A 60,948-nucleotide genomic window follows, 5' to 3' on the forward strand; every position below is an offset into this window, starting at 1 on the left:
TTTGGCACAATGTCCTCTTCGAAAGATTTGACAGTGGTTTTGGATTTGGTTGCTAAGAACTGGCACAATGATCACTGAAGTTATGCAATACATGGACACACACAAGATTTGCTACATCATCTTAAAAAAAAAAATCACTGCAAATGTTCTTACCTCTATCCAAGTCAGATGTCACAAACAAAATGTATTCTTGTTAATTCTTCCTTAACAAAGAAACTACCTTGAACAGATAGAAATAGAGAGATTAAAAGTCTTAAAAAGCTGAGTCTGTCTCAAAGCTGAGCATTTTTATAAGGCAAAGTACCAGACTTTTTCAAATGTTCTCCACCGATTATCTGTACCCAGTGGTCTGCAACACGATGCCCACCGTGAGTGAGCATCCCATGAAGCATATTGTATAAATAATCTTAATTTACTGTCATTTATTTTTAAAATATCATTTGCATAAAATCATTAACAACTTTGCCTTTAAATGAGCTAAAACAGTTATGCTACGTTTACCTGATGAAAGCAATGTTTAAAAAAATAAATAAAACTAAATAAAAAAAAGCCTTCTCACGCACAAACCACCAGTTCTTGCTGTGCCTGTGCAGACAGACAGCTCGCAGCAGAAGGGGGAGGTAGTGCTGAAGTGAAGCACAGGGAGCTGCTCGGGAAAAACTACCAGTCGGTCAAGTGCGCGGCCCCAGACAACACTGCTGCTCTGCATCGCCTATGCCTCGATCCACCACTTGTTCCCGCCGATTTTACAAGAAATGTTATGACTGCTGATAAGGATTGTTGTATTATAGCTAGTTTATTAATGATCAATAAACAACAGAGGTAAAGGTACTTTACTTTGTTTATTCTTATGCATCTAATAGATCCGGTGCTACAGCTCCTTCAGCCCGCTCAGACTCCTGAGCTAATTAGCCTCATGATAGCCTCACGCAGGCACGGGTCCAATATACTGTAGTTTACTAGCTATAGTATATTGCAAGTGTAGCTTCTTTAAGTAAACAAAAACTTGAATATACAAAATGTTTAAAAGCGAATACCTCTACTGATTTAACACAATGTTAAATGTTACTTACCTTTGAAATAGCTTTTTACAAAAATCTTCACTTTGTCCACGAGCTTCACTCATCCAAAATGGCAGACCCTAATTTACTTGCTTCAAATTCAATTACGTATTATATCACGTGGTGTCCCAGAGGCTCTTAAAAAATTAGGTAAAAAATTTAGTTTACTAAATTCCAAATTAACGTCGAATTCACTCAAACTTATTTGTTGACTTTCTTTATTATTATGAGAACAGTAAAAACTCACTATCTTTTGTCGCAAATATAGCTTCAAATTAAGTAAATTTAAATACACAACTTTTTAAGTAAAATATGTTTATTTTAATGAGCAATATTTGCTGAAGGCAGGAATAATTTTTTGCAGTGCAGCATTTCCTCTGGTTTCCATCCCGAGTCCAATGGCCAGACAGAGAGGTTGAAGAAGATCCTGGAGACGACTCTGCTCTCCCTGGCATCCACTAACCCAAGCTCTTGGAGCAGCTACAGTACCTCCTGTGAGTTTCTCTGCAATTGAGTCTAGCCTAGCCTGTGCAGCAGTAGTTAAGTTGTTGGGTCATCAACACCATGACCCAGGTTAGATCCCTATCCAGGGTCACCAACCCTTTCAAAAATGAATTAAATAAAGTAATAGCTAAAGTATGCCATAAATGACTTCCATTTATTTAGACCCCTTTTCTGACAAGATTAATTTAACCAAAAATTTAAGAAAACGTGACAGAATTACACGAAGTTACTAAAATTTTTATAAAATCTCAAACATGCAAAGTAATATATTATATTACATTATATTTTATTATATAAAAATTTAGTTTTACTTGAATTATAATATTAATTAAAATGAGATTTCTGTATAGCTACAGAAAATCATGATTTAAGTTTTATCATAAACCTGATGTTCTTTAACCACAGTAATGTTTTCTTTTCACTGATATTTATCCCAATTTTCACGTAAAAGCCGCCATTTTACACAGTGAGCCTTCATCCCAAATGGACTGCTATTCACTTCATATCTGTACTGTATAGCGTGTAATATAATGGAGCTGTAAACCTTACGTTGTGCACTAAGTAGTCAATAAAACGGAATTTGGGATACAGTCATGGGGACAGAGAGACTCCAGGTCTGGTAAGGTCTGGAAATTAATTAACGACCATTTGCAGACAGGATATGAATAGGAGGACTTACCGTAATATCAGAAAACACAAAAATGAGTTTCTAGTTGTAAACTAACTTTTTTAAAATAGTGAGATAGTTATCTGAAAGTGCCTGACTGAATCTTAAACAAAATGTAGCCACCTAAAATAAGATAGATAAGATTCATTATTTTATAATGGGTTTAGTTTAAACCTGGATCAAATAACCAGGAGCAAATTTGTTCATCCATGTGCCAAGTATTTACTAACATATCTAATAAAATAAACTAAACTAACCGAAGAGCTGTGCCATGTGTATTAGAGCCAAAAAATCTCTCAGTGTTTTAGCATCCCCATGACACCCAGATTAAACGTCATGATATAACAATAATCCGCTTTTTTTAAATATAAGAATACAAGAAATATTTAGCTTAATATCTTACCTGTTTTGGGAATTGTGCCTCTAAAACACCACAATGATGAGGGTGAGGAGGCTGATGAAGGAGGAGGAAGCATCTCTCAGTCGCCTTACCCCCCGAATAAAAGCTCAGAGGAAAGAAAAAAAAACTCAAACACGCCTCAACAGGCGAATTTTTATTTTCAGCAACACTTTACTATACCACAGGACAAAAAATAAACTGCAAAAGTAGAAGATTTCATGTTTTTTCCATTATAAAACCGTGTTACCTTCACCAGCAGGGTGAAGGGCGAATTTTTTTTGGGACACAAGTTCTTGATGTGTGCCAAAATATATTTTTATTGAAATCAGCAAAGACCAGAGTCTCTCATGTAACCACAAGCTGCCTAAAAGAATGAATTAAAACTAAATTAAAATTTAAATCCCTTTTTTCATTTCTCTTCCTTATCTCTGCCCAAAGATCCTGCCAAACTGAAAATCAAACCAAATAACTCAAGATTATCTTTCACAGAATCACATTTGTTGCAAATAGAAATCAAATTAAATCATTTATATTAATTCATCTGCATATATATATATCATTCTCCAAAAACTAACAATCCTTTTTATATCCACAAAAGTCCTCCCAAAATCTAACAATTCTTCACCTATATCCAACAACCCTCCAAGGTTCTAACAATCCTTCACCTATCCCCAAAAATCCATCAAAAATCGAACAATCCATCAACTAGCCCCTACAATCCTCCGAAAAATCTAACGTTCCTTCAACCATCCAAAATATTAATCTGAAACTCTAACAATTATTCACCTATCCCCAACAACGCTTCATCTTCACCTTAACCCCACACTTATCCAACAATCCTCCAAAAATCTAGAAATAATGCTGCTATCCCCCCAAATCCTCCAATAATCTAACATTGTTCTCCTATGTTCATAAATCTGACAATCCTTCACCTATCCCACAAAAGTCCTCCCAAAATGTACCAATTTGTCATCTATCTCCAAAAATCCTCCAAAAGTCTAACAATCCTTCACCTCTCCCCAACACCCTTCCAGAAATCAACTATCCCCAACAATCCTTCAAAAATCAGACAGTCATTTACTTATCCCCAAAAATCCTCAAGAAATCTGGCAATCCTTCACCGATTCCCAACAGTCCTCCAAAAACCTAATAGTCTTTCACCTATCTCCAGAAATTCTTCAGAAAACCTAACAATCCTTCACCGCTCTGCAACAATCTTCCAAATACAGCACTTAACAATCCTTCGGATCAGGTGTGCCGCGAGCAGGTGAATCCCAAACCGTATATTACAGTGCTAAATATTATTCATCACAGGTGGTGCATTATGCTGTAGAAGGGATTACTGTTCTCCAATATTGTAATATTTGAGAAAGTCTAAATATTCCGATAATAAGGTTTTTTTTAATGTTTTATATTTTATCAATAGAATTTATCTGTTACTGTTTGAATGGTGATGAAAATAGCCACACTCTGAGTGAGTGTTCTCAAGGTCTGAGAGTGTCAGAACCCTAACGATCCACCAGAGGGCAGTGGAGTTGCAGGCTGCTTTCACTGATGTGGCAAGAAGTGCAGTGCGCTAAATGTACAGTGGGGAACCACATGGGATTCAGCTTTACAGTGAACCAATATGGCAGGGGAAGGAGCTCGTAGACACCAAGATAGCAGGGGAAGGATCTTGTAGCCTTGAAGATGGCAGGAAAAGAAGCTTGGTGACCTCAGGATGGCAGGGGAAGGATCTTGCAGCCTTGAAGATGGCAGGAAAAGGAGCTTGGTGACCTCAGGATGGCAGGGGAAGGATCTTGTAGCCTTGAAGATGGCAGGAAAAGGAGCTTGGTGACCTCAGGATGGCAGGAGAAGGAGCATGTTGACCTCACGATGGCAGGAGAAGGAGCTTGTAGCCTTCAAAATGGCAGGAGAAGGACTTTGTAGACTTCAGGATGACAGGAGAAGGAGCTTGCAGACTTTTAGACTTCAGGATAGCAGAAGCTTTTAGACCTCGGAATGCCAGGCAAAGAATATTGAAAATCTCCAAATGGCAGGAGAAGCAGCTTGTGGAGTTAAGAGTTCATAGACCTTAAAATGTAGAATTCAGAGTAGAATTCAGGACAGTAGAAGTAGGAGTGTGTAGACCTCAATATGGCAGAAGAAGGAGCTTGAGGAGTTCAGGATGGCAGGAGAAGGAACTTGTAGATCTCAGAATAGCAGCAGAAAGAACTTGTAGACTTCAGGGTGGCAGGAGAAGGAACTTGTAGCCCTCAGAATAGCAGCAGAAAGAACTTGTAGAATTTACAATGGCAGGAGAAGAAGCTTGTAGACCTGAGGCTGGTAGACAGGAAGGTAAACACAAGAGCTTGTAGACATCAGTTTGGTAGAAATAGGACCTCAAGGATCATAGAAGTGGAGCTTGTAGACCTCAGGATGGCAAGTAAAGGTGCCTGTAGAGCTCAAAATGGCAGGGTCGAACCTTGCAGAACTTAGGATAGTATAAGTAGGAGCTTGTACAGAAGAAGGAGCTTGTAGACCTCAGGTTTGCAGAAGAAGGAGCTTGTAGACCTCAGGTTTGCAGATTGAGGAGCTTGTAGACCTCAGGTCTGCAGAAGAAGGAGCTTGTAGACCTAAGGTTTGCAGAAGAAGGAGCTTGTAGACCTCAGGTTTGCAGATTAAGGAGCTTGTAGACCTCAGGTCTGCAGAAGAAGGAGCTTGTAGACCTCAGGTTTGCAGATTAAGGAGCTTGTAGACCTCAGGTCTGCAGAAGAAGGAGCTTGTAGACCTCAGGTTTGCAGATTAAGGAGCTTGTAGACCTCAGGTTTGCAGAAGAAGGAGCTTGTAGACCTCAGGTTTGCAGATTAAGGAGCTTGTAGACCTCAGGTTTGCAGATTAAGGAGCTTGTAGACCTCAGGTCTGCAGAAGAAGGAGCTTGTAGACCTCAGGTTTGCAGAAGAAGGAGCTTGTAGACCTCAGGTTTGCAGATTGAGGAGCTTGTAGACCACAGGTCTGCAGAAGAAGGAGCTTGTAGACCTAAGGTTTGCAGAAGAAGGAGCTTGTAGACCTCAGGTTTGCAGATTAAGGAGCTTGTAGACCTCAGGTCTGCAGAAGAAGGAGCTTGTAGACCTCAGGTTTGCAGATTAAGGAGCTTGTAGACCTCAGGTCTGCAGAAGAAGGAGCTTGTAGACCTCAGGTTTGCAGATTAAGGAGCTTGTAGACCTCAGGTCTGCAGAAGAAGGAGCTTGTAGACCTCAGGTTTGCAGATTAAGGAGCTTGTAGACCTCAGGTTTGCAGATTAAGGAGCTTGTAGACCTAAGGTTTGCAGAAGAAGGAGCTTGTAGACCTCAGGTTTGCAGAAGAAGGAGCTTGTAGACCTCAGGTTTGCAGATTAAGGAGCTTGTAGACCTCAGGTCTGCAGAAGAAGGTGCTTGTAGACCTCAGGTTTGCAGACTAAGGAGCTTGTAGACCTCAGGTTTGCAGATTAAGGAGCTTGTAGACCTCAGGTTTGCAGAAGGAGCTTGTAGACCTCTGGTTTGCAGATGTAAGAGTGTGTAGAACTCAAAATGGGGGAATTAGGATATTGTAGACCTCGTAGACCTCGGGATGGTAGAAGAAGGAGCTTGTAGACCTCAGGTTTATTTTATTTCAGTAAAATGTGTGTGAGTTTGATTGTAAAGTCATATGGCGTGTGAGTGATTGATGCGTTCTGATTGGTCAGTAAAGTTTAAAGAGGCGGGATCATCCAGTAAAACACACTGACTAACACACTCCTCTTCTTCTGTTCACTCCACAGTGTGTGAGTGTGTAAGTGTGTGTGATGGAGTCGCTCGCGCTCAGCTCCTTGCTGCTGTGTCTTTGCTCGGTAGTTCTTGTTTCTCCGGTGAGCGCGCGGATCGGTAAGCGCGCGCTGATCGGAGCTTGTCCCGTGCGTTGTGACAAGTCTCGCTGTCCTGCGCTGCCCGCGCGCTGCGTCACGGAGCTCGCGCTCGACGCGTGCGGCTGCTGCGCGGTGTGCGCATCCGGTGAGGGCGAGGCGTGTGCGGGGGTCGGGGGCGCGAGGCGGCTAGGCGATCCGGTGTGCGCGCGCGGGCTGCGGTGCGTGGAGTCATCATCCTCATCACCACCACCATCTTCCTCATCATTATCGTCACCGGTCGTGCTCCGGCGCAGGGCGCGAACAGCAGTGTGTGTGTGCGCGAGCGAGGAGCCGGTGTGCGGCAGCGACGGAGTGTCGTACCGGAGCGCGTGCGAACTGAAACGGGCCAGCGACCGCGCGCAAGAGCTGCAACAGACGCCCGTGCTGCTCGTGCACAAAGGAGCGTGCGGACAAGGTGTGTGTGTGTGTGTGTGCGCGCGCGCGCGCAGTGCTGATGAGGCACATCTCTCTCTTTGTCTTTCTGCTGCCTGTCTGTCTTTATCATTCTTTCTTCTCTGTTCATTTCAATTCACTTTTTCTTTCTTTCTTTCTTTCTTTCTCTAACTATCTGTCTGGCTTTTTTCTGTCACCTTCTTTTTCTTTCTCTTTATTTGCACCTGTACGCAGTAAAGATGTAGTGTGCGTGTGTGTGTGTGTGAGTGTGTGTGTGTGTGAACACTCATTCTTCATAAGAAGTACAGAATTAAAATGCAGTGAATAGAAGGAAGCAGTTTACTCAGTAACCATGGTGACGGAGTGTATGAGCTAACACACTTATAAGATCATTTTTCAAGACTTTAATCCAAGGTAATATTTAACAAGCAGGAATGGGAAGGAAATTCTGCTTCTAACCAACGATGCTGTGGCTTTCCTTCACTCCACCCATCTCTCTCTGTCTGTCTGTCTGTCTCACCACCCTTCCTGTCTTTCTTTCTGTGAGCTCATGACATCCCACATTCACATCCTTTTGCTCTCTAAAGACCGCCTGAGTGTGAGATCTAATACTGATTAGCTGTGAAAACACACCCTGTGGAGCGGAAACTTCCAGTTCACTGAGTTTTTGTGTGTGTGTGTGTGTGTGAGAGAGAGAGAGAGAGAGATGGAGGGATGGAGAGATGGAGAGAGAAAGTTTGAGAGAGAGACTGAAAGACCAATGAGGAGAGATGAGGAGAGAAAGAGACAGGAAGGACGATAAGGACAGATGAGGAAAGAGAGAGAGAGACCAACAGGGAGTAAACAGACATGGTGAGAGACAGACAGAAATCTGGGTAGAGAGATAGACAGGGAGAGAGGTAGAGAAAGGGAGTGAGACAGTCAGGGAGAGAGAGACAGAAAGAGAGACAGAAATAGGGAGAGAGAAGTAGATGTGGAGAGAGACAGGCAGGTTGGTGAAAATGAAGCCATGCTGGAAGATTATTAAGCCTTGTTTATTAAACGGTGTAAAGTCAGAGCGTAAAAGTGTTTCAGGTTGATCTTTACTTCAATTTCACCTTTTTTTTTAGTGGAGAAAATCTGAAATCCTGAACTTCCTCCTCTTTAAGCTCTTTCTCATCAGCAAGGTTCCGCGTTCTGCATTTTTTCCACCACAAAAGTGCGGGTTCCAAAATGCCGCTGGTCTGAAACTGATGATGTCATGGGTTTGGGAGTTATTTTCGGAACCGCCATTAAAATAAATTTAGAACACTGCAAAATAAAAGAAAGAGAAAAATTAAATATTGCTACTGTGAATCAGCTTCCCGAAAAGGAAACAACTAAAGGGTTCTACACAGAACATTTTAAAAGTTCTTATCTTTCTGAAGTTTTCTTTGTTTTTCTTCTACTTGTACCAGTCTTTGATAGGAAAAACACTCTGTCTAGGGTTCTGTATGGAACATGAAATGTTCTTCAATTTTCTTTGCTTCCTTAGTGTTTATTTATGTAGAGCGATCTCTGATACCGTAGCACTCTGTTGTACCGTTCTACAAAGATCATTTAAAGGTTCTCCTAGCATGAGGACGATGGTTCCATACTCTACAACAGAGTCTTTCCTAATCTGATCTCGTTCCATGTAGAAGAAAAGCTAAGAAAGTTTCAGATAGGGAAACACTGTTGTAGGGTTCTACATAGCTCATTCCCCCAAAGGGACAACCATGTAGACAGTGCTTACAAATAACAGAATGTTACCTTATCAGAGACGGTTCCAAGAAGAAGAAAAGCGAAATACTTCTGAAAGTTCTGTGTAGAATCGTGTGTCTTTGATCAGCAAACACTCTGGATGTAACAACTGTCTACACGGTTGTCAAATAAAATGTATTTTTAACATTCACCAAGTGACTATAGATACACGTTATCTAGAACTTTACACACACTCTGAGAACTTGGGTTCTCTGCCCGATTGTCTCTTTCTTTCTCTCTTTGCCACATCCATCTTTCATTCCTTTGTTTATTCCCTCAGTCTAAACCAAACCAGTCACAGCTCATTTCATCTTTCACTGCACACTTTCCCCTGGCTGGTGCTCACTTTTTCCCCCGTGATCTTCTGTAATTAGGCAACATCACCGGGATGAACTGCAGATCAGCACACACTCACCACTACAGACACACAAACACACACACACACTACAATACAAACACACACACACCACAGAACAACAGTGTAAACACGGTGACACTCAGGCTGATTTTCAGGAATGTTTATGAGCAGCGATAATAAACGGTTAGTGTGGTTTGTTTTAGACAAAATGACACACACACACACTTCACTTTCTGAAAATTAGCATAAATTACAGAGGAGGAGAAAGAGAACGTTTCCAGACATGTCTGAGTGAGGAGATGTCAGCAATGAGTGTGTGTGTGTATGACAGAGAGAGAGAGAGAGAGAGAGAGAAACAGGTAGACAGATAGACTGAGAGTAAGAAAGACATAGAGAGAGACAGATAGAGATAGACAGGGAGGGAGAGAGAGACAGGGAAACAGAAAGAAAGAAGGGACATATAGATGGATATAGAGAGAGACAGATAGTGAGACATGGTGGCAGGAAGAAAGAAAGGGACTGCTAAGGGGAAGTGTGTTCCAGCAGAAACACTCCATTACACACTCCTACACTCCCTTACTCACCCCATACTCCCTTACACACTCCCTTACACACTCCATTACACACTCCTACACTCCCTTACTCACCCCATACTCCATTACACACTCCTACACTCCCTTACACACTCCATTACACACTCCTACACTCCCTTACTCACCCCATACTCCATTACACACTCCTACACTCCCTTACACACTCCATTACACACTCCTACACTCCCTTACTCACCCCATACTCCATTACACACTCCTACACTCCCTTACACACTCCATTACACACTCCATTACACACTCCTACACTCCCTTACTCACCCCATACTCCATTACACACTCCTACACTCCCTTACACACTCCATTACACACTCCTACACTCCCTTACTCACCCCATACTCCATTACACACTCCTACACTCCCTTACACACTCCATTACACACTCCTACACTCCCTTACTCACCCCATACTCCATTACACACTCCTACACTCCCTTACACACTCCATTACACACTCCTACACTCCCTTACTCACCCCATACTCCATTACACACTCCTACACTCCCTTACACACTCCATTACACACTCCTACACTCCCTTACTCACCCCATACTCCATTACACACTCCTACACTTCCTTATTCACCCCATACTCCATTACACACTCCTACATGACATGAAAACTCCTACACTGCCTTACACACTCTTACACTCACATACACATTCTTACTTTCTTTTACACACTCTTACACTGCCTTACACACTCCTACACTTCCTTAGACACTCCATTACACTCTCCTACACTCCTTTACTCACCCCATACTCCATTACACACTACTACGTACTTCTGCACCTCATTACACACTTGTGATATGCGCTCTTAGTAGGTAGGGGAAGTGGACAAGGGTGCAGTGCAAGCAGTATTGTAACACAGTAGTGACCTGTACAAGTCCACTATCATCATCACCCACACTGTCCTCTTTTTGCCAAAACACTAACTTGAACATTTAATTATAAATGTTTTGATTTCCTTTTTGTTTGTTTTATTTCTTGGGTTCTGTTTTCATATCTTTTTTTTTTTAAAAACAAAACCGTAAATGAAGCCTTTCTGAGCTGGGCATAAATAAAGAGAAATGAAATGACCAGTCTGATGTTTTGCACTTTTTTCCTCTTCAGATGATGTCAGTGTAATTTTCAGCCAGTTGAATTCTGTGTGTGTGTTTCTTTTTCTCTCCTGCAGTTCAGGAGAAGCCAACCAGTCTGAGATATAAATACAATTTCATCGCTGACGTGGTGGAGAAAATCGCACCTGCTGTCGTTCATATTGAACTCTACCGCAAGTAAGTGTGTGTGTGTGTGTGTGTTGGGGGTGTAACACCTGGGAACACTAGGCATTGTTGTAATCCAACCAAACCATTTGGAGTTGTTATTTAACCACTTAATAACTGATTGAATAGAAGGCAGAAAATCTCACTTAGAATGTCAGTGTCACCAGAATCACAGGTCAGCACCATAAACTTATGCAGGGAATGTTCCTCATATTCAGATTCAGGTTACGCAGACAGGGTTTTTCAGTAGCGTCTACACCACCACTTTTAAACCCAAATGCTTGCCTTTAAACCTGGAAAATCAGGGATGGAATATACGGACCTCCTATATCTGAAGATCGTGAGTATGAATCCAGCTGATGCCACAGCCATCCGTGTCTGGGTGCCAAGAGAGCAATATTGGCCATGCTTTCTGGGTAGGAAGGATGGCATACTCTCTCCCCTGTCAATCACAGGGACAATAGTCAATCTATTCAACTCACAGGTCTGGAAAATTGTAAGTCAAATCTGAGCAACAATACAAACAACAATCACCTGTCACTTAGTCAAGTGCTTGTGCAAATGCAGTGGTAATGATAGATCTTCCCTGTATGGAGCTTGAAGAAGTTCAATATTATCAATATTATTACTGTATCTGTATATTACTGTATATGCCCAGTGCTGGAACAAACACAGACCAAAGGTCCAAATGAGTTCACTACCAAGTGGGATTCAAAATGCAAAAAAAAAAAAAAAAAAAAAAAACACTATCAAGTGAAAAATACTAAATTACCTACCCAATAGTCCAAAGTGTAAAAATGTTCACTACAACGTTACACTAGGGATCATCTGGCTCCCCTAAAATTAGCAGCTGCAAATCCGTATTACTTCACCCCTTCGTTTCCAAAATACTTGAAAATATTGTTTACAATCTGTTGTCTCTCTTTCTTCCCTAGAATGACCTCCTGGTTTCAACCAATCTGTCCGCTCTTCACTCAAAATGGCCTTGTGGCTACGTATTATTGAGAGGCTTCATGCTGCTAGATCAATTAAACTATTAGCAGTCCTGATTCTTCTTGACTTCCCAGCATTCTTTCATCACAGTCAGTCATAAGATTCTCCTGTCCATTCTCATTAGCCTTGGAATTACTGACACAGCATAGTGGTGGTTTGCTTCTTACCTGGAGGGATCAAACTATCAGCTGACTTGGAGAGGCTCCACATTGGCTCCATGCAGATTCTCATTGGTGTCCCACAATCCTCAGTGTACAGTCTTCTTCCATTTTCCATCTGACCTACTGTCTCAGTGAAGTCATACATGTACCTGGCTTTTCATACCACTGTTATGCTAATGACTCATGTTCTTCTTTCTGTTTACATTTCAGCTCATATCAGCGCATGTTTGGTAGACATCTTGTCATAGATGGCAGCTTAAACTAGCTTTAACCTTAATCTATATCCCAGCAAGACTGAGCTGCTGTATATCCCCAGGGATGCAGCCCCACATCAAGATCTTGTGACCTCCCTGGAGAACTCTTGGATCACACCAAGTGACCTCTCATTCAATCTTGGTATAGGCATATTGCTAACCTGACTCAGCCCTGCAGATTTCTCCTTTACAACATCAGGAGGAGCTGGCAATTTCATCTTGTCACCAGGAGATTGGACTACTTCAGCTCACTCCTGGCAGGTCTTCCCTGAGCCATAAGTTTCCTGAAGCTGATCCAGAATTCAGTTTCATGACTTTTTTCACCCTCCCCAAGTTCTCCCACATAACAAAATTCTTGCATTCCCTCCACTGGCTTCCTGTTGCAACACTGATGCTCATTTACAAAGCCAAAAAAATGGACCCCCACCTTCCTGAAGGCTCTTATCAAACCCTGTTCTGCACCTTTTTCCCTTCAAGCCACAAATACAACTTGACTGACCAGAGTCCCGAAGTCTCACACTAACTTCTCTCTGAAAGGATTTTAGCTTGATGGTATTCTTAGACCTTGACTCACTTATACAAGGATGCTTTTTGATAGAGACTACAAAGCACTTCTGTAAGTACCTCTGAAAAAAGGTAATGCCAGAGGAGTTACAATTACAGTTGAAAATCCAAAACATGTGTACTGCGTAGTATGTCCAAATGTCTCAGTAGAGTTCACTATCAAGTAGTGTCCAAAGGTCTAGAATATTTCCATACCAAGTAGGATTCAAACAGCTCTGAAGCATTTGCTATCAGGTAGGGTCCAGGGGTTCAGAAGGGTTTCAGAAGGGTTCAGAAGGTCCAGAAGAGACTAACAAAAAAGAGTCTAAAGCTATAAGGGGCGTTTGCTACCAAGTAAGGTCCAAAGAGCCAGAAGAGCTCCAAAGTATGTACAGTATATATGACCTGAAGAGTTCATTATCAAGTAAGGGCAAAAGATCCAAAAGTGTGTGCTACCATTTACATTTACAGCATTTAACAGACGCCCATATCCAGAGCGACTTACAGAATTGCTCTGTAAGTCTATATCATTGCGCTAGTCTATACCATACGCACATCCTCATGCTAGTTCACTAAGTAAGGGGCTAAAATGCCATCAGTCAAAAAACCCTGTTGGGAGGATAGTACACTATGAAAAGAAAACACAAGACATCAATCTTAAATAATAGACAAACAAAGTGCTAATTCAAGTGCTTGGTACAGAGGTAAGTCTTTCATCTTCATTTGAAGAAAGCTCTAAGTCCTCTATAGATCATTCAGAAAGTGGCTGCTAACCTGGTTCATGACCCTCCTGAAGTTCTTTCATGTGACTCCCCTTGGTCAGGCACTGAGGTCACTCCACTGGCTTCCTATTGCAGCAAGAATCAAATTCAAAACTCTTGTTCCCATATTCCAGACCTCAAATTGATGTACCACATTAATTATTTACCCTGGTCCAGAGACACACCATCACACTGACTTAGGTCTTCAATCTCATGGTTCCAAGTGTATCTTTCTCTCAGGTCTAAACATGATCCTAGTGCAAGATGTTGCTGATTCTGGTTCCTGGTTCCTAAGCGGTGGAATGAGCTTCCACCACACCAAACAGCCTTGTATCTTTATTTCTTCCAGAAAGGATTAAAGATCCTTCTTCCTCAGATGATGTTTAATTTAAGACTTCTCTGTTATTAACATAGAAATGAAAACATAAGTGATATTCCTCATGCCCATATTTAGGTTCTCACTAAGGGTTTGAATTTAGTTTTTTCATTTGTTTGTTTGCTTGTTTCTTTTTTGATGTTATGAATCCTTACAGATTTTTTCTGGCAGTACTTTGTAGAGTCAATGCTCTGAAGGTTTAATTTAACGGTCAGAATGGTCAAAACGTGTAATTCTGCTCATAAAGCTGTGACATCTTTTCTTTCTCTCAGGATGGTGTACAGTTTGCGTGAGAGGGCTGTGGCAACTGGTTCGGGATTTATCGTGTCTGATGATGGACTCATTGTCACTAACGCCCATGTTGTCGCTGATAAAAACCGAGTGAAGGTTGAACTGAAAAATGGACAGTCATATGACGCTAAAATCACAGACATCGACGAAAGATCAGACATCGCTCTCCTCAAGATCAACTCTCCGGTAAGAGTTTGTTTTCTTCTATCCGTTCCTAATTCTCTGGGGGACGATGATGACTGAATGAGTAAGTTGAGGAGGAAATAAAGAGTGAAGTTTAAATAAATTGCCTTGTGGAGAGAGAATCAGACAGATGAACAGAGTGAGAAAGTTTTATAGCCTCGTTCATGCAGAAAACTGATTTATAAAACAGGACACTGAGAGAGATGGAGAGAATAAAAGTGAGTACTGAGGTTATGGGAAAGAAACAGTCACTACATAAATATCTGTTGTGTGTGTGTGTGTGTGTGTGTGTGTGTCACCACAGAATGGATAGCACATGCTCAGAAGGGAAAGTTCTCTCTCTATTCCTTTCAGTGTCTCACTTTTGCTCCCTCTGTCTTTGTCAATTTCTGTCTCTCTCTTTATCTCTTCATATGATTTTCTTTCTATGTTTCTATTTATCTTTTTTCTTTTTTCCCTCTGTTGTTTTTTTCCATTTAATCCTCTCTCTCTCTCTCTCTCTCTGTCTGCCTGTCTCTCTTTTCTTCTGTCTCTTTCTAGCTGTCACTTTCTCTCTATATCTCTCTCTTTTTCTGCCTCTCTATCTCTGTGTCTGGGTGTCTTTCTTTTTTAATCCCTCTGTTAGTTTTTCTCTTTCAGTCTCCCCTCCATCTCTGTCTGTCTGTCTCTCTCTCTCACCCTGTCTCTCTGTCTGCTTTTTTCTCTGTCTCTCTTTGTCTATCTCGCTCCCATTCTCTCTCTTTCCCCCCTCTCTCTGTCTTTCTTTTTTATCCCTCCACTGATCTTTCTCTCATTTAGTCTCTGTCTCTCTCCCTCTGGAGAAGACATTACTGTCATTTCAGACGGGAAAGAGGGAAAGTGCCCTTCCTACCTCAGAGACCAAAGAGAGAGAGACAGGTGGAACGAGAGACAGTAGTGGAGACCGATGGAAAGTGACATAGTGCAGAAGGAAAAGAGCAACTTATAATGTGAAAGAAAAAGAACACAGAAAGCAGAGAGTGAGACAGGTGGAGAATGAGACAAAAAAAGGAAAAACAAATCCATATGTGTGTGAATAAATAAGGTCACTGGTTCGATTGCTGGTGTAGGGATGGAAACACACACACACACACACACACACACACATACACACACACAATACAAAAGCCAGAACCTCAAACCAGACTCGTCATTGTGCCTGTTTTTTCCCATCATTGCTTCTCAGGGCTGGGAATGCTGTTGCGTCCAAAATCAGCGGGAGTGCACTTTCCCTAGTGAAGTCTCTTGTGTCCATTTACACGTGCACACACACACACACAGCAGTTACAGCAGTTGGGTTAATTGGGCTAAAGGTCTTTAATGTGGTGATTGTGGGTCATGTGGTCAGAGGAAAGCATGGACAAACACACAGAGACAGTGTATATATAAACACACACATAGACACACACACATATATGTATATACATATATATACAGTCAGGTCCGGAAATATTTGGACAATGACAGAGTTTTTGTGATTTTGCCTTTATACACCACCACAATGGATTTGAAATAAAACAATCAACATGTGATTGATGTGTAGACTTTCAGATTTATTTTAAGAGCTTCCACAAAAATATGGCATTTACCATTTAGGAATTACAGCCATTTTAAGCAAAATACTTCCATTTTCAGGGGCTCAAAGGTATTTGGACAAATGACTGACAAGAAGTTAATTGACCAGGTGCGGTCCATTCCCTCAATACTTCAAGACAAATGAAGCAGATAAAAGGTCTGGAGTTGATATCAGGTATTGAGTTGGCATTTGACAGCTGTTCGACTGGAGATACCAATACGAAGTACAAGGAGATCTCAATGCAAGTCAAGGAGGCCATCATTAGGCTGAAAAAACAACAGAAATCTATAAGAGAGATGGCAAAAACCTTAGGTGTGGCCAAATCAGTTGGGTACATTCTTAAAAAGAAAGAAAGCACTGGTGAGCTCAACAACATCGAAAGGCCTGGAAGACCACGGAAGACAACTAAAGTGGATGATCGCAGAATCCTTTCCTTGGTGAAGAAAAACCCCTTCACATCATCAACAGAAGTCAAGAATACTCTGGAGAACATAGACGTATCATTGTCAAAATCTACAATCAAGAGACGCCTTCATGAATGTAAATACAGAGGGTTTACAACAAGGTGCAAACCACTGGTAACATTCAAGAACAAGAAAGCCGGATTAGACTTTACCAGAAAACATCTAAAAAAGCCTCCCATGTTCTGTAATAAGATTCTCTGGACTGATGAAACCAAGATTAACTTGTACCAGAATGATGGGAAGAGAAAAGTATGGCGAAAGAAAGGAACAGCTCATGATCCAAAGTATACCATATCATGTGTCAAACATGGTGGAGGCAGTGTTATGGCATGGGCATGTATGGCTGCCAATGGAATGGGCTCACTGGTGATTATTGATTATGTGACTGCTGACAGAAGTAGCAAGATGAATTCTGAGGTGTATAGGGCTATACTCTCTGCTCACATTCAGCCAAATGCTACAAAACTGATAGGACGCCGCTTCACAGTGCAGGTGGATAATGACCCTAAACATACTGCGAGAGCAACTCAAGACTTTTTGAAGGCAAAGAAATGGAATATTCTTCAATGGCCAAGTCAGTCGCCTGATCTCAACCCAATAGAACTGCTATTCACTTACTGAAGACAAAACTGAAGGCAGAAAGACCACAAACAAGCAGCAACAGAAGGTGGCTGCAGTGAAGGACTGGCAAAGCATCTCCAGGGAGGAAACTCAGAATTTGAGTTTTGAGAACATGGGCTCCAGACTTCAGCCAGTCATTGACTGCAAAGGATTTTCATCCAAGCATTAAAATTATGGTTATATTTACAATTATGTCGCTTTGTCCAAATACCTTTGAGCCCCTGAAAATGGAGGTACTTTGTTGAAAATGGCCGTAATTCGTAAAGGGTAAATGCCATATTTTTGTGGAAGCTCTAAAGCTGAAAGTCTACACTTCAATCACATCTTGATTGTTTTATTTCAAATCCACTGTGGTGGAGTATAAAGGCAAAACCACAAAAACTCTGTCATTGTCCAAATACTTCCGGACCTGACTATATATACAGACACATTGATCAGCCATAACATTAAAACCACTAACAGATGATGTGAATACCATTTATTATCTCGTTACAATGGCATCTGTCCAGGGGTAGGATACATTAGGCAGCAAGTGAACAGTCAGTTGATGTGTTGGAAGTAAGAAAAATGGGTAAGCGTGAGGATCTGACTGACTCTGACACAGGCCAAATTGTGATGGTTAGACAACTGGATCAGCAGGGCTTGTGAGGTGTTCCCGGTATGCAGTGGTTATTACCTACCAAAAGTGGTCCAAAGAAGGTCTGGTGAACCGGTGACAGGGTCATGGTCACCCAAGGCTTATTGATGCGCGTGGGGAGTGAAGGCTAGTCCGTCTGGTCTGATCCCACAGAAGAGCTACTGTAGCACAAATTGCTGATAAATTTAATGCTGGCTATGATAGAATGGTGTCAGAACACACAGTGCATCGCAGCTTGCTGTGTATGGGGCTGCTTAGCTGCAGACCAGTCAGAGAGCCCATGCTGACCTCTGTCCACTGCCGAAAGCTCCTACAATGGGCACGAGAGCATCAGAACTGGACCATGGAGCAATAGAAGAAGGTGACCTGGTCTGACGAATCATGTTTTCTTTTACATCATGTGGACGGCCAGGTGCATGTGTGTCGCTTACCTGGGGAAGAGATGGCAGCAGGATGCACTATGGGAAGAAGGCAAGCCGGCGGAGACAGTGTGATGCTCTGGGCAATGTTCTGCTGGGAAACCTTGGGTTCAGGCATTCATGTAGATGTTACTTTGAGACATAGCACTGACCTAAACATTGTTGCAGACCAAGTACACCCCTTCATGGCAACGGTATTCCTTAATGGAAGTGGCCTCTTTCAGCAGGATAATGCTCCCTGCCACACTGCAAAAATTGTTCAGGAATGGTTTGAGGAACATGACAGAGTTCAAGGTGTTGGCTTGGCCTCCAAATTCCCCAGATCTCAATCCAATCCAGCATCTGTGGGATGTGCTGGACAAACAAGTCGAGGCCACATCTTGGAACTTACAGGACTTAAAGGATCTGCTGCTAATGTTTTGGTGCCAGATACCACAGCACACCTTCAGAGGTCAGTGGAGTCCATGCCTCGATGGGTCAGAGCTGTTTTGGTGGCAAAAGGGGAACCTACACAATATTAGGTAGGTGGTTTTAATGTTATGGCTGACTGGTGTGTGTGTGTGTGTGTGTGTATATATATATATATATATATATATATATATATATATATATATATATATATATATATATATATGGATGGAGAGCAAAGTTGTGGTTGTGTGTGTGTGTGTGTGTGTGTTGATTTTGGTGATCATTGACATGGTTTGGTTGTTTCACCTCAGTGCTGATGAGGTATTCACAGAATTCACAACAACATAAACACACACACACACCTGGGTATTGCATATATTTATAGGAAGGTTCAGGAAAACAACATAATAAAAAACATCTCCACTTTGTTTCTCTCATTTCAGCTTTGAAAGTCTGATTCTCAAATCATGCACTTTTCTCTTTCATGGTGCACTATGCAGGTGACTATCGAGCACCTATACCACATTGCTGTTTTATGGATTCTGATTGGTCAGAAGGTGTTGATTACTTTTCTACACCAGCAGCTCTAAAATAGTGCTGGCTGTAATTCAAATCACAGGTTTATATTAACGCACAGGTTATAATATGTTATCGTTTCTATAGTAACAGCTCATTCACAGGGCAGACGCGCCACATAAACAAATTTAAAAATGTGTTGATACAGTGATATTTTCTCCAGGGGAAGGAGATGTTTAATGAACATTTATGGAGAGAGTCAGCACTTTGCAACAACAGAGGTAAAGCTGCAACTTTAAGTTTTCTGACATCTTCAGGACAGAGGAGTTTACACTTCTTTGCAGTTTCTTGGTAATATGACAAGTAGCATTTTTTGTCTTATTAACTTCAAGAGAGAGAAAAAGAGAGACTGGTGAGGGAACGACTGTTTATAGCTGCTATAACGTAAGTGAGAAAAGGAACTAGCTTGTCTCATCGATGTTCCACCACATTAAGTGTAACAATAAACAGTTAAAAAGTGTGAAGTATAATTCATTAATAAACTAAACATTGCAATGGTTGGCAAACTGCTGTGCTATAAGAGGAATAAATCACTTCAGGATGTGCATTATCAGGAAAATAATCAACTTTGTGTCAAGCCATGGATTATTTTCCTATAACAGCACTCCCTGTTGTGGTTTATTCCTTACGTCAGCCAGTTTGCACCTTCATGTGGAAAAATCATCCAGAACATCAGTGAGGGGCAAGTCACTACAGAGTAACTGCTGTAATGTCAGTGCCGTGCCAGAGACAGTAAATTAGAGGAATAATGAATAATTCACACATCATAAAGCTGCTGTCAGACAAACTCTCTGTCTCTCTCCCATACACACACACACACACACACACACACACACACACACACACACACACTGGAAATTATCAAAACGTTTCATGCCCTCCCATTACTCTCACATTTTCTTTCTGATCTAACATCATAGGAATTTTATTATAAAACACTTTATAGAGAAAATTCCTCCATCGTTCTCATGCTTCAAGGCAAATTAGGCCTTAAAAATGTCTTACTTACTAACGGGAATGTGCTGTGTGTGACAGAATTAGCAATCAGACTTTGTCACTAAAAGCACTAAAGTCTAATATCTAGCATTTAAAAACTTTCTAAGAGTTTGAATATGTGGACTTTTACCATGTTGCACACACACACTCACACACACACACACACACACACACACACACACACACAGATAGGGCTGTATATTGAGAATTAATTGTGTGGTGAAGAGTTAATACAGAAATCATATCTGTCATCGGTACTTAGACCTCTGATTATTAAGGAATAAAACACTGCGTGTCATGCTGTTATAGGAAAGTAATCAGTGATGGGTTGTTGTGATGAAGTGAAGTTACTGTTACAACCCAAAAGTTGATTATTTTCCTATAAAACACATCCCAACCCTGGTGGTTACACAGAGTTCAAAGAACCCCAGTTAAATTTCTGCACTTTCGGTGTGTTAGAAAACCTGAAGGAACACAAAAGCAGTTAATGGAATGAAATCAATCATTCCTCACTAAGATGAATTCCTCATGTCACTTCCTGTCCCGCAGAATAAACTTCCTGTGTTGAGTCTGGGCCGGTCAGCTGATCTGAGACCAGGTGAGTTTGTGGTGGCTATCGGGAGTCCGTTTTCACTCCAGCACACGGTGACGACGGGGATCGTCAGCACCACGCAGCGGGGAGGGAAAGAGCTCGGTCTACGCAACTCCGACATGGACTACATCCAGACTGACGCCATCATCAATGTAAACACACACACGAATATTTTTACCTGCCTCAACACACATCACTCATTAATTCAGACATTTCATAAATATATAGTGAAATTCTAAAGCGCGAGCTAGCAAAGCTTTAGTAGCTACAGTGAAGTTTTCCTAGGAACCATGGTAACTCATAACCATGGTAACTGGACACTTACTGCAGCCTAAATTTCTTTACAACTGAACTAAATAGCACAGTGACATATTGGCATATTAGGCATATTAGATGTTCAGTGTGCCATTCTTAGTGCATGGTTTTCACACATTCACACCTCAGACAGGAGCTAAATGTTTGTCTTTTCCACAGTACGGAAACTCAGGAGGACCACTGGTTAATCTGGTAAGGATTTCTCTGAGTTCATTTCTTTTATTGCAAATAATTCAATTTATATACATGATTGGTTGGCTCTCACTCTTACAAACAGACTTACAGTTTTCACAGACAGACAGTTATCACATAGAAACAGATGGACAGACAATTATCATAGACAGACGAGCAGACAAGTAACAGACAGCCAGTTATCGCAGAAAGACTGCTGTCATACAAACCGACAGACAAACAATAATAACGGACAGAAAGACAGTTATAAAAGGCAGACAGACAGACAAAAATATTACAGACAGATGGACAGACAGAGAATTAACATAGACAAAGAGACAGACATAAAGTTAGCGTAGCCAGACAGACAGTTATTCCAGACAAACAAGTAACAGAGAGACAGGTATCACAGAAAGACCGCTATCACATACAAACAGACTGACAAACACTTACAGACAGGAAGACAGTTATTATAGGTAGACAGTTATAAACTGATGCACAGGCAGGCAGACAGTTATCACAGACAGAAAGATATCACAGAAAGACAGTTATCACAGACAGACAGAAAGTTATCACACATAGACAGACAGACAGTTATCTCAGATACCTTAGAAATGCAGTAAGAAACACACATGACATTACAGATTGAGAATTATCACAGACATAAAGATATCACAGACTGAAAGACAAGTATCAATAACAGTTACCACAGACAGATGGACAGACAGAGAGCACAGAGAGCACAGAAAGCCAGACAGTTCGTAGGCAGACAGAAAAGCGTCACACGATGACAGTTATCAGAGACAGACAGACAGTTATCACAGACGGACTGACAAGTATCACACATAGACAGACTGACAGACAGCTATCTCAGAAAAACAGACAACTTAGAAATGCAGTAAGAAACACACGTGACATTACAGATTGAGAATTATCACAGGCAGACATGTATGACAACCAGGCAGATAATTATCACAGGATGACTGACGGTATCAATAACTGTTATCACAGACAGATGGATAGACAGATATCACAGAGAGCACAGAAAGCCAGATGGTTCGTAAACAGACAGTTATCTCACCCAAAGACGTATCACTGTCAGATAGACACAGCTATTACAGCCAGACAGCCAGCCAGACAGACAAGTGTCACAGACAGACAAGTATCACAGACAGATGGATAGACAGATATCACAGAGAGCACAGAAAGCCAGATGGTTCGTAAACAGACAGTTATCACACACAAAGAAGTATCACAGTCAGACAGACACCGCTATTACAGACAGACAGACAGACAGACAAGTGTCACAGACAGACAGAAGAAACAAGAAACAAGAACAACCAGGTAAGGAAACTTAAAAAGCCTGGAAGATGAAACCAGGTGTGCAGCATGCAGAAGGCCAAAAGGATCAGAACACCAGGGTGTGTATAAATATGTAATTACAGGGTGTATAAGTGTATCATGATCTACAGGACGGTGAAGTGATTGGAATAAACACTCTGAAGGTGACAGCGGGAATCTCCTTCGCAATTCCATCAGACAAGATCAAAGAATTTCTCACCGAGTCCTACGACAGACAGGCCAGAGGTCACAAAGACATAAACACACGCTAAATACGATCAGAAAAACAACATGTTTTAGCAGTGGTTTGGTTTATCACTAAATTGGGCGGTTCGGTATTTTACAGGTCGAGTAGCAGCTAAGAAGAAATACATCGGTATTCGGATGATGACGCTGACACCTGAGTGAGTGGATTAGTGGCGTTATTTTTTTTAAATGAATATCCCATCTACATATTCACACCCTAACACACGTGCTGTAGGCAGTATTTTAAAATAATATCCGTAATATTACAATGATATGATTACAGCAAAAACTTTCTGTCATTTTGGGAATTCCATAATTCCAGTTTTATGGGGTTTTGTTGTTGTTTTTTTTTTTTTTTTTTACTTAAACAGCATGCTACATTCACCGTACGGTATTTCACAGTTAGCAAGCAATATTAGCTACCCAGCAAGTATTAGAGAGGCTACATCCCAAATCACACACTGCTGTACTGAACTGCATTTCATATTCTATATTACTTTGTGGTACTTTAGCGGTGTGTGATTTGGGACACAGCCTGTAGGAAACCTGGGATCTTGTTAGCATAATGTGATGCTAATCTCTCCTCAGGCTGGTGAAGGAGCTGAAAGAGAAGCTGGGTGATTTTCCAGACGTCACATCCGGTGCTTATGTGGTCGAGGTCATCTCCAAAACTCCAGCAGCAGTGTGAGTGATGAAAATACTCCAACTCCCATAATGCCGAGCTGCTTCACAGGGTTAATGAATTTTAACACATTGAAATATAAAATATTGAGCTACCATTCAGAGTGTGGAAAATGTGCAGACAACAGCAAGCATTTAGTGTTAAGCTAATGTACAGAGTTTAATTAGCATTCAGAGTTTCGCTAATATTGACCATTTTTGCTAATATTCAGAGTTTTCCTTATATTTAGGGTATAGCTAATATTTAAATTTTGCCGATCTACAGAATTAAGTTTTTGCTAATCTTTAAGTTTAAGTTTTCCTTTTTTTGGCTAATGTTTCATAGTTTTTTTCCTTATGTTCAGTTTTGCTAATATGTAGAGCCTTGCAAATATACAGGGTATTGCTAATATTTAAGTTTTTGCTAATATAGAAAGTTTTGCTAATGTTTAGGTTTGCTAATGTATAATTTATTTTTTTTGCTATGATTTTCACAGAATTTTGTTAATATTCAAAATTCTTTATATATTATACTTAGGTTTTTGCTAATTTTCAATTTTGCTAACATATATGTATAGCTTTGCATATTGAATATTTAGGTTTTTCCTAATTTTCAGTTTTGCTAATATGTAGAGTTATGTTCATAGTTTAGCTAATATTTATATTTTTGCTAATTTTCAGATGGCTAATATGTAGTGTTACATACTTAGAGTTTTGCTAATATCTATGCTTTTCCTAATTTTCAGTTTTGCCAATATGTAGAGTTTTTGCTAATGTTCAGAGCTTAGCTAATATTTAAGTCTTTGCTCATTTTGAGTTTTGCTAATATTCAGTTTTGCTAATATGTAGAGTTTTGCTAACCTTGAGAATTTTTCTAATAATTATGTTTTTGATCATTTACTGTTTTACTTTTCATTGTTGTGCTAATATTTAAAGTTCTTAATTTCTAAAGTTCTAAGTTTGCTAATATTTAAAGTTCTCAGAATTTTTCCACAAAAACACACTGAACCTCTCCACAGAGAGAACAGTAATCCCTGGGCACCTTCACGCTAGAAGGTACGGCGTCACAGGCTAACTGAGAAGCATTTTAATTAGCTAGCTTGCTAACCAGCTGTTAAAATCGCCCTCAGTATAAAGAAGAGATTGCAGAGAAATAAAATCTAACATGAATAAATGTTAGTGTTTTAGATGATGAGATATTTCATTGTTCCTGTTTACATTAATCTGCCATTTTGAAAAAGGAAACTGGATCAGATTAGCCCAGTTCTGAAGTAACAGAAGTGCCCTTAAACTGAGGGTTAGTGGATAAGGGTGGGTTAAATGCAGGATTGGAACACAGCCAGTGTGGTTTTTATTGGCTTCAGACTGCATGAGAGATGTTATCTTTGGCTCCGCCGCCGCACAGCACATGTTTCACATTTTTATTACACCCCTTCCTCAGTAGCACACACACACACACACACACACACACACACCACCTCTTTATCCCACATTTATTCATGCTTAAAAAATCCTCCAGCTCAGTATTTTGTGACCACAATTTACAACGTGTGTGTGTGTGTGTGTGTGTGTGCGTGTGTGTGTTTGTACAGCATTTTACTATTTAGCATTTATTATCCTTAATCCCTTTTCACTTAAGTTATACAACCTCAGACCACAGGATCGTATTGAACTCCAGTGTACACCGTAAGCATGATATAGAATGACACGAAGGCCTGCGTGTGTACGTATGTGTGTGTGTGTACGTGTGTATGTATGTACGCACTCCGAGGCCATCAACAACGTCGGCAAGTCAAGTCAAGACAAGTCAAGTGGGTTTTATTGTCATTCCTCTATATATCTCATATACACAGGAATGAAATTATACAAATTTCTTCAGAATTCACAGTGCAATACGTGACACGGCAACAACACAATAACATGGCCGCTCGCAGCGTCAGCAGTAAAACCACCAGCAGCACTTCTTACCTTTAAAAGAGTTATACTGTATATACACACGGCAACAACACAATAACATGGCCGCTCGCAGCGTCAGCAGTAAAAACACCAGCAGCACTTCTTACCTTTAAAAGAGTTACACTGTATATACACACGGCAACAACACATCAACATGGCCGCTCACAGCATCAGCAACAACACTTCTTACCTTTAACAGAGTTACACTGTGTGTACACACGGCAACAACACAATAAAATGGCCACTCTCAGCTTTGGCAGTAAACACAGCAGCACGTCTTACCTTTAGCAGAGTTACACTGTGTGTACACACGGCAACAACACATCATCATGGCCGCTCACAGCGTCTGCAGTAAACACAGCAGCACGTCTTACCTTTAACAGAGTTACCCTGTATATATACACACAGCAACAACACACCAACATGGCCGCTCACAGCATCAGCAACAATACTTCTTACCTTTAACAGAGTTACACTGTATATACACACTGCAACAACACATCAACATGGCCGCTCGCAACATCTGCAGTAAACACAGCAGCACGTCTTACTTTTAACAGAGTTACCCTGTATATATACACGGCAACAACACAATAACATGGCCGCTCACAGCATCAGCAACAATACTTCTTAACCTTTAACAGAGTTTCTACTCCGCTCGCAGCGTCTGCACTTTTTACCTTTAACAGATTTACACTGTATATACACACGTATTAGCTTTAGATTAATCAGCACACAGACACATTCATCTGTTAAATCTTTAAGACTGTGTAATGAGGAGCAGGAGGCAGGCTTGGGACAACTCAAACAGCTTTTTTATTAATTTAGTACTTTCACTTTTCAGCGCTGATCTCACTCTTTACACACACACACACACACACACACACAGCTCTCTCTCTCTGGCTTGTTATGGGCTCCTGAAGGCAGAAAAGACGCACATTAGTAAGCTTGAACTGATAACACAGGTGAGAATCATCATGTGTCACCTGCCGGTTCGACTCGCCTCTTCTCCGACCACGTGCTCGACCACGCCCCCCCGCCACACACTGCCTCTATAGTTCACTGCTCTGAGGAAAATATACATCAGTTAGCTGGCTAGCATGTTGCTAACTAAAGATAAACATGGAGGCGGCCATGTTTTTTCCTCGCTTTGTAGCTCGAAATCACGGAGATCGAACATGACGGAATGGGTCATACTGCTTCAGGAGATCAGTGACATACAGCCGAGCTTTAAACATCTCTCTCTCTCTCTCTCTCTCACTCACTCTCCTTGTCTTTCTCATTTTATTTCTCCTTTCTTATTATTTGTCTCTGTCTATTTTTCTTTCTCTTTTTATTTCTGTTTCTCTCTCTTTATTTCTCTTTTTATTTGTGTCTCTTTTTCTTATTCTTTGTCTCTCTTCATTTCTCTTTTATCTCTGTCTGTATCTCTCCCTGTGTCTGTCTTCCTCACTCTTTATATTGCTAATTTTATTTCTCTTTTCTTTTATTTCTCTCTGTTTTTCTGTCTGTTTCTCACTTTATCTCTTTCCTTTTACTTTTCTCCCTCTGTCTCTCATTGTACTTCTCTCTCTCTCTCTCCTTGTCTTTATTCCTCCCTGTCTCTCTCCTTTTATTTCTCTTGTCTTTTTATTTCTGTCTCTCTCTGTCTTTCTTTCTTCTTTTATTTGTGTCTTTTTCTTATTCTCTGTCTCTCTTAATTTCTCTTTTATTTCTCTGTCTGTATCTCTCACTGTGTCTGTTTTTCTCCCTCTTTTTATTTCTCTTTTCTTTCATTTTTCTCTCACTCTGTCTTACCCTTCTTCTCTCCTTTTATTTTTCTCTCTGTTTCTCTCTCCCTCTCTCTCTTTCTGTCTCTCTCTGTTTTATTTCTCTCTGTCAATATTTCTCTGTCTGTTTCTTACTTTATCTCTATCCTTTTACTTTTCTCCATCTGTCTCTGTCTCTCATTTTACTTCTCTCTCTCTCTCTCTCTCTGTAGAGGTGGAGTGAAGGAAAATGACATCATCATTTCGGTTAATGGGGTGCGGATTTCCTCAGCTGCTGATGTCAGTGCTGTAATTAACAAACATGGCGTGTTACGCATCATCGTTCGCCGTGGCAACGAGGACGTCCCTCTCACTGTTGTTCCCGTGGAGATCGACCCTTGACCTTGACTCTCCACCTATCTGTGGTTTGACAGGGTGAAGCTCTGCCTTAAAATGCATGTTGATGGAGATTTAAATGTATTTTTTATTTTATTTTATAGTTTTGTTAAATTTTGAATTGAAATATTATTATTGTTTACAGTTTACAGAATAAGGCTTTGGTTACTTTAGTTACTGTTGTGTTTTGTAATGTTTTTTATTTTAAAAAAGTTAAATGGTATTTTAATTAAATAATTAAAAGTTCAACCTGAGCACATGGAGAAAATTAGGAACATTTGAAGAACTTTTGCTGGATTTTACACCATTTTTGTAAAAGAAGCAGAATTTTTACTGAATAAGATTTGAGGTTTTTAAATCTTTTTTAAAGATGTATTTAAATATTTTGCTTATTATTCTGCTTATTAAAAATTAAAATACTGTAATGTATTGTGGCTTCTTTTATTCTTTTATTACAGAATTTCTACTCTGTTTAGACAACAATAATAATAATAATAATAACAACAACAACAACTTCAACTTAAACTTGTGTACTGCACCTGCTTTTCCAGGTAAGATCAGACACCCAGAAAGCAGCATTTGTTTGTTTGTTTGTTTGTTTGTTTGTTTGTTTAACTGAATTTATTAATTTATATATTGTTTATTTATTTAGGTGCTTGTTTACTTTATTTATTTATTTATTTATTTATTTATAATACAGCACTCTGCTTATTTTTTATTATATTTCTTTAAGCTATAGGTGAAATCTATAGTGTAATATACAGATGGTTAAATATAATTAATAAAATAGAAAAAATGCTTGTCTTAGCATACAAATAAGATATGGATTTTAGTTAATAAATATATTTTATATATTTATTTGTTTTCCAATGGCAACTCTCCTGCTTTCTGCTGTATTTCTACAGGATTTTATGCAGATTATATATGAGATATAGAGCATATACTGTGTGTCGGCCAAAAAAATGACACTATTATTATTATTATTATTATCATTATTATTTATAGTTATTACTCAGTCATAAATAGCAACAGTGAGGTTTCTAGTTCTGTTAATAAATCACAAAACCTCTTGTTCTGATGCTGAGCCAAGTAAGACCAGGGTTTTGTTTTCTGACCCGACAGTGGTGTTTTTTTAGGCAGCAGTGACACCTAGCGGTCACACACAGAACTGCAACATCACACTGGAGCTGCTCGTTAGACTCCTTTTTGTTGCTTCTTTAATCCATTTAAAAGCAGCTCGAAGTGCTTTAAAGTAATTATAACAAAAAATGAAAGCGTAATTAATTAAATGATAGAATATTACCTGAAATTCTTAAACAGTAAAGTTACAGTTACAATGAAATAACATTAGGACGACTAATAAAAATAACAAAATTTATGATAGAAGCTGTGTTTGGGGGATTTTTAGTCCAAAGCAGTGCTAAATCTGTGTGTGAGATTTTTAAAAATATTATCATTATTAATATTTAGAATAAGAAATGATTGAATTATTCCACCAAGTGTTTTGAGAGCTTCTAAAACTCTTAATAAATTATACTTCATGCAGTTTCCTTTTTCTTCTTCTGTTTTTCTTTTTTATTTTTCTTTAGTTTCTAAAAATAAACTAATGTACAATCATTAAAGTGTGTTTAAAAATTAAAATTTGGTGTAAATTTTGACAAATTTAACCAAATGTAGTGATTTACCGCCTGTAATTAAGAAAGTAAAATAATAAATAAATAAATAAATAAATATTAGTTTTGCAGCATTGTGCATGATGTAAACTAAAATGTATATTTATATAATTTAATTTAAATATCTAACTGTTCGTGGTTATTGAGATTGATGAATTGAGGGTGAGCAATTTAAAAAAATAATAATAACAATAAAAAAGACATGGTGCCAATATTTTAATATTTTCACAGAAAAATACGAAGCTACCGTTTATTTTGTAGTCTATTTTATATAGAACTACATATCCCGTAGTGCAATAGATCCCACTAACCAATTAGACGCCGCTATCTCATCCGGGTATTGTGTCTGTGCTAGCTCTTAGCTAAGCTCCACAGGCCAAAACTGACGATAGCAAAAAAAGTTAGTGGTTTAAACGGTTTAATATTTTTTAATTTGTCAAATAAGCCATAATCTGTTTATCTGGATTATTTAGTTTGTTGGATAGATAATACCGAAGAAACGATAAATGATTGAAAATAATCTAAAAGTAGTTTCTGTGTGACGTATATCCGGTTACTCGTGAGACCGGAAGAGGCGGGACTTATTTTTCATGGCGCGTCATAGTCGAGCGGATACAGCTTATAAACAGATAATAAATATTGATATAAAAATATAATATACAATTTTGCATCCATTTTATTCTTATGAGTCTTATATATATTTTAATTTAATTTCATTTCGCTGTGGGCTCGCGGGTGTGTTTGAGCGGATTAGCCGGTTAGCATAGAGCGGAGAGCAGCAGGCCGCAGGTGAGACAACACTGTGCTTCATATTTATTATTTTATTATTTTATTATTTTAATGCAACAGTTATTTTTACAGAACTAAACACAGTACACACTGATTTAATTTTGTATTTTATTTCACCTCATGCACGGAGTGTAAACATGAGATAAAACAGTTGTGGATAACTATAAGCTAATGCTAATGCTAAGCAAACAGTTACCCTCGGTCATCATCGAGATAAAAATAAATACTTTACATAATATTTATACGCAATGCATTACGCAGTTTATTGTTATATTTATAATTTGTGGATTTGTGAAAGCTTGTATGCTAACGTATAGCTCTGATATATTAAACAATAACTTATAAATGTGCACATTTAATTTATTTAAAATGGATTTTTTTAATCAATTAATGTAGAATAATTTACTGTATTTATTTTAAATAATTAAGTAAAAAATGTAACCCAGCAATTTTAAGGATTACATCTTATTTTCTAATTTATTTATATTGTCTATGTTGTCTCTCTTTTTTTGGTTTTATTTCTTGGTATTTATTCACTGTATGACCAAAAGTATGTGCACCCCTGACCATCACACCCATATGTGGTTCTTCCTCAAACTGTTGCCACAATGATCGAAGCACACAGTTATATAGAACGTCTCTGTGTGCTGTAGCATTACAGTTTCCCTTCACTGGAACTAAGAGGCCCAAACCTGTTCCAGCATGACAATGCCCCTGTGCACAAAGCGAGCTCCATGAAGACATGGTGTGTGAAGGTTGGAGTGGAAGAACTCGAGTGTCCTGCACAGAGCCCTGAACTCAACCCCACTGAACACCTTTGGGATGAACTGGAACACCGACTGAACCCCAGACCTCCTCGACATCCCAACATCAGCGCCTGACCTCACTAATGCTCTTGTAGCTGAATGAACACAAATCCCCGCAGCCACGCTCCAACATCTAGTGGAAAGACTTCGCAGAAGAGTGGAGCTCATTATAACAGCAAACACGGGGAATAAATCTGGAATGAGACGTTCAACAAGCACATATGGGTGTGATGATCAGGGGTGCACAAACTTTTATGTGCCTTCATAATCAGTTATTACTGGTTTATGGATATACTTAGTAATGTTGTGTGTTTCTGTAATATTGATATCAGGGCTGAGGACTTACCCAAAATGACACTGTGTCGTATCAGATGTGAGGAATTTTCTGTTTCGCTGCACTGATGCACAATCTCAAGACTTTTGTGCAGAATTTTAAAGGCTTGGTTTAAACATGAAGAAATCATTTTAGGAGAAAGAACTTGAGAAAAATCTCAGATGCTGAGGTTGTAAATATCTGTGTTCCTCTCTGTACTGACACAGCTTCTTAAAATAAACGCCATGAACATCGATATTTATAATTAATATAAAAATACACAGTGGATTTTAATTCCAGTTGACTTGATGTTTATGATTGAGGTGTCTTATTTTGGTGGACTGATGCGTAGCCCAGGACAAACCGACTTTGTGTGATTATTGTAATGAAAATGTCCGTTTCAACAACTATGGAGAGAAAGAAAAATACTCCTTATTCATGTGCATGTAGCTGGGTTTAAATTAAACACACTTCACAGAGCTGTGACTGTAGCACACACTTCTACACATACATCACCTGAGGGCCTGACGGTGAATCTTTTTTTAATTAAATGAATTAATTAACGTGCTAATTAACAGATTAACGGATGACAGAATGATGATTCAGAATCAGATACACGAGGAAAGAAAAATTTCAGCACAAAGTTGTCATGGAGTCATCGTCACCTCACAGTTAAACATGTCCATTAGCCAGACACGAATATCGGCAAAGACTCGCTGACTTCTTGCTTCATTTTCACTATAAACTACCCACACACACACACACACACACAGAGAGAGAGAGAGAGAGAGAGAGAGAGGATGTCATGGGAGATTTAGCCCCCTACTATAAGAGCTGTATGCTTAGTGCACTGTAGGGCTGAATCCCAAATGCCTTCCTGTTGGACATCAAGTCAAGTCAAGTGGCTTTATTGTCATTTCAGCCATATACAGCTAGTTGGTACACAGTGAAACGGAACAGCGTTCCTCCAGGACCAGGCTGCTACAGAAAACAAACGCAGAACTACAGGAGACTACATATATTTACATAAAGTGCAGAGTGCAAACAGCACAAGACAGAACAAAACTCCCAAAACAAGACAGTAGGCACAGCGAGTTACAGCGCAGCGCCGACCAGCACACAGTTCTATTAGAAAGCGAATCAGATGACAGTAGTGCAAAAGAGTAACAGTATAAGTTGCTGTGAATGTAAACATGAGGAGTAGCAGCCGGATAGGGAGTCTAAAGTATACGAGTATGTATCTAGTGCACTACGTAGGATGTAATGCGTGAATGTAGGGAGTAGGGAGGTGAATTGTTTCATGACTCCATGTTGAACGTTACTTTCTGTTCTGTGTAGTGCACTTGGTGAGTTAAATCCCAATGAATGTGTTTAGAACATGCAGTACGCTACACACTGTGCGTAACCATAGTGTAACCATACTAAGTGTAACCATAGTGATGCGTCTGATGTGTTTATGTGTAGGGAATATGTAACGTGCGTCACCATGACGACCAAGTTCAGCAAGACGTACACGCGGAAGGGCGGCGAGGCGAACTCGAAGTTCGAGGAGGTGTTCGGGAACAGGAGAGCGACGCTGAGCACCAAATGGGGAGAGACGACGTATAAAGCCCAGCTCGGATCCAGACGCCCCGCCCACACGCCTGCCACGCCCGAGGCGTCCACGCTGCACAAAAAGCCCCGCCTCGAGCGCGACGACGAGGCAGACGACCCGTTCGGCTTCGACAGCGATGATGAGGAGCAGAGCGAGACGTCCCGAGGGTCAGAGGCAGAACAGAGCGGACAGAACGCAAAGGGCGGAGCTTATGCAGGTAACGCCCAATTACACGAATAACACATTTACGTCACAGTGAGGTGTGTAACTACGTCCTGGTGAGGATTAATTAATAATTAATGTAGCTTGTACAAAATGGGAAGCTGCATGATATCATCAAGACACGCCCACTCTAGATTAGGAGGAAAACTGTCTACCAGAAGGTTTATTCAGGTTTTATTCAAGTGGCTATTTCTCTCTGCTCCGCGTGTGTCTCTCTCTGCTCCCCGTGTGTCTCTCGCTTCTCTCTCTGCTCCCCGTGTGTCTCTCTCTGCTCCCCGTGTGTCTCTCTCTGCTCCCCGTGTCTCTCTCTGCTCCCCGTGTGTCTCTCTCTGCTCCTCGTGTCTCTCTCTGCTCCTTGTGTCTCTCTCTGCTCCCCGTGTGTCTCTCGCTTCTCTCTCTGCTCCCCGTGTGTCTCTCTCTGCTCCCCGTGTGTCTCTCTCTGCTCCGCGTGTGTCTCTCTCTGCTCCCCGTGTGTCTCTCTCTGCTCCCCGTGTGTCTCTCTCTGCTCCCCGTGTGTCTCTCTCTGCTCCCCGTGTGTCTCTCTCTGCTCCCCGTGTGTCTCTCTCTGCTCCCCGTGTGTCTCTCTCTGCTCCTCGTGTGTCTCTCTCTGCTCCCTGTGTGTCTCTCTCTGCTCCCCGTGTGTCTCTCGCTTCTCTCTCTGCTCCCCGTATGTGTCTCTCTCTGCTCCTTGTGTGTCTCTCTGCTCCCCGTGTGTCTCTCTCTGCTCCTCGTGTGTCTCTCTGCTCCCCGTGTATCTCTCTCTGCTCCCCGTGTGTCTCTCGCTTCTCTCTCTGCTCCCCGTGTCTCTCTCTCTGCTCCCCGTGTCTCTCTCTCTGCTCCCCGTGTATCTCTCTCTGCTCCCCGTGTGTCTCTCTCTGCTCCCCGTGTGTCTCTCGCTTCTCTCTCTGCTCCCCGTGTGTCTCTCTCTGCTCCCCGTGTGTCTCTCGCTTCTCTCTCTGCTCCCCGTGTGTCTCTCTCTGCTCCCTGTCTCTCACTCTGCTCTCTGTCTCTCACTCTGCTCCCTGTGTCTCTCTCTCTGCTCCCTGTGTGTCTCTCTCTCTGCTCCCTGTGTCTCTCTCTGCTCCCTGTGTCTCTCTCTGCTCCCTGTGTCTCTCACTCTGCTCTCTGTCTCTCTCACTGCTCTCTGTCTCTCACTCTGCTCCCTGTCTCTCACTCTGCTCCCCGTGTCTCTCTCTCTGCTCCCCGTGTCTCTCTCTGCTCCCTGCCTCTCTCTCTGCTCCCTGTCTCTCTCTCTGCTCCCCGTCTCTCACTCTGCTCCCCGTCTCTCACTCTGCTCCCTGTCTCTCACTCTGCTCCCTGTCTCTCACTCTGCTCCGTGTCTCTCTCTCTGCTCCCTGTCTCTCTCTCTGCTCCGTCTCTCTCTCTCTGCTCCCTGTCTCTCTCTCTGCTCCCTGTCTCTCTCTCTGCTCCCTGTCTCTCACTCTGCTCCCCGTCTCTCACTCTGCTCCCTGTCTCTCACTCTGCTCCCTGTCTCTCACTCTGCTCCGTGTCTCTCTCTGCTCCCTGTCTCTCTCTCTGCTCCCTGTCTCTCTCTCTGCTCCGTCTCTCTCTCTGCTCCCTGTCTCTCACTCTGCTCCCTGTCTCTCTCTCTGCTCCCTGTCTCTCACTCTGCTCCCTGTGTGTCTCTCTCACTGCTCCCTGTCTCTTACTCTGCTCTGTGTCTCTCACTCTGCTCCGTGTCTCTCACTCTGCTCCGTGTCTCTCACTCTGCTCCCTGTCTCTCTCTCTGCTCCCTGTCTCTCTCTCTGCTCCGTCTCTCTCTCTGCTCCCTGTCTCTCACTCTGCTCCCTGTCTCTCACTCTGCTCCCTGTCTCTCACTCTGCTCCCTGTGTGTCTCTCTCACTGCTCCCTGTCTCTCACTCTGCTCCGTGTCTCTCACTCTGCTCCGTGTCTCTCACTCTGCTCCGTGTCTCTCACTCTGCTCCCTGTCTCTCTCTCTGCTCCCTGTCTCTCTCTCTGCTCCGTCTCTCTCTCTGCTCCCTGTCTCTCACTCTGCTCCCTGTCTCTCACTCTGCTCCCTGTCTCTCACTCTGCTCCCTGTCTCTCACTCTGCTCCCTGTGTGTCTCTCTCACTGCTCCCTGTCTCTCACTCTGCTCCGTGTCTCTCACTCTGCTCCGTGTCTCTCACTCTGCTCCCTGTCTCTCTCTCTGCTCCCTGTCTCTCTCTCTGCTCCCCGTGTGTCTCTCTCACTGCTCCCTGTCTCTCACTCTGCTCCCTGTCTCTCTCTCTGCTCCCTGTCTCTCTCTCTGCTCCCCGTGTGTCTCTCTCACTGCTCCCTGTCTCTCTCTCTGCTCCGTCTCTCTCACTCTGCTCCGTGTCTCTCACTCTGCTCCCTGTCTCTCTCTCTGCTCCCTGTCTCTCTCTCTGCTCCCCGTGTGTCTCTCTCACTGCTCCCTGTCTCTCACTCTGCTCCCTGTCTCTCTCTCTGCTCCCTGTCTCTCACTCTGCTCCCTGTCTCTCTCTCTGCTCCCCGTGTGTCTCTCTCACTGCTCCCTGTCTCTCTCTCTGCTCCGTCTCTCTCTCTGCTCCCTGTCTCTCACTCTGCTCCCTGTCTCTCACTCTGCTCCCTGTCTCTCACTCTGCTCCCTGTCTCTCACTCTGCTCCCTGTCTCTCACTCTGCTCCCTGTGTGTCTCTCTCACTGCTCCCTGTCTCTCTCTCTGCTCCGTCTCTCACTCTGCTCCCTGTCTCTCACTCTGCTCCCTGTCTCTCACTCTGCTCCCTGTCTCTCACTCTGCTCCCTGTCTCTCACTCTGCTCCCTGTCTCTCACTCTGCTCCCTGTGTGTCTCTCTCACTGCTCCCTGTCTCTCACTCTGCTCCGTGTCTCTCACTCTGCTCCGTGTCTCTCACTCTGCTCCCTGTCTCTCACTCTGCTCCCTGTCTCTCACTCTGCTCCGTGTCTCTCACTCTGCTCCGTGTCTCTCACTCTGCTCCCTTTGTCTCACTCTGCTCCCTGGGTCTCTCTCTCCGCTCCCTGTGTGTGTGTCTCTCTGCTCTTCCCCATTTCTCTTCCCAATCACCTTTTCTGATCCTGATCCTGTTTCACGATCCTGTTTGTTTCTCTTACTGATTCCATTTCAGCATTAGATTCTTACCTCGATTCTGATCCCATTCTTGTTTTTGCATCTGATCTCTTTTTTGGCTGATTCTGTTCATAATTTTTGTATGATTGTTGAACATATTTCAGCTGTACTACATCAGAACGGTTCAGTATTTGAGGCTTACGTATGAACATTCCTGTGCTGTTTCGGTGCCGGTGTCATGATGTTTAATGTGATTTCAGTGCTTTTTTTTTTCAGTGTCAACAAGAAACTTTAGTGTATGGAGTGAAAGTTTATCTAAATACAATTTAACATTCTGTAATATACAGAAAATGTAAAGTTTAATTTATTTTTCTCTCATTTCCCTCAGCCGCAGCTGTTCAGAGCCCCTTCCCTGCCGTCGCTGGATCGAAACCCACATCACACACGGTTAATTTAAAACCCACTCATAAAGACTCAAGCTGTTTTGTAGATAGTTTAAGTGAAAGTTCCCTGTCTGAGCCCACAGAGGGCGCCTCTGCACAAAGCGGCACCCTGTCAGACAATTCCAAACCTGCTGAACAGGAAGTGGGAGGTTCTGAGACGGCGGAGAGGCCAGTCGATTTCGAGCAGCTTCCTCTGATTAAACCGGCGAGAGACCGCGTTTACCGAAGAGCCAGTAAGAAAGGGGAACAGGAGAACTCCCAGAATTCCCAAATATCAGGAGAAAACAGCAGCAATAAACCCATGGTCGCCCCCGTCTCCACGAGCGTGTCTACGTCTGGGGGGTCGGAGGTGAAAGGTCGCGGGCGTGTGAGAGATTACACCCTGCTGCACCCGTCATGTGTATCAGTGTGTAACGTCACCATCCAGGACTCCATGGAGCGCAGCGTGGAGGAGTGTGTGAGCACCGCCCCGGCCGATCTGGGGGACGCCGGAACGTTCCGGAGAAAGACGGATGCACAGCCTCCCAAGTACAGCAGGTATACGCACACTAGTGCCGCACAATATATCAAAATGATCAAAATATCGCATTATGCTTATGGCAAGGGCTTGCGAAAACCGCAGGATTGTAGTACTTCGAAAAGTTACAAAAAGTCAAAGTTTTAGGGCGATGCAGACAGCAACATGTATGTTGGTTATGTTATTTTCAGTTTTTAAATATATAAATATAATTTAAATTGATTTTACACACTTATAGCATTATCATGCCGCACATCACATTATTTAACCAGTTATTGCATATCGCATTTTTCTTCAATATCATGCAGCCCTAACACACACACACACACACACACACACACACACACACACACACACACACACAAACACTCCATGGTACAGCAGTTTATTGTTATGTAATTGAAGTACTTTTTTTTTTTTTTTCCTTTTTAAGGCATCGTCCCACTAAGTCTAAGCTGGAGTGCAAGCTGGAGTTTTTCGGTTTTGAGGACGGAGTGTGTGAGGACGGAGACGCTGAACCTGGCACCAGCTATAAGATTAAATACTTTGGCTTTGACGAGCTGAGTGAAAGCGACAGCGAGGATGAAGATGACAGACCCGGGAAGAAAAAGAAGAAGAAGAAGAAAGACGCGGCAGAGACGAGGACGGCGGCGGCGGACTGTCCCCAGATCAGCGATGCTCCGAATCTTACACACACTCACACAGGTACAGTCTGCAGTCTGTCAGAGTTAGGCATCAAGCAGTATTTTATCTCTACACTAGCATGAGCGTGATGCTAACCTGAAAGTGCAATAGGAGCACAAACAGGTATTAATACCTGTGAGTAGAGAGTATAGTGGGATTATAGTGAGTATAGTGGGATTGTACACAAACAAAATAAGATTTCACAGAGAATGGTTGAGTGTAGTGTGCTTAGTAGAGAGTATAGCATGAATTGAGGCATAATTTGTAACTAATTTAGTGTGATTTTAGCTAGTATGGGATGGATTGTGGCGAGTATAGTATGATTTGTAGTAAGTATAGCGTGGATTGTGGCGAGTATAGTATGATTTGTAGTAAGTATAGCGTGGATTGTGGCGAGTATAGTGTGATTTGTAGTAAGTGTAGCGTGGATTGTGGCGAGTATAGTGTGATTTGTAGTAAGTATAGCATGAATTGAAGCGAGTATAGTGTGATTTGTAGTAAGCATAGCATGGATTGTGGCGAGTATAGTATGATTTGTAGTAAGTGTAGCGTGGATTGTAGCGAGTATAGTGTGATTTGTAGTAAGTATAGCATGGATTGTAGCGAGTATAGTGTGATTTGTAGTAAGTGTAGTGTGGATTGTGGCGAGTATAGTGCGATTTGTAGTAAGTGTAGCGTGGATTGTGGCGAGTATAGTGTGATTTGTAGTAAGTATAGCGTGGATTGTGGCGAGTATAGTATGATTTGTAGTAAGTATAGCGTGGATTGTGGCGAGTATAGTGTGATTTGTAGTAAGTGTAGCGTGGATTGTGGCGAGTATAGTGTGATTTGTAGTAAGTATAGCATGAATTGAAGCGAGTATAGTGTGATTTGTAGTAAGCATAGCATGGATTGTGGCGAGTATAGTATGATTTGTAGTAAGTGTAGCGTGGATTGTAGCGAGTATAGTGTGATTTGTAGTAAGTATAGCATGGATTGTAGCGAGTATAGTGTGATTTGTAGTAAGTGTAGTGTGGATTGTGGCGAGTATAGTGCGATTTGTAGTAAGTGTAGCGTGGATTGTGACGAGTGTAGTGTGATTTGTAGTAAGTATAGCGTGGATTGTGGCGAGTATACTATGATTTGTAGTAAGTATAGCGTGGATTGTGGCGAGTATACTATGATTTGTAGTAAGTATAGCGTGGATTGTGGTGAGTGTAGTGTGATTTGTAGTAAGTGTAGCGTGGATTGTGGATTATGGCGAGTATAGTGTGATTTGTAGTAAGTGTAGCATGGATTGTGGCGAGTATAGTATGATTTGTAGTAAGTATAGCGTGGATTGTGGCGAGTATACTATGATTTGTAGTAAGTATAGCGTGGATTGTGGTGAGTGTAGTGTGATTTGTAGTAAGTGTAGCGTGGATTGTGGATTATGGCGAGTATAGTGTGATTTGTAGTAAGTGTAGCGTGGATTGTGGCGAGTATAGTATGATTTGTAGTAAGTACAGCGTGGATTGTGGCGAGTATAGTGTGATTTGTAGTAAGTGTAGCGTGGATTGTGGCGAGTATAGTATGATTTGTAGTAAGTATAGCGTGGATTGTGGCGAGTGTAGTGTGATTTGTAGTAAGTATAGCGTGGATTGTGGCGAGTATAGTGTGATTTGTAGTAAGTGTAGCGTGGATTGTGGCGAGTATAGTGTGATTTGTAGTAAGTATAGCGTGGATTGTGGATTGTGGCGAGTATAGTGCGATTTGTAGTAAGTGTAGCGTGGATTGTGGCGAGTATAGTGCGATTTGTAGTAAGTGTAGCGTGGATTGTGGATTGTGGCGAGTATAGTGTGATTTGTAGTAAGTGTAGCGTGGATTGTGGATTATGGCGAGTATAGTGTGATTTGTAGTAAGTATAGCGTGGATTGTGGCGAGTATAGTGTGATTTGTAGTAAGTGTAGCGTGGATTGTGGCGAGTATAGTATGATTTGTAGTAAGTATAGCGTGGATTGTGGTGAGTGTAGTGTGATTTGTAGTAAGTGTAGCGTGGATTGTGGCGAGTATAGTGTGATTTGTAGTAAGTGTAGCGTGGATTGTGGCGAGTATAGTGTGATTTGTAGTAAGTATAGCGTGGATTGTGGATTGTGGCGAGTATAGTGCGATTTGTAGTAAGTGTAGCGTGGATTGTGGCGAGTATAGTGTGATTTGTAGTAAGTGTAGCGTGGATTGTGGATTGTGGCGAGTATAGTGTGATTTGTAGTAAGTGTAGCGTGGATTGTGGATTATGGCGAGTATAGTGTGATTTGTAGTAAGTATAGCGTGGATTGTGGCGAGTATAGTGTGATTTGTAGTAAGTGTAGCGTGGATTGTGGCGAGTATAGTATGATTTGTAGTAAGTATAGCGTGGATTGTGGTGAGTGTAGTGTGATTTGTAGTAAGTGTAGCGTGGATTGTGGCGAGTATAGTATGATTTGTAGTAAGTATAGCGTGGATTGTGGCGAGTATAGTATGATTTGTAGTAAGTATAGCGTGGATTGTGGTGAGTGTAGTGTGATTTGTAGTAAGTATAGCATGGATTGTGGTGAGTGTAGTGTGATTTGTAGTAAGTGTAGCGTGGATTGTGACGAGTATAGTGTGATTTGTAGTAAGTATAGCGTGGATTGTGACGAGTATAGTGTGATTTGTAGTAAGTGTAGCGTGGATTGTGGCGAGTGTAGTGTGATTTGTAGTAAGTATAGCGTGGATTGTGGCGAGTATAGTGTGATTTGTAGTAAGTGTAGCGTGGATTGTGGCGAGTATAGTGTGATTTGTAGTAAGTATAGCGTGGATTGTAGCGAGTATAGTGTGATTTGTAGTAAGTATAGCGTGGATTGTGGCGAGTATAGTGTGATTTGTAGTAAGTGTAGCATGGATTGTGGCGAGTATACTATGATTTGTAGTAAGTATTGCTTGGATTGTAGCGAGTATAGTGTGATTTGTAGTAAGTATAGCGTGGATTGTGGCGAGTATAGTGTGATTTGTAGTAAGTGTAGCGTGGATTGTGGCGAGTATAGTATGATTTGTAGTAAGTATAGCGTGGATTGTGGTGAGTGTAGTGTGATTTGTAGTAAGTATAGCATGGATTGTAGCGAGTATAGTGTGATTTGTAGTAAGTGTAGCGTGGATTGTGACGAGTATAGTGTGATTTGTAGTAAGTATAGCGTGGATTGTGGCGAGTATAGTGTGATTTGTAGTAAGTGTAGCGTGGATTGTGGCGAGTGTTGTGTGATTTGTAGTAAGTATAGCGTGGATTGTGGCGAGTATAGTGTGATTTGTAGTAAGTGTAGCGTGGATTGTGGCGAGTATAGTATGATTTGTAGTAAGTATAGCGTGGATTGTGGCGAGTGTAGTGTGATTTGTAGTAAGTGTAGCGTGGATTGTGGCGAGTATAGTATGATTTGTAGTAAGTATAGCGTGGATTGTGGCGAGTATAGTATGATTTGTAGTAAGTATAGCGTGGATTGTGGTGAGTGTAGTGTGATTTGTAGTAAGTATAGCATGGATTGTAGCGAGTATAGTGTGATTTGTAGTAAGTGTAGCGTGGATTGTGACGAGTATAGTGTGATTTGTAGTAAGTATAGCGTGGATTGTGGCGAGTGTAGTGTGATTTGTAGTAAGTGTAGCGTGGATTGTGGCGAGTGTAGTGTGATTTGTAGTAAGTATAGCGTGGATTGGGGCGAGTATAGTGTGATTTGTAGTAAGTGTAGCGTGGATTGTGGCAAGTATAGTGTGATTTGTAGTAAGTATAGCGTGGATTGTAGCGAGTATAGTGTGATTTGTAGTAAGTATAGCGTGGATTGTGGCGAGTATAGTGTGATTTGTAGTAAGTGTAGCATGGATTGTGGCGAGTATACTATGATTTGTAGTAAGTATTGCGTGGATTGTAGCGAGTATAGTGTGATTTGTAGTAAGTATAGCGTGGATTGTGGCGAGTATAGTGTGATTTGTAGTAAGTGTAGCGTGGATTGTGGCAAGTATAGTGTGATTTGTAGTAAGTGTAGCGTGGATTGTGGCGAGTATAGTATGATTTGTAGTAAGTATAGCGTGGATTGTGGCGAGTATAGTGTGATTTGTAGTAAGTGTAGCGTGGATTGTGGCGAGTATAGTGTGATTTGTAGTAAGTGTAGCGTGGATTGTGGATTATGGCGAGTATAGTGTGATTTGTAGTAAGTGTAGCGTGGATTGTGGCGAGTATAGTATGATTTGTAGTAAGTATAGCGTGGATTGTGGCGAGTATAGTATGATTTGTAGTAAGTGTAGCGTGGATTGTGGCGAGTATAGTGTGATTTGTAGTAAGTGTAGCGTGGATTGTGGCGAGTATAGTGTGATTTGTAGTAAGTGTAGCGTGGATTGTGGCGAGTATAGTGTGATTTGTAGTAAGTATAGCGTGGATTGTGGCGAGTATAGTGTGATTTGTAGTAAGTGTAGCGTGGATTGTGGCGAGTATAGTATGATTTGTAGTAAGTGTAGCGTGGATTGTGGATTATGGCGAGTATAGTGTGATTTGTAGTAAGTGTAGCATGGATTGTGGCGAGTATACTATGATTTGTAGTAAGTATAGCGTGGATTGTGGCGAGTATAGTATGATTTGTAGTAAGTATAGCGTGGATTGTGGCGAGTATAGTGTGATTTGTAGTAAGTGTAGCGTGGATTGTGGCGAGTATAGTGTGATTTGTAGTAAGTATAGCGTGGATTGTGGCGAGTATAGTATGATTTGTAGTAAGTGTAGCGTGGATTGTGGCGAGTATAGTATGATTTGTAGTAAGTATAGCGTGGATTGTGGCGAGTGTAGTGTGATTTGTAGTAAGTATAGCATGGATTGTAGCGAGTATAGTGTGATTTGTAGTAAGTATAGCGTGGATTGTGACGAGTGTAGTGTGATTTGTAGTAAGTATAGCGTGGATTGTGGGGAGTGTTGTGTGATTTGTAGTAAGTATAGCGTGGATTGTGGCGAGTATAGTGTGATTTGTAGTAAGTGTAGCGTGGATTGTGGATTATGGCGAGTATAGTATGATTTGTAGTAAGCATAGCATGGATTGTGGCGAGTATAGTGTGATTTGTAGTAAGTGTAGCGTGGATTGTGGCGAGTATAGTGTGATTTGTAGTAAGTGTAGCGTGGATTGTGGATTATGGCGAGTATAGTGTGATTTGTAGTAAGTGTAGCGTGGATTGTGGCGAGTATAGTGTGATTTGTAGTAAGTATAGCGTGGATTGTGGCGAGTATAGTATGATTTGTAGTAAGTGTAGCGTGGATTGTGGCGAGTATAGTGTGATTTGTAGTAAGTATAGCGTGGATTGTGGCGAGTATAGTGTGATTTGTAGTAAGTGTAGCGTGGATTGTGGTGAGTGTAGTGTGATTTGTAGTAAGTATAGTATGGATTGTAGCGAGTATAGTATGATTTGTAGTAAGTGTAGCGTGGATTGTGGCGAGTATAGTGTGATTTGTAGTAAGTATAGCGTGGATTGTGGCGAGTATAGTATGATTTGTAGTAAGTGTAGCGTGGATTGTGGTGAGTGTAGTGTGATTTGTAGTAAGTATAGCGTGGATTGTGGCGAGTATAGTGTGATTTGTAGTAAGTGTAGCGTGGATTGTGGTGAGTGTAGTGTGATTTGTAGTAAGTATAGCATGGATTGTAGCGAGTATAGTGTGATTTGTAGTAAGTATAGCGTGGATTGTGACGAGTGTAGTGTGATTTGTAGTAAGTATAGCGTGGATTGTGGGGAGTGTTGTGTGATTTGTAGTAAGTGTAGCGTGGATTGTGGATTGTAGTAGGTATAGTATGGATTGTGGCGAGTATAGTGTGATTTGTAGTAAGTGTAGCATGGATTGTAGCAAGTATAGCCCAATTTGTCACATGTTGAGTGTGAGTATAGTATGGATTTTAGCTACTGTAGTGTGAGGTGCACTGAGTATAGTATTGATTGTAGCAAGCGTAGTATGGATTTCAGTGAGTATGGTGCGATTTGTAGCAAGCATAATATGGGTTATAGCGAGTACAGTGTGAGGTGTGGTGAGTATACTATGGATTGTAGCGAGTGTAGCACAACAGATTTAGTGAGAGTATAGCGTGGATTTCAGCTAGTGTAGTGTGAGGTGCAGTGAGCGCTTTTTATTTTATTTTCTTTCTTTTTTTTAAGTGAACATATTGCATTTTGTTGTGAGTATAATGTGAGATGTAGTGCGTGTAATATTTATTGTAGCGAGTATAGTGAGATTTGTAGCGAGTATGACAGTGTTTTTTCTTTCTAGTGCAATTTGTAGTGAGTGTAGTGTGAGGTGTAGTGAGTATAGTATGGATTGTAGCTAGTATAGTATGAATTGTAGTAAGTATAGCACAATTACTAAAAGTTTTAGTATGAGTATATTATGGATTTTAGGTAGTGTTGTGTGAGGTGTAGTGAGTATAGTATGGATTGTAGCGAGTATAGTACGATTTATAGTGAGTATGACAGTTTTTTAAGTGAGTATAGTGCAATTTGTAGATAGTATAGTGTGCCTGTAGTGAGAGCAGCACAATTTGTAGTAAATATAGTGCATATTGTTCACAGTGCATATTTGTAGGGGTATAGCGGATTTGATTGTGTGATTATATGGAATGTGCGAGTGTGTGTTATGACACTAATTTGCAGTTCAGACGAAGCTGTTGATTGGTTGGCTGCTGTCACGCCCATCATGGCATCATCTGCTGGAATTCAAATTTTCCCATATTGCGTCAGTATGTTTCAGCGTGAAAGTTTCACACTTTAATCTGAAGAGGTTTAAACAGTATAAAGTTTATAGAAACCCAAAAGTCCGCAATGTGGCTCTGACTGAAAATCTCCACAGTGCCGAGGGGGGAAAGGAGGCTGATGATAAACGCTTCACACTGCACTCAGAACAGATAAAGAGAGAAGGAGGAGAAGAAGGTGGAGAAGGGAACACTGACATGCTGGATTTGTTTGGATTGTGGGTCGTAAAACAGCTAATTCAGTGTGTTTGTGTGAAAACAGACAGAATTTAGAGGGTGTGTGTTTCAGATCCTCAGGAGTGGCAGGATGAGACGAGCTCTGTCGGCCCAGACACACAGAGAGAGCGAGCAGGAAAACACACCGACAAATTGATCAGCCGCAAAATCTTCAAAAAGGTACGGCTGACCTCTGACCTCTAACCTCAACAGTGCATCACAAAGCTCCATTTCTCTCTCTCTCTCTCTCTCTCTCTCTCATTTTGTTGTGATATTGTTTGATGTGTGTGTTTGTGTGTGTGTGTGTTTCAGACTCCTACTAAAGCAGTGTACAACGCTCGTCACTGGAATCAGCCTGAACCAGAGGAAGCTCCTCCCACCCCACACAGTGACATCACACCTGTATGTCCTGACCTTTGACCCCTTTGACTTTTAGAGAAGTTATTGCCAGTATTGCCAGAGCATTGAGATGAGGTTTTATAGAAATATATAAAATAGTGTTTGTGTGTTTTTACAGAAGCCGAATCTTTCAAGTGTGAACAAAGACGTGAATCCTCTAAAAGACGACAATGTGTTTAAAGCCCCTCCCCCTCCCCCTAAAGTCACTAAATCAGTGACCCCGCCCACTGAGCCCCACCCACACACTACCACTGCAGAACAAAAGGAGGTGAGCAATGCATCATGGGAAACATTAAAAAAAAATTCACTAGGAATAAACAATATGAATATGAATATGCCATAAGGGCACTAACAGATGCAGCAACTTTACCAGCTAGTGTAGTGCAATTATAGTAAGTATTATGCAGTTTGTAGTGAGGATAGTGCGATTGCAGCGAGTATAATGTGACTATAGGGAGGATAGTGCGATTGCTGCGAGTATAATGTGACTATAGGGAGGATAGTGCGATTGCAGCGAGTATAATGTGACTATAGAGAGGATAGTGCGATTGCAGCGAGTATAACGTGACTATAGAGAGGATAGTGCGATTGCAGCGAGTATAATGTGACTATAGGGAGGATAGTGCGATTGCAGCGAGTACAACGTGACTATAGGGAGGATAGTGCGATTGCAGCGAGTACAACGTGACTATAGGGAGGATAGTGCGATTGCAGCGAGTATAATGTGACTATAGGGAGGATAGTGCGATTGCAGCGAGTATAACGTGACTATAGAGAGGATAGTGCGATTGCAGCGAGTATAATGTGACTATAGGGAGGATAGTGCGATTGCAGCGAGTATAATGTGACTATAGGGAGGATAGTGCGATTGCAGCGAGTATAATGTGACTATAGGGAGGATAGTGCGATTGCAGCGAGTATAATGTGACTATAGGGAGGATAGTGCGATTGCAGTGAGTATAATGTGACTATAGGGAGGATAGTGCGATTGCTGCGAGTATAATGTGACTATAGGGAGGATAGTGCGATTGCAGCGAGTATAATGTGACTATAGGGAGGATAGTGCGATTGCAGCGAGTATAACGTGACTATAGGGAGGATAGTGCGATTGCAGCGAGTATAATGTGATTATAGAGAGGATAGTGCGATTGCAGCGAGTATAACGTGACTATAGAGAGGATAGTGCGATTGCAGCGAGTATAACGTGACTATAGGGAGGATAGTGCGATTGCAGCGAGTATAACGTGACTATAGGGAGGATAGTGCGATTGCAGCGAGTATAACGTGACTATAGGGAGGATAGTGCGATTGCAGCGAGTATAACGTGACTATAGGGAGGATAGTGCGATTGCAGCGAGTATAATGTGACTATAGGGAGGATAGTGCGATTGCAGTGAGTATAATGTGACTATAGGGAGGATAGTGCGATTGCAGCGAGTATAATGTGACTATAGGGAGGATAGTGCGATTGCAGCGAGTATAACGTGACTATAGGGAGGATAGTGCGATTGCAGCGAGTATAATGTGACTATAGGGAGGATAGTGCGATTGCAGCGAGTATAATGTGACTATAGGGAGGATAGTGCGATTGCAGTGAGTATAACGTGACTATAGGGAGGATAGTGCGATTGCAGCGAGTATAATGTGACTATAGGGAGGATAGTGCGATTGCAGCGAGTATAACGTGACTATAGGGAGGATAGTGCGATTGCAGCGAGTATAGTGCAATTTGTAGTGCGCATCATGCGATTTCAGCGAGTGTAGTGTCACTGTAGCGTATAGTGCGATTGCAGTTTGTATAGTTTGATAGTAGTGAGCATAGTGTGACTGTAGCAAATAACGTGACTGAAGCGAGCATAGTGCAATTATAGTGAGTATGATGAAATTTTTTTTTTTTTTTTTTTTTTTAAACACAGAGTGTACTAGTTATGTTGTGTGTGTTTGTGTGTGTAGCTGTATACAGTTGTCCAGCACGTGAAGCACTTTAACGACGTGGTGGAATTCGGAGAGAATCAAGAATTTACTGATGACTTTGAGTATCTGGAGACAGGACTAAAGAGCACACAGCCTCTACACACACGCTGCCTTAGGTACACACACGCGCACACACACACAGCCTCTACACACACGCTGCCTTAGGTACACACACACGCGCACACACACACAGCCTCTACACACACGCTGCCTTAGGTACACACACACGCGCACACACACACAGCCTCTACACACACGCTGCCTTAGGTACACGCACACACACACACACACACACAACCTGTACACACACGCTGCCTTAGGTATGCACGCGTGCACACACACAGCCTCTACACACACGCTGCCTTAGGTATGCACGCGCGCACACACACACACACAGCCTCTACACACACGCTGCCTTAGGTGCGCACACACACACACACACACACACACACAACCTGTACACACACGCTGCCTTAGGTACACACACACACACACACAGCCTCTACACACACGCTGCCTTAGGTATGCGCGCGCACACACACACAGCCTCTACATACACGCTGCCTTAGGTGCGTGCATACACACACACACACACACACACACAGCCTCTACACACACGCTGCCTTAGGTACACACACACACGCACACACACACAGCCTCTACACACACGCTGCCTTAGGTATACACACACACACACACACACTGCCTTAGGTACACACACACACAGCCTCTACACACACGCTGCCTTAGGCACACACACACATACACAGCCTCTACACATGCTCCCTTAGGTACACACACACACACACAGCCTCTACACACACGCCTCCTTAGATACATACACACACACACACACTGCCTTGGGTACGCACACAAACAGCCTCTACACAAATGCTTTCTAAGGTATACACACACACACACAGCCTCTACACATATGCTGCCTTAGGTACATATACACACACACAAACATTCTACACACTCGCTGCCTTGTGTACACACACAGCCTCTACACACATGCTGCCTTAGGCACAAACACAGCATATACACACAAACAGTTTTTTCTTCTTTCTTTTTTTCTTTCTGATGTGCCAGTGTTTTATCTATATTTGTCTGAGTGTTTACGTGTGCATTATGTGTGTGTGTGTGTGTGTGTGTGTTTGTTTGTGTGCAGTATAATCAGTTTAGCCACACGCTGTGCCATGCCGAGTTTCCGCATGCACTTGAGAGCGAGAGGAAAAGTGGCTCAGGTGTTTAACATGCTGAGCGACGCACCACAACATCCGGTAACTATTTCATAAATATAATTATTATGCTCATTATTTTATTATAGTAATAATGATAACTGTGTGTGTGTGTGTGTCTGTATTTGTGGTCAGAATCTGGCGTTGTGTACGGCAGCTCTGCTGTACATCCTCAGTCGGGACCGGCTCAACATGGACCTGGACCGTGCCTGTCTGGAGCTGATGATCCGTCTGCTGGAGCTGGAACAGGACGAGTCTGAGGATCATCAAAGCAAAGTGAAGGAGAAAATACAGAAACTGTGTGAAACTGTACACAACAAACACCTGGACCTAGACAACATCACTGTGAGTCATAACTCCGAGTCATCTCAGTCACTCGCACTAAAGCGCCGATTCGTTAGGATAAGAATGCTGGCTTTAAGTCGTTAGCTTAATTAGATTCATTAGATGCATAACTAACAGCGCTGATTCGATAGGAGACTAAAGAGTCACAATTTGCACTGATCTGTTTGCATAATAGTCATAGCATGGCACTGATTCATTAGGAGACTAAAGAGTCATTGTACAGCACTGATTCATTAGGATAATAACGAGTCACTGTACAGCACTGATTCATTAGGATAATAAAGAGTCACTGTGCAGCACTGATTCATTTGGAGACTAAAGAGTCATTGTACAGCACTGATTCATTAGGATAATAAAGAGTCACTGTGCAGCACTGATTCATTAGGATAATAAAGAGTCACTGTGCAGCACTGATTCATTAGGATAATAAAGAGTCACTGTGCAGCACTGATTCATTAGGATAATAGAGTCACTGTGCAGCACTGATTCATTAGGATAATAGAGTCACTGTGCAGCACTGATTCATTAGGATAATAGAGTCACTGTGCAGCACTGATTCATTAGGATAATAGAGTCACTGTGCAGCACTGATTCATTAGTATAATAGAGTCACTGTGCAGCACTGATTCATTAGGATAATAAAGAGTCACTGTGCAGCACTGATTCATTAGGATAATAGAGTCACTGTGCAGCACTGATTCATTAGGATAATAAAGAGTCACTGTGCAGCACTGATTCATTAGGATAATAGAGTCACTGTGCAGCACTGATTCATTAGGATAATAAAGAGTCACTGTGCAGCACTGATTCATTAGGATAATAGAGTCACTGTGCAGCACTGATTCATTAGGATAATAAAGAGTCACTGTGCAGCACTGATTCATTAGGATAATAGCGTCACTGTGCAGCACTGATTCATTAGGATAATAAAGAGTCACTGTGCAGCACTGATTCATTAGGATAATAGAGTCACTGTGCAGCACTGATTCATTAGGATAATAAAGAATGACTGTGCAGCACTGATTCATTTGGAGAATAAAGAGTCACTGTACAGCACTGATTCATCTGGAGAATACAAAACAGAGTCCCAGAATAAAGGTACAGAATTGATTTGTTAGGAGAATAAAGTCATGGCACTGATTCGTTAGCTAAAAAGCTGTCATAACACTTTGAGTCAAAAATTTGTTGGCATAGTAATAAATAGTCAATTCGTTAGAAGAATAGTTAGGGCAGTGTTTCTTAAGGAAAATAGAGTCGCAGCACTGATTTGTTAGGAAAATACAGAGTCACTTATTCCCCAGACTCTATTCTTCTAATAAAGGTGCCAAACTGATTCATTGGAAGAATGAAGAGTCACAGCACTGACTCCTTGGGATAAGAATCATGACATTGAGTTAGTAGCTTGAAGTCATAAAACTGATTTGTTGGGAGAAATAGAAAGGGCAATGATTCTTTAGGAGAATAAATAGTCACTGTACAGCAGTGATTCTTTAGGAGAATAGACAGTTTAGGGCACTGATTCATTAACAGAATGAAGAGTCATGACACTGATTCGTTAGAAGATGCAAGAGTCACTGTATAGCACTGATTCTTTAGGAGAATAAAGAATCTTTTTTTTATCCATCTTAGACGGGTCACCTGGCGATGGAGACTCTTCTCTCCCTGACGTCTAAGAGGGCAGGAGACTGGTTTAAAGAAGAGCTCCGGTTACTGGGAGGACTGGACCACATCATAGATAAAGGTATACACACACACACAGTAGACACAGTGTTATTAGTGTACAGCACTCATTGTTCAGTCTAATACGATGGTTTTCATAGTACTAATATTATTTCAGAATTAATTATGTCTTACAGCTCTATCGTTACATCTCTACTAACATTAATATGGTACTATATATTAATTCTCTGCCTGTTTCTGTCTCAGTGAAAGAGTGTGTGGAAAACCTTGATACAGATGATGATAATGAGAACCTGGTGGCCTCATTGTGGGGAGCAGAGCGCTGTTTACGAGTTCTCGAGAGTGTGAGTGCATCAGTTTTATTTTACTTTGTCTGAATACTATTGTTTTCATGTTTTTGTTTTGGTTTGGTTTGAGTCTGATGCCTTGGGGTCACGGCTCTGATTTATTGGAGTCATGGCTCTAATGTCTTGGGAGTCCCGGTGTCTCCTATTCATCGAGCTAAGCTTGACAATACTGACTCAATATCATGTAATAGGTTACAGCACTGATTTATAAAAAGGAGAAAGAGAAATCCTCCAAGAGCCTTCAACAACCTCTCAGCTGTCCTCTGTTTAAAAATATAAGCTACTGTCATGTGTTTAGATTCAGTGGGCGTGTGGTGTATTTCAGCAGCTTTTGGCTGTCGTGGGAATAAGTTGTTCCTCTTGGGACATCCCCATCCTAACATCCTGTTTTAAAAGGAAATGTGTTACCATATGGAATCACATTAATCAGTGTGAAACAAACAAAGTTAATCTTTATTATAATTATACATATCCACAAAGTAACTGGTAACTCTTACGGCTATTAATAGCTAATGTGTGTGTGTGTGTGTGTGTGTGTGTTCACCAGGTAACGGTTCATAATCCAGAGAATCAGTCCTACCTGATCGCCTACAAAGATTCACAGCTGATCATCTCCTCAGCCAGGTGTGTGTGTGTGTGTGTGTGTATGTGTGTGTGTGTGTGTGTGTGAGTAAGAGAGAGACTGTGTTATTGTGACTCAATGATACATGGCGGTTTGACCTTTGATTTGTGTGTTTGTAATATGTAACGTGTGTCTTTATAACGTGTGTGTGTGTGTGTAGGGCCCTGAGGCATTGCGAGTCCATGATTCAACTCTACTGCCGTAATATCATCAACTCTGGCGCCGCCTCCACTCACAGTAACCATAGCAACGTGGGAAAAGCAGTGGAGGACTGTATGAGGGCGGTGCTCGGGGTGATGCTGAACCTCACACATGATAATGGTAACACACACAAATCTCTGTACTGACTCATTACACGAAGAATCATGACACAGAGTCACTAGTATAAAGGAGTTATGGAACTGATTCATTACGCTAAGAATCATGACAATGCGTCATTGGTATAAAGGAATCACAGAACTGAGTCATTACACTAAGAATCATGACAATGAGTCATTGGTATAAAGGAGTCACAGAACTGAGTCATTACAATAAGAATCATGACACAGAGTCATTAGTATAAAGGAGTCATGGAAGTGATTCATTACGCTAAGAATCATGGCAATGCATCATTGGTATAAAGGAGTCACAGAACTGAGTCATTACAATAAGAATCATGACAATGCGTCATTGGTATAAAGGAGTCACAGAACTGAGTCATTACGCTAAGAATCATGACACAGTGTCATTGGTATAAAGGAGTCACAGAACTGAGTCATTACGCTAAGAATCATGACACAGTGTCATTGGTATAAAGGAGTCACAGAACTGAGTCATTACAATAAGAATCGTGACAATGCGTCATTGGTATAAAGGAGTCACAGAACTGAGTCATTACTATAAGAATCACGACAATGCGTCATTGCTATAAAGGAGTCACAGAACTGACTCATTACACTAAGAATCATGACAATGCGTCATTGCTATAAAGGAGTCACAGAACTGAGTCATTACTATAAGAATCACGACAATGCGTCATTGGTATAAAGGAGTCACAGAACTGACTCATTACACTAAGAATCATGACAATGCGTCATTGCTATAAAGGAGTCACAGAACTGAGTCATTACTATAAGAATCACGACAATGCGTCATTGCTATAAAGGAGTCACAGAACTGACTCATTACGCTAAGAATCATGACAATGCGTCATTGCTATAAAGGAGTCACAGAACTGAGTCATTACGCTAAGAATCATGACACAGTGTCATTGGTATAAAGGAGTCACAGAACTGAGTCATTACGCTAAGAATCATGACACAGTGTCATTGGTATAAAGGAGTCACAGAACTGAGTCATTACAATAAGAATCGTGACAATGCGTCATTGGTATAAAGGAGTCACAGAACTGAGTCATTACTATAAGAATCACGACAATGCGTCATTGCTATAAAGGAGTCACAGAACTGACTCATTACACTAAGAATCATGACAATGCGTCATTGCTATAAAGGAGTCACAGAACTGAGTCATTACTATAAGAATCACGACAATGCGTCATTGGTATAAAGGAGTCACAGAACTGACTCATTACACTAAGAATCATGACAATGCGTCATTGCTATAAAGGAGTCACAGAACTGAGTCATTACTATAAGAATCACGACAATGCGTCATTGGTATAAAGGAGTCACAGAACTGACTCATTACACTAAGAATCATGACAATGCGTCATTGCTATAAAGGAGTCACAGAACTGACTCATTACACTAAGAATCATGACAATGCGTCATTGCTATAAAGGAGTCACAGAACTGACTCATTACACTAAGAATCATGACAATGCGTCATTGCTATAAAGGAGTCACAGAACTGAGTCATTACGCTAAGAATCATGACACAGTGTCATTGGTATAAAGGAGTCACAGAACTGACTCATTACACTAAGAATCATGACAATGCATCATTGGTATAAAGGAGTCACAGAACTGACTCATTACTATAAGAATCACGACAATGCGTCATTGGTATAAAGGAGTCACAGAACTGAGTCATTACGCTAAGAATCGTGACAGAGTCATTAATATAAACACGTCCCTGCTATTAGTGCGTCTCTCCATTACAGTATTGAAGAGCCTAAAGAATGCCGTTTGATGTAGAACATGAACAAACCTGTCATAACCTGTCTGTCTCTCGGTCTGTCTCTGTGTCTGACAGAGTGGGGCAGCACTAAGACGGGCGAGCAGGATGAACTGATCATGACGGTGCTGAACTGTGTGCTTAAGGTTCCTCAGTTTCTCCCTCAGGAGCAGAGATTTGACATCCGTGTGCTCGTACGTCTTTATAACACCAGCATCACATCACTGTTTATTAGGACCATACAACAATAAAAATGCTGATAAACGTGTAGTGACAACTTTTAGGCTTCTCTGAGTGGTGTGTGTGTGTGCAGGGTCTGGGTCTGCTGATAAACCTGGTGGAGTACAGCTCCAGAAACAGACACTGCCTGGTGGAACTGGAAGTGGATTCGAGCTGTCTGCCAGAGACGGAGAAAGACGGGAGGATGGAGGGAGAGAAGGAGGAGCAGAAGGTGGACAAAGGGATGGAGGATAAGAAGGAGAAGAGACTGGACACTAAAGAAACCTCAAGTGCTCTCACTGCACTGGTGCAGGTATGTGTGCAATTGGCGATTTGTTTACAGTTTAGGCAATTTTGTGTGCCTGCTGTACCATGACAGTCCACCAGGGGGCAGCAGCTTACAGGAGTCGATCCACTGATTTGCACTGTTTAGATTTGTGAGCTTCTGGTAAGAAAACTGTTGCAGCCAAAATGTGTATAATTTTATAGGCATCACCATGTTAACTTTGGATTAATCTATGTTTAAATATTGTCTATTTAATTTTTCAGAAACACTGATTTTTTTTAGCATATACACCACAACACTGATTCAGTATGATAAAAATGACAGCACTAATTAGTTAGTGTAAAAGATTCACATTGCGGATTCTTTAGGATAAGAATCACAACAGTGAGTCATTAGTATACGAATCCTAGCACTGATTCATTAGGATAAAAATCCTAACACTGAGTTTTTAGTATAATAGTATACTGAATCATTAGCATTATCCTAAAAATTGTCCCATCACTGATTAATCCAACATTCACTGCTATTCACTGCAGCTGTTTAGAAATTACGTTAATTTAATGTAATTAAGAAATGAAATCCGTCACTTATCGATGGTACATAGTCACATTGTTGTGATTACTAATACACACAGAGGAATCAGTGATTTTGCTCTTGTGCGTGTGCATGCAGCTCTTCCTAGAGCGTGAGAGAGCGGCCGTGCTGGCCGAGGCGCAGGCTGATGACATCATCAGCGAGGCACCGAAGTCTCAGGCGGATGAGAGTGGGCAGTGGCAGGTGACGAGCGGAGAGATGGAGTGGGTCGCCTCGGAAAATAACACCGACGACAAGAAGGAGAAGGAGGAAGAGGAGGAGGAGCTTGATTTTAATAAAGGTATACACACACACACACACACACTTATTCTTATCACTCTACACACGTGTGGGAATCATCAGGTGTTCATACTACAAATACCGTCCACTGATGTTGTATGTGAGCATGTTTTCATGTGTGTGATGTAACTGTACACACAACTGTGTGTGTGTCTGAGTGTGCGCGCGATGTAATTGTATATAATTTGTGGAGTGTGTGTGTGTCTGTGTGTGCGTGTGTGCAAATGCACAAGTCTGTAAGCATGAGTGCCTATGAGGCATGTGATTCGTGGATCGTGTGTGTATGTGTATATAATATGTAATTGTTTGTTTGTGTATGTGTGTGTCTTTGTCTGTCTATTTTACTCTGTGTGTGTGTGTGTGTGTGTGTGTTTGTTTCCATGTATCTGACTGTGTGTGTGTGTGTGTCCATGTGCTTGCTATTATTATACGTGATTGATTGTGTGTGTGTGTGTGTGTGTTAGTCCTGCAGCATGCTGGGAAACACATGGAGGACAGTATAGTGGCGTCGTACACTGCACTGCTGCTGGGGTGTGTGTGTCAGGACAGTCCGGTTAGTAACGCCTTCACCACCTGCGGTTTCCTTTATATCTACTTTCTTATAGTTATTATTGTAGTTATTACACTGTAATAAGAATGTAATAACGCTATAATACACTGTAATACAAGCTGTGTGGCTTTGGAAAGCTTTAGTCTAGTAGCTTTAGCTTTACAGATGTTACATAGTGTGATGTAGGGGTATAACTCTGTGTGTGTGTGTGTGTGTGTGTGTGTGTGTGTGTGTGTGTGTGTGTGTGTGTGTGTGTGTTACAGGTGAATGTGAAGGCTGTGAGAGACAGTCTGCCTAAAGGAGATTTTTCCATCATGACTGAAATGCTGAAGAAGTTCCTCAACTTCATGAACCTGACGGTGAGCTGCGCAGAAAATAATAATAATAATATGTTAAAATATTTTATAATATATAATATAAAATGATATTGTTTTTTTTTTTTTTGTTAATAACAACAGTAACAACGATTATAAATAATAACGATTATTGCAAAATCAAGCTCATCTTTACATCACGTTGACGTTAATTGTCTTCAGACTGAACTTGTGCTGTTATTAATATTTAAAGTTAAAAGCAGAGCGTTGTTTAGAGTTGTGAGATTACTGTTGCTAGGCAACTGGAAAAGGTAGACGCCAGACAGAAGTTAGCTAATGATGGGTCAGATATGAAGGTCGCAATATAAAAGAGAGAGAGAGAGAGAGAGAGTACATTTCCACTAAAAACACACCGAGTCTTTGTTATTTCTCCTACTCGCTCTGATGTTTGTGTCATGATAAATACATTTACTGAGCACTCACAGTGCTGTGACACATATTCAGATATAAAGAGCTGCTGTCGTTGTAATAATGCGTTATAGGATTGCACTCTCCTGCGTTTCCTCCTCTTTTAATGGGCTCCCAGTGGAGCCCGAGATGAGCCGCAGCGTCTGACTAAACTCTTCCAAAACATCCATCATTCTGAAATTAATGAATGTGTTTAAAACATCTGGGAGTGACACGCCTCATGGAGCTGACAGTGAAGCGCTGATTAAAATGGTGTCTGTTACAGGAGATGATCCGGGTTGCCAGATTCACCGTTTATAAAGTTGGTTAGGATAAAACAAATGAAATTGTATCTGCATATGCACCGTAACATAATCTTGATAATTAATATGTCAAATCTTCAGTGGCATCCCAGATTTATTATATTGTCACTTCGTTTCACGGTTTCCTAAATTACCCACAATGCTGTTCGACGACCTGCTGAAAGCAGTGCAGTGGGATTTAGCCCTTGTTTCATCTCTACCTAAAGAGAGCGATGCAGCGGTGCTTTAGTCTTTTAGTCTGTCCAGCTCTCTCAGCTCCTCATCTGTGTACTCTGCTCAAACAGATCAACTTCCAAAGCGTTAACTTTCACACTGATAGCGCCGTCCACGCCATCGCGCTAGTCATATCATAGATCACTAACTAGCCACAAATCAGCATCGTATAGCTGCATTGCATTCTGGGACTCTCATTAATATGACGTCTTCTCAAAGTGGCAAGTGAGAAAAAAGCTCTTGCTCTTTTGTTTTTAGGAGAAACTAACAATAATACAGTGCCAACCAACAAATTAGCTTCGGTATCACTAAACACATCACAAATATTTCAGCAGAAACATATTTAATGTGTTTCAGGATGGAGTTTTCCCTTAATGTCTGGTAACCTGTTCACAGAGACTGTTGTGAAGGCTGTAGTGGTTAGGGGGATTTTCTGTATTTATGTGTGTGTGTGTGTGTGTGTCTCACACTCCCTTGTTCCCCCCTCTGTAGTGCGCAGTGGGCACCACGGGACAGAAATCCATCTCGCGCGTTATCGACTATCTGGAGCACTGTTAGCACTGTTTGGATTTCAGAGGAGCTGGCAACCCAAGAGTCTGAAAACATTAGTATGGAGACACCCTTATAAGTCTCTCTCTCATGCACACACATTCTCTGTTCTTTCATACTGCTGACACACACACACACACACACACACACACACACACACCCCTGTGAAATTATGAGCTGTTACTTTTTATTTTTATTTAAATTGCTCAATTTTTTAATTCCCCCAATTATGAATTAATGGCGTCTGAATAATAAATATTTGTTGGGAAAATTAAAAATAATGAAATATTTCTAGGAGCATTTCAAGAAAAAAAATATTAATTAATTCTTTTTAAAAAAAAAATCATGTTAAAAAGTTGAATAAAAAGTATAGAATCATCTTAATGGAGCTTATTGAGTGTTAAACAGTTAAACACGATTATTGAACAGCGAGAATAAAGTATAACTTTTAATTTTAAAAGTCATTTTAAATATGTTCTGCCATGGCCAGGCTGGTAAATGAAATAAAAATGCATGAAATTAATGTGATTATTAAAATATTTTCAATTCGCTGGTGAGGGAAAAACTCCCTGAGATGACATGAGGAAGAAACCTTGAGAGGAACTAGACTCAGAAGGGAACTATTTTCTTTTCTATACGTAATTTAAGGTTCGAGCAACACCTGCGAATCATATGCTGTTTTTTGAGTTTATTCTAAAACAAAGGCATCTGAAATTAACTTAATGAACTTTTTTCATACGTCTGAATATAAGAACACTAACATGAACACATTTTTGTCTCTGGAATTTTTTTTAAATAGTAAAATTAAGGAATTAAAGTTATGTAAATTTTTTAATTCCAGCTGCAGCACATTATTATCATTATTTGTGAATTTTTAGTTTGTGATGCATATTTCAATTTGTTTCAGAATCACGCTTTAATACATCGATCCACAGTTACAGTTTTAAGGTGGTATTGTTGATAAATACATCAAGATTCAGTGAGGCCCTGGTGTGAAATCGTTCCACCTTAAAATATATATATATATAAGTTCATGGGACAAATTTTTAGATTAGTGATTTATTTTTGTTCATGCTTTGATCAGATTGTAACAAAACAATTCCACCTTAAATATACCTTAAATAATTATTTTTAACAAAAAGGAAATTTTGGTGTAAATCAGGATTTCAGCTTAAAGCAGCAGTATGTAATGTTTAGAGCTTTCCAACAGACCACACCCCCTTCTAATTTTACACATCACTAGTGTTGTTGCTTTTTTTTTTTTTTTTTTTATAAAGAGGGCGGGGCTTAGCCTGAAATGAAGAAACTTTTCCGATCCAAAAATATCAATTTTGCAATCTGCACCATTAAAGAACAATTCTGATTTTCAGAGTTCTCTCTCTCTTTTTTTTTTTTTTTCCCAAACAATTCTACCTGAAATAGAATTTTTTTAATTAAGTAATTTAAAGTAATTTTCATGATTTCGTGATTTTTGTTGTTTTTCTATGTATAGATTTTAGATTGTTTTAGTTTGCTGTATTTTGGATTTTTGTCACGTCGCTGATCTGATTCTTTAACATGTATGTGAACAGTTCTATCTTAATTTGTGTTGTAAATTTTGGAAAAAAAAGAAAAATTATTAACCCGTTTGGAATGAGTTCTAAAAATGTTTGAATGACTTTAAAGATAAATAGATTGGTGTAAAATTAAGCAAAATAGAAACCAGATATGGGTTTGATCAATTCCACCCTAAAATTTCCATCTTCTTTTATTTTCAGTTTAATACAGAATTAATTTTTTTGTGAACCAGATTTAGGCAAATGTTTTTGTTTTTTTTTGGGTTTTTTTTTTGCTCACTCATTCTTTTTGTTTTATTTAATCCAAGATTAACTAAATTAACTAACTCAAAGAAGTGTCCTGTTTCTCTCAGAGCCATACTGAGTAAAAATAAATTCTATTTTCTCAGATTTGTTTTTAAAGCCGCAGCAATCCCGAGGTTTATGTTTGATTAAATTGAGTGAATTGTGAGTGAAATAAATGGTGTGTGTAAATGTAAATATTTTGTGTAAATATCGCCTTCTGAATGTTAGATGAATGCTCAAGGTTTTTTTTTTCCTGAATTTTTGTTTTATACAGTTTTTTTCTTGGTTATTGCAGGATATAAATAAAAATCTATATATATATATGTATATGTATAAACACTTTTTACCCAGTTTTGCGCAGAATCTTGTCTTTTGGTTACCTGTAAATAATTTCACCTTTAATAAAAGCGTTGATACTTTATCAGATCTCATCTCTGTGATTTAAACACACTGCAGTATTAACGCTTACACAGTGTTAGTGATCAGCTGATCATTTGTGTGCTGAGTAACAGAAGCCCCGTGTTGGACAGACGTTTCCTCTGCAGGACACAAGCCCTCTGTTGGACAGAAGTTTCCCCTGCAAGACAAAAACCCTTTGCTAGACAGAAGTTTCCCCTTCAGGACAGAAGCCCCCCTGATGGACAGAAGTTCCCCCTGCAGGACAGAAACCTCTCACTGGACAGGACCCTCCTGTTGGAAAGAAACCCCTCACTGGACTGGAGCCTCCTGTTGGAAAGAAACCCCTCACTGGACAGGAGCCTCCTGTTGGACAGAAACCCCTCACTGGACTGGAGCCTCCTGTTGGACAGAAACCCCTCACTGGACTGGAGCCTCCTGTTGGACAGAAGTCCTTTCAGGACAGAAGTTCTCATTAGACTAGACCTCTCTGCACAACAGAAGCACTGAAGGAACCCCCTGTTGGACAGAAGCCCTCTCTTGGACAAAAGGTTACCTTGATGGACTGAAGCCTCCATGCATGAGAGAATCTCTCACGCTCTCTCTCTCTCTCTCTCTTTCAGTGCATGCTGGGAGCGTTTGGGTGTGTGTGAGGGTTCTCATGAGGGGAAGGGTGAATGTGTGGGTTTTCTGATTTTCTGTTTTCTTCCACTTTCCTGATGGGAGCTTTTCATTTGCTTAAAAGAAAAAAGAAAGTTAATTTGGCGTGATAGTGGAGGAGGCATCACTTTGTTGGACAGATTTGGTAGGATGGCATCCCTCGTGGAGAGGGGGCGGCGTCACCTGTTTCCTTTCGTCATGGCGACAGGTGAATGGGGTGGCTATAGAGGATGTGTAACTGGCTGTAGGAAAAGAGATCGTCTATGAAAATATTTCATCAGCCTCTCGCATGAACACAGCTGTGGTTGTTTTCGTAAAAGAAGAGAATCAAGAGAGTTGCCTAATAAGCAACAGGATAGTGGTAAGTGGAGACGTTGTTACAGTTACTACCAGAGTAACTGTTTCTGCCCCTTTTCATTCTGAAGTAGTGCGGGGGCTTTTGCGCTACGGAAAGTTAGCTAACACAATAAAAACAAATCCACTTGGTTGTAAAAATGGAGCGTTAAAACGTAATGTCATTCAGAAGTCAGTATTCAGGTTCTTAAATGAACAGGATCTAGAGTGTGTTTTAGAGTGTGGCAAGAGGGCAGAGCATATACGCTTTATGCAAACACGGGAAGCATGAAATGTTTAGGATGTGGAGATGTTGAGCATAAGAGATCGGGATGTGTACACAAGGCTCAGGCCGCTGAAGAAGCAGTTCGAGTGTTGAGGTGGTTGTGAACGAGTGTGAAAGCGTGCAGTCTGCAGACGAAGAAGAGAAGAGAAGCACTCAGAGTGCTGCGAAAACTGGTGAACAGATTGAAGAAAATAATACCTGAAATGAGAATACTGTGAACTTGAATAACGAAACAACAGAATTAGCTGTAAATAATGTAATGAGTATAG

The 60,948-nt window shown here is 41.2% G+C and overlaps 2 protein-coding genes across 2 annotated transcripts; both read left to right on the forward strand.

Annotated features, from left to right (window-relative positions):
- Nucleotides 1-6,396: 6,396 nt before the first annotated feature.
- On the forward strand, nt 6,397-28,052 carry LOC113547710 (serine protease HTRA1A). The gene is made up of 9 exons (XM_034307792.2): nt 6,397-6,948; nt 10,835-10,934; nt 14,283-14,487; nt 20,752-20,946; nt 21,269-21,301; nt 22,753-22,867; nt 22,968-23,025; nt 23,456-23,551; nt 27,465-28,052. Exons 1-9 carry the CDS (start codon nt 6,435-6,437, stop codon nt 27,631-27,633), a joined length of 1,485 nt encoding a protein of 494 aa, XP_034163683.2. The 5' UTR covers nt 6,397-6,434; the 3' UTR covers nt 27,634-28,052.
- A 1,787-nt stretch (nt 28,053-29,839) lies between these two features.
- wapla (WAPL cohesin release factor a) lies at nt 29,840-58,852 on the forward strand. Its single transcript, XM_034308146.2, has 20 exons — nt 29,840-30,089; nt 32,673-33,019; nt 36,458-37,049; nt 37,463-37,734; nt 44,737-44,843; nt 44,976-45,065; nt 45,181-45,330; nt 47,016-47,152; nt 48,208-48,319; nt 48,413-48,622; nt 50,252-50,363; nt 50,549-50,646; nt 51,197-51,273; nt 51,432-51,592; nt 53,468-53,583; nt 53,703-53,921; nt 54,567-54,768; nt 55,232-55,320; nt 55,581-55,676; nt 57,107-58,852. Exons 2-20 carry the CDS (start codon nt 32,695-32,697, stop codon nt 57,170-57,172), a joined length of 3,231 nt encoding a protein of 1,076 aa, XP_034164037.2. The 5' UTR covers nt 29,840-30,089; nt 32,673-32,694; the 3' UTR covers nt 57,173-58,852.
- The last annotated feature ends 2,096 nt before the right edge of the window (nt 58,853-60,948 follow it).

The sequence above is a fragment of the Pangasianodon hypophthalmus genome, chromosome 10 (genome assembly GCF_027358585.1).
Source record: "Pangasianodon hypophthalmus isolate fPanHyp1 chromosome 10, fPanHyp1.pri, whole genome shotgun sequence".
NCBI lineage: Eukaryota > Metazoa > Chordata > Actinopteri > Siluriformes > Pangasiidae > Pangasianodon > Pangasianodon hypophthalmus.

Excerpts from the sequence above, each read along its gene's own strand:
- LOC113547710 (XM_034307792.2), top strand. The coding sequence starts at position 6,435 with ATGGAGTCGCTCGCGCTCAGCTCCTTGCTGCTGTGTCTTTGCTCGGTA. Across the intron at positions 10,935-14,282 it reads CATATTGAACTCTACCGCAA|GATGGTGTACAGTTTGCGTG; the intron begins GTAAGTGTGTGT and ends TCTTTCTCTCAG. Across the intron at positions 21,302-22,752 it reads GAGGACCACTGGTTAATCTG|GACGGTGAAGTGATTGGAAT; the intron begins GTAAGGATTTCT and ends CATGATCTACAG.
- wapla (XM_034308146.2), top strand. The coding sequence starts at position 32,695 with ATGACGACCAAGTTCAGCAAGACGTACACGCGGAAGGGCGGCGAGGCG. Across the intron at positions 37,050-37,462 it reads CAGCCTCCCAAGTACAGCAG|GCATCGTCCCACTAAGTCTA; the intron begins GTATACGCACAC and ends TTCCTTTTTAAG. Across the intron at positions 37,735-44,736 it reads TCTTACACACACTCACACAG|ATCCTCAGGAGTGGCAGGAT; the intron begins GTACAGTCTGCA and ends TGTGTGTTTCAG.